Here is a 54,208-nt window from a genome sequence, read left to right on the forward strand (position 1 = left end):
GGCACCGCGGGCTGCCACCACCCCCAGGTCCCTGCGCAGGGCACCCTGTCCGTGGGGCAGTCACCAGGGGCCCTGCGGCATCCGGGACTGTCACCATCCCAAGGGGCCATCACCTGCCTGTGGCACCCCAAACCCAGACAGTCGTCACCCCCAGGTCCCTGCACGTGGCACCCCTGGGCACTCGTCACCCCTGTGTCCCCACACCTGGCACCCCAGGCTGCCACCACCCCAGAGCCCCCGGACGTGCCACCCTGGGCCAGCCATCACCCCGAGCTCCCCGGGGTGCTGGGGGGTGACCGGGACCCCACGGCCAGACCTCCTGCTCCCACAGCAGGGAAAAAATGAGCCGTGGGAGAGGCAGGAAACAGGGCCAGGAGCAAAGCCCTCCATCCCTGTCACCTGTTCCAGCCATCTCCCGCTTGGCCCCAGCCTTGGTCACATTTTTCACCTTATTTCTCACTTGGACATTGATTAATCACAGCTGGGCTCCTGTGCCCGGGCAGGTCCCCACCGTGCCGTGTCCACACAGCATCCGTGTCCCTGTGCCACCCCTGTGACATCCTTGTGCCATCCCTGTGCCATCCCTGTGCCATCCCTGCCCTCAGGCACACGGCAAGGAATGCTCCCAGGAGCGGGCGCACCTTCCCTCCCAAATCCCCCCGTCGCCCTTGCCTGGGCTGGGCTGTCCCAGCAGCCCCCGGTCACTGGGAATTGGGGGATGACAGTGTCCCTGTCCCCTGTGCCTGGGTGGCAGCTTGGAGGTGGGGACAGTGGCACAGGGAGGCTGCCAAGGCTCCTGCTCCGCACATTTGGAGGTGCCCTGGTGGGAGGGAAGGGCCTGGGGGCCGGAGGGACGCGATTCCCAGAGCTGGAATGGGGTGGGAGAGAGAAAAGTGGAACAGTTGGCACCTCCCAGGTCCTCACCGGCCACCAAGGATGCGTCAGAACGGCGGGGAAACTGAGGCACGGCTGGACAGCCTCCAGATGTGCCTCTCATCCTGGCACTGTCACAAGCACCCCAAAAATCTTGGAACAGGATTCCGGCTGCTCCAACAACAGCTCCACCAAGCCCCCCCTCGCCTCCTGCAGGGACGCGTGCTCAGCCTCATCCAATTCTCCGCTGCCGGGAATTTTCGGGCTGCTCCGGCCTCCCGAGTGCCGAGCCCTCCATCCCCCCGAGCACCAGGACCCGGCTCCGCAGCTCGCCGAGCCCGGCGCTGCCTCCCGGCCGCGCTGCCGCTGCAGCCGCCCTCGCCTTCAGCCAGCTGGGGTCCCCTTTAAGCTGTTTTTTAGCCGGGAGAAATTTCCCTCTCCGGCAGCAGAAAACCAGCACGGCCGCGCTCCGGAGAGGGGATTTCAGGGATGAGCAATTCCCGAGGCTGTGGGGTCTCGGCTCCCAGGGCAGGATCGTTCCTCCACGGGAATCGTGGCTTGGGGATGGATTTTTCCAACTCTGCTGAAATTCCCTCCTCCCCTGGAGCTCGGGATGGGGCTGGCGCACGTGGATCTGTGCCCCACTGGGAGTCTCCAGTGTCAGATACTGCGGCTGAGGTCCCAGCACTTGAAGGGGGAAGTGCCGATAATAACAAGTGGCTTTTTGGGACAAACAACCCCCAAAAAAGCAAATCCTGATTGAAAATCTCCTCCCTTCGTTTTTTTTAACAGATCAATTTGCTCCTCGATGTTAACGAATCTCCCTCCCAATTAATTCTCCAGAGGCTCTGGGGTGGAAACTCATTAATTTGTCACCACCCAAATCCCAGCAGGGATAACAGGGCCAATTTCTGGGCTTTTCCCCTCCAATCCCCGGCGGAGCTCCCTGCGCAGCGCCGGGGCCGTGGCGGAGCCGCCTCCCCCGGGGCCGGGGCCGCCGCCGCTCCCGGCTCCGCTCCCCGGGGATGGGACGGGGGTGGGCAGGCGGCGCAGGGCGGGGGGAGGGAGCAAAATTCAGTGGTTTAATTGCATTTGAAGCCCTGACAGGGTTTTTGTTCGTCAGGGATCCCCGCTGGAGCGCTCCCGAGCTTTGCCGGAGCCCAGCTCAGCCGCGCTGCTCTCTTCCTCGGGGGATGAAGGCTGGGACGAGCCGGGCTGGCTCCCCCTGCTCTGCCCCAGGTCCTGCCCGAATTCTCCCGCTGATTCTGTGGGGAGAAGCTCTGGGGTTTCCTCAGAGCTCAGTCCGAGGGCGATGGGGCAGAGGCAGCGGCGTCCCGGGGATTTCACTGCTGGGATGTTGGGAATGTTCCTCTCCACAATTCCCCTTTATCCCACCCCGGGCTTGCCAGCCGGTCAATGCCACCTCTCCCCTCTGTCCCTTTGTCCCTCTGGAGACAGCAGCACTTTCCCAACACTCCCAGCTGTTTTCCTAATTAGCTGATCCCACTAATGAGGCTGGAGGAGCTCGACCCAGGCCTGGTGTTGTGTGGTTTATTTGCAGCTTCAGAGCGATTTCACTGTCGAGGGCCCTCGCTCTGGGTTCCCATCCCAACATCACATCCTTCCTTCTTCCAGGAGTTTGAGGGGATGGAAAGGAAAAGGACTGAAGTGGCCCTGGCTCAGGGATGGCTCTGATTGAGCTTTAATTAATCTGCTCCTTGTTTATCCCTCCCGTGGCATGAGGGGCCCTTCTGGCTCTGCCGAGAGTGCTGAGCTCCTTCCTGCCCTGAGGGATGGGATGGGAAGAGAAAGAATAGCAGGGAGGATGGCACAGAATGGGAAGGGATGGGGTGGGATAGGATGGGATGGGATTTGTGGGATGGGATGGAGATTGGATGGTGTGAGGATGAGGATTGGAATGAGTTGTGGATGAGGTGGGATAGGATGAGATGAGATGGGGACGGGGATGAGGAAGGGGGTGGGATGAAGATGAAGATGAGAATGGGAGGAAGATGAGGATTGGGATGGGATAAGGGTGGGGATGGAGTGAGGTGGAGATAAGGATGGGCATAAGGTGACGATGAGGATGAGGATGGGGATGGCAGAGGGATAGAGGTGGGATGAGGATGGGGACAGGGTTGGAAATGGGATGGGGTGAAATGGGGATGAGGGTGGGATAGGGATCCCTCACAGGAGTGGGGGGGGACGGATGGGATGTGAATGGAGAATGGAAGGAGATGGAATTGGAGGTGGAATGGGGATGTCCCAAAGCCATGGGAAAGCTGTCAGGGATGAGGAAACTTTACGGCTGGGGATGGTACAAACCTGTGCTGGCTGCTCTCAAATCCCTCAGGACAAGCCCAGGGGCCTCCTGGCAGCCTGAGGGGGCTGGGATGGGGATTGGCACCGCAGCGCCCTCCGGACACTCCCATCACTGCCCCGGGCACCGGGAGGGGACGTGAGCGCCCCGGGGGTGTCCTGGTGACATTTTAAAGTCACTGGCGCGGAGCTCTCAGAGGCGCTGGAGGCATCAATCTCCCGGGGCCGTGCTGTCAGGCGGGTATTTAGTGAAATGTTTCCTAAATGAACGCTTGATGGGAGAAGAGGGATGGCTGCAATGTTCCGAGCCACAAGGTTACCCCGGCCGCCGGCTGCCAGCTCCCAGTGCCCGCTGGAAACCCGGGAATGCAGCGGGGAGAGCCCTGGGGAGGGGTCAGGAGCCTCCTCCCGCTCCTGGGAGCGAATCCCACCCTAACGGGAAACACCGCGCACGGCTGCAGGCAGCTGGTGCGGGCAGGGAGGGAAGGGGGAATGGGAAAAGCCCGGAGAGCTCAGCTGAATTTGGTTCTGAAGGGGGAAATAGCCCTGCCAGGGGACGAGGCAAGAATTCTGCTTAGGGGGAATTTTTCTTTATAGAAAAATGGCAAGAATCGAGATGAGCCTGTTCTTAGCAAGGGGATGCAGCCCAGGATGCTGAGGGCAGCGGTGACTCCGCCTGCTCCTGCCAGGAGATGGAGCAAGAAACAACTCGCAGAGATCTCAAAGACCCTCAGGCTCGCTCACAGCACCACAATCGCTGTGTTGGAGAGCGCAGCCTGCCCAGGGAGGAGTGCCGGAGCACAGGGAGGGATGTGGCGTTTGCAGAAGGAAAGGTGGCGGCTCCTGGAGGGAGTTTTGCCTCCGGAACACCGGGCCTGGCTCTGCTCCCATCCCGCTGCGGGTGCAGAGCAACATCAGCTCCATCTCTCCAGGATGCTGTGACCTGTTGCAGTGGGATGCCCTGGGATCCAGAACCTGGTGGTCCCCAGTGCCAGGATGCTGAAATCTGGTGGTGTCTGGTGGCAGAATTCCAGGGCCTGGTGCTACCCCCCGTGCCAGGCTCCAGTGATACCCAGTGCCAGGATGGCCAGAAAGGGGCAGCAGGGACATCCCTGCAGGGCTGTGACAATGCCCAGTGTCCCTGTGGCCCAGCAGAGGGTGATGGCAGTGGGACTCCATCATTCCTGCTCTGGATCTGACCCCAGGGTAGGGATGGCAGCCCCTGCCTGGTCCTGCAGCCCACCACAATCCCACACCCACCACACCTCACCCAAAACCCCACACGGCTCCAGGGATTCACCCTCTGCTCGCTGGCAGCTGGAGCAGCTCCACATCCATTCGATTCCACAACATCCATGAATTCTCACGGCCGGCGGCGCTGTGCCTGCCCCCAGCGGGGATGGATGGATGGATGGATGGATGGATGGATGGATGGATGGATGGATGGATGGATGGATGGATGGATGGATGGATGGATGATGGATGGATGGATGGATGGATGGATGGATGGATGGATGGATGGATGGATGATGGATGGATGGATGGATGGATGGATGGATGGATGGATGGATGGATGGATGGATGGACGGATGGATGGATGGATGGATGGATGGATGGATGGATGGATGGATGATGGATGGATGGATGGATGGATGGATGGATGGATGGATGGATGGATGGATGGATGGATGGATGGATGGATGGATGGACGGACGGACGGATGGATGGATGATGGATGGATGGATGGATGGATGATGGATGGATGGATGGAGGGATGGATGGATGGATGGATGATGGATGGATGGATGGGTGGGTGGATGGATGGATGGATGGATGGATGGATGGAGATGGTGGGACAGCACCAGGCTGGCAGCTGGCAGCTGAGGGGGAACGAGGTCCCCATGTCCTCAGGAGAAGAGCAGGGTCCAGCTGGCTGTGACCCCTGGGAACGGCGTTTTGCCTCCTCACCTGCCCGGAGCACTGGGTGCCCTGAGCACCCCGGGGTGCCCGTGGGCAGGGCTGGGGAGTCCCATGGGCTGCTCCTCCACTTCCCACAGGGATGTGGGTGGACAGAGTGTGACCCCACAGAGCCACCTGCAGCCCTGGGGTGCCCTGGCCCCCCCAGCTCCAGCCTGTCCTGGTGGTGGCCCATGGCCAGGTGTCACAGTGCCACACTGTGCCCTTGTGCTCACACCCTTCCCTCATGCACACACCCCCAACACGTGCAGGAGCCCCCAGCCCTGCCTGGGGCTTGCCACCCACAGGTCACCTTGTGTCCCCTCTGTCCCTTTCATCCCCAGCTCTCGACATTTTATTCTGGTTTTGAGAGTATTTAATGGTTTGGAAGTGAAATAATGTGAGTTGAGGAGACTTTGGGAGCCCAAAGTGAAGAACTGCTGCCAAAGCACTCAGGTGCTGCCTGGGATTGGCCAAATCCTCAATTTCCTTCCTCAGGAACCCATGGCTGGGGAAGGGGCTGGGAGAGGTACCTGGCAAAGGCTTTTTGATGGTTTCTTTTCCTTGAGCAAAGGCAGCTCACACCAACCCACACCCACAGCTCCTGTTGAGTTCGGTTTGCTAAAAAGGGAAAAAATCAGGGTGAAACTTCCTTTGACAGGACAGAAACGGTCTGGGATGTGCCAGGGAGGGCGGGCAGGGAGATGGCACCGGGCCGGGAGTGGGAGAGGCAACACTGGGGGTGTGCAAAACCCTGAGAGTGCGAGGCTGGGAGTGTGCAAGGGTGGGAGTGTGCAGGGCTTTGTGCAGAGCCCCTGGGAGCAACAGGGACCCTTGTGCCAGAGGAGGATCCATGCTGGATCCGTCCCTGGCTTCACCTGGTGCATCCTCAGTGCATCCATCCCTACAAATCCATCCCTTCACATCCATCCCTTCACATCCATCCCTGCACATTCCAGCACATCCATCCCAGTGCATCCATCCCATCCCATCCAATCCTATCCCAGCACATCCATCCCTCCACATCCACCCCATCCCATCCCATCCCTCCACATCCACCCCATCCCATCCCATCCCATCCCATCCCATCTCATCCCATCCCATCCCATCCCATCCATCCCCTGTGCATTCCCAGTTTATCCCCCTGCCCTGTGCTGGGCAAAGCTCCTCTGCATTAATTTCAGGCTGCAGGCGGTGCAGGTGACACACCAGTTGAATTCCTGTCCCTGGAGGCCATGTGGGAACCCAGGTCACCCTCCACATCCCTCACCGGCTGCCTTCAGCCTCCCCAGAATCCCCCCGGGTATCCCACCGCCATCCCCCTGCCAAAAGAAACCGCACCCACCCCCTCAGCCCTGCTTGAAACAGCAAAAACCGGAAAAAATCCCCCAGCCCACCCGCGGGGCCGAGCTGTGGTGAGAGCTCCGTGAATCCCCCGGGATTCTGCTGCCGGAGGGCGGATGAAAAGCGCATCCATCGGGCCGGGAACAGCCCCGGGGGTCGGGGCTCGCTGGGCTGGGCCGGTTTCATCCGTGATTAATTAGAAAATTGAGGTCAATGCAGCACATCCTTTATTTATTCCAGGCAGGCCGGGATCAGGAAGCATCAGGGATGGCAAACACGGGGCTCAGCCCCTCTGGACACCCCAAACCCCTCTGCCCTCACGGAGGGATGCAAAGAGCCCCGAGGGAGCGGCGGCAGCGGGACCTGGAGCCCGGCCGGTCCCGCGGGAGCCCCGGAGGGATCCCAGCACTGCAGCTGCGCCTCCCGTTAATCCCGGCCCCGCCAACTGCGGCAGCCGCGCTCCCAGCAGCTTTTCCCAAAGAAAAAAAAAGCCAAGAAACCTCATCTCCCCTCCTAGTGCTGTGAATTTTTATTAAAACAGGAGAAAACAGTTATTCCTTCGGAGTACAACAGTCCAGGGAATGGGAAAGCGGCTGTGCCGGGCCACAGCCATCCGAGCTGCAGCCACGTGCGGGGAATCGATCCCAGGGGTTAAATAAACAGCGGTGGGACGGGGGTAACTGCACGCTTAGCCCCGGCTGAGCCTCCGGGGGGGCTGTGGGCCAGGTGAGGCCGGGGGAAGGAGGAATTGGGGGTCCTGAGGGGATGTGAGGGATCCCCGGGGCAGCACCGGCTCTGGAAGAGGATTCCACCCGGGAGGGGCCCAGGATGTGGGACGGAGACAGGAAGGGAAGGTCAAGGCATCCCTGTTCCCCCCGCGGGGGGGTCAGAGCAAAGGCACCCGCGATGGGACGGGCGGGAGCGGGCAGCCCCGGGCCCAGCCCGGGACAGCGCCATTCCCGGGGCTCCGAGGGGCTGGGGTGCCCCGGGAGCCGGGGAGAGCCCAGCCCGGAGCCCCCGGATCCCTGCAGCCTGAAGCTGCCCAGGTTTGTCACAGTTTGCAGGAACAGTAAGGTTTCATTTGGTTGGCACTAGCTGTTCTCCCGCTCCCTGCTGCCAGCGGGGAGGAGGAGGAGGAGGAGCCCTTCCTCCCACCTCCTCTCCCCAGGGAAGCAGCCCAGGATCCCCCACAGCCCCAGGTCCCTGTCCTCCCGCTCCCGGCTCCTCTCCCAGCCCAGCGGGCGCTGGGAGAGCCAGCGCGGCGTTCCTGATTTACAGCACTCCACTGGAACATGCTCGGGATCCTAATGGAGCTCCCGGCACCGCGCGGGGCTCCGGGCCGGCCCGTGGGATTCCAGACCGGCCCCGGGGGCTCCGGGCCGGCACACCGAGCTCCAGAGCCCAGCAGAAGGCAGCCCCGAGGGGTGACCACCCCTCCCGGGGAGACCCTCGGGCACAATCCTCTGCTGGCTGCCAGGGTGGGACGGCACGGCCACAGCCCCGACCCCGGCTCCGGGGAAAAGCCCGGAGGGCCGAGCCTGGAAGCAATGCTAGAAAATAAAGGAAAAAAAAGCTGGAAAACCCAGGAAAACAAAGTGTCAGGAGGAGGATGAACGGCTGCAAAGGGAGAGAACATCACACAGTCCGTGGGCAGCCGGCCCCGAGTCCGTGGGTGTGCAGAGGCTGGAGCAGCGGCGGCGCCGGGGCGATCCCGGCTCCGGACGGGCTCCGGCGGGGCGGAGCAGCAGCGGTGCCGAGCGGTTGTTCCCTAGAGCTCCTCGAAGAAGGCCACACGGGACTTGGTGCTCTGTAGGGTGAGCTGGAAGAGAGCAGAGCGGGATCAGGGGGCACCCGCACCTCCCACAGGGCTCCCAGGAGGGAGCTGTGCCCGATCCCTCTGGAAACACCAGGGAATGTGGAAGCCCGGGGGGTGCAGAAGCCGGGGGTCGTGCAGCCCCCACCACAGCAAGCACAGCCCGAGGGAAAGCGGGGACAGACTCCATCAAGGTCACTGGCATGGCTGAGGCTTCCAGGAATGGAATACAGGGCAGGCTGGATCCAAGGAGCCAGTCCTGGGTGCCCTGACAAGGAGGACATCGAGGGGTCTTGGGAAGCTGGAGGAGAAACACCTCAGTGAGCTGGGGGAGAACCCACAACTCCAACAGCCAACAGACACGTGTCCCCTCTGTCCCCAAACAGGGTCCATCCTCTCTGTGGTCACGTCCAACCCCATCCCACCATGTGTGATCCATGCAGCCACCCTGGGATCTCATCTCATCCATGCTGCCACAGGACAGAGCTGGAGAGCCCTCACTGCCAGGACTGTCCTTGCAGGCTCTGCAGGACTCAGAAACCCTTGGAAACCCTTGGAAACCCTTCCACAGCCACCCCACAAATAACACCCCACAGAGCAGCCTGAGCCCACTTGCTAAGGGGCCAAAGATAAGAGAAATCCTCAGTGGCAGGGAAGAAATCCCAGGATTTACAGCGAACCACCCAATGGAGTGCAGCAGCACAAGTGCCACCTTCCAGCAGCTGCTGGATCACCAGGAGTTTGCCAAAGCACGGGCTAATTGCCAGGGCTCCGTTTCAGCTGGATTAAGCACGGTGCCTTCCTGGGAATGCCGGTTTTGCTGAAACAGGAACCCTGGGATCACCTTACAGCAAGTTAAGCCCCTCCATGGAGCAGTCAGGCGCTTCCCCCCTCCCTGCTTCTCCCCCATGGCTTTCCTCAGTAATTCCCTCTCAGCTCTAATGCCAGTCAGAAAAAAAAATCTGTATTGCAGAGGAAATTTCTACAGGGGCTTAATAATCTTTTTTGGCAGCAGCTTCCAGGCCAGGGCTGGCTCTCCTCCTCCTCAGCATCCCCCTGGCTGCTCCAGCGTCCCCTCCAGAGCTGGCTGGAAGGTGGGTGAGCTGGGACAGGGATTCTGTGTGATACAGGCAGTGTTCTTCCTCTCTAAGGCTGGAGAGGGAAAAAAAAAGGAGCAGAGAGGCCCAGGCTGCTGCCAGACCCACTGCTGGGGCCATCTGACAGGAACCCCATTCCTGGAAGTGTTCCAGGGCCTAAAGGGCTCCAAAACAGCTGGAGAGGGACCTGGGACAAGGCCTGGAGCAACAGGGTAAGGGGGAATGGCTCCCACTGCCAGAGGGCAGGGATGGATGGGATATTGGGAATTAGGAATTGTTCCCTGGCAGGGTGGGCAGGCCCTGGCACAGGGTGTCCAGAGCAGCTGGGGCTGCCCCTGGATCCCTGGCAGTGCCCAAGGCCAGGCTGGACACTGGGGCTGGGAGCACCTGGGACAGTGGGAGGTGTCCCTGCCATGGCAGGGGTGGGGTGGATGGGCTTTAGGTCCCTTCCAATGAGGACCAGGACCAAGATCAGGGCTGCCCAACAGCTCCAGGCAGCTGCCTCCTCACATCTGACTATTCCAGAACCACCTGAGAGGAAATCAGGGCTGCTCTTCACTGCACCCTGACTCTCCACTGCCAGTGCCAGGGGGGAAAACTCCCCCCAGCCCTTTTTCCTTCTTCTGTTGTTGTTTGCCTCACTGTGGAGCACAGCCAGGGCTGTCCTGGCACCCACTGGGAGCACCACACAGACCAGTCCCAGGGATGCACTGGGGGAAGGTGGGGAGAGCCAGGGGGAGCTCCGGGGCCATCCTGACTCATCCCAGGGGGTGCCTTGGGGGCAGTGGGAGCTGGTGGGCACAGGGAGCTCTCTGCAGGGAAATCCCACTCCTTCAACTGCTTTCCCTTTCTTTTCTGCACTGGGATGTGAAAGCAAAGGGGAGAGCACCACCCTGTGCTGGCCTCTCCATCATCTGTTGGGGGGAAAAGCCTCCAACACCTCCAAAATCTCTCTGCAGTCTCCTCATCCCCTCCTGGCCAGGCGAGGAGAAATAAATATCCCTCCCCGTAGCGTAACGCTGCGCAGGGTGATTAAGAGGGAGTTACATCCTCGTCAGTGCGGAGAAAAGGAAAAAAAAATTGATTTACAAGCAGTATTATGATAATCTCCTTCCTGCAGGAGGGAGGGTGGGCTCCCGATGCTCTACCAGAGCCATCAAGGAAAATTTAGAGGGAGAGAGAGGCAGCGCAATTAAGCGGCCTGAGCTCAAAATGAATCAAGATCTCAGGAAGGGAAGAGAGGGAAGAGTCCTGCTCCCTGCATTCCTGCACTGGGGCTCCTCTGGGCCTGCTGCTACCCAGGGCTGCTGGACTGATTTGATTTAGGAAACACAAACAAACCAAGGCAACCCAGTAAGTGCCTGGCAGGCACAGGCGGTTTGGAGCAGGTAACCCAATACCTGCAGGCACAGCCGTGCTGAGGCTGGGCAAACCCAACCCAGGGAACCCCCCAAGGCTCCTGTGAGCCCCCAGAGTGGGGCCATCCCCATGCAACAGGAAGGGGCTGCAAGTCACACCAACCTGCCCCCTGGTTTCCCCCAGCAGGGACAGGTTTAAGGTGTCTCATTTCCTTGTTCACCCTGCAGTATGGCCAGGCTGGAGGAGAGGGGGACCTGTGCCACCCTCACCCTGTGTGATGCCAAGATGTTTTCCTGCTGCTGGGAAGATCTACAGTCCTGGCTAATCACTAATCACCACCCAGTGCTCCACACACGAAATCCTCTTTATTCCCCTCGCTGCCCTGGTGCCTTTCCCCATCCCTGCCCACTCCCCAGTCCCACCGGCCAGGTGGACCTCTCAATCCCCACTGTGTTACTTTTGAACCCAAAGCCTATTTTCCTGTGATTCTTCCCATTTCCCTCCCTGCTCCTCTCTCCCTCCCACGCTGCCGTTTATTCTCTCCCGAGCACAACTGTCCCCCAGCCCCCGACGCTTTGATGAGCCCATTTGAAAGGAGAAGATGACGCTCCATGTGAAGGAAACGCTTTTCAAAGGCTGCCACAGAAATAGCTGATAGGCCTGACGTTTCCTACTTTCCTCTTGCTCCTTGTAAACAAGGAAAAGAGGCTGCTGTGTCCCAGTTTAACTGCCTGGGAGTTTCACTTCCCAGCTCCGAGGAGAACCGGGAGGAAAATGAACCTGGAAGGGATGTGGTCTGTCACACGTGGGGGTGTGTGGGCAAGAGCCACGTGGGATGAGCCTCTGTCTCCTTCTGCACAAGGAAAATGTGTTCCCAGAGCTGCTCTGCCCACTGGGTGTCTCCTGGCTCCCACCTGCACCCCAGCCAGGTGCCAGGCTGAGTGAGAAGCTGGCAGCCTCACTCATCTTTTCCAACTTCACAGCTCTCAAGGAAATGGGAAACGCCGGTGCTGCTGCTCCTGGGAAGTCCCTTGCTGGTGGTGTGCCCGTTCTGCCTTCCCTTTCCAGCTGGGATTGGCTTACACAGCCTGCAGGAGACTGAGGAGCCTCATCCCTGTCCCAACAGCCACAGGGAAGGATGGCAGCCTAGCCTGCTCTGTCCCACCCAGGCTCCCTCCTTTTGTCCTGCCCAGAGCATTCCTTGTGCTGGTCCCTTCTCTACATCCTCCTTCTCCCAACAAACTACTGGGGCAGAACAGACCTGTTCCAGGGAATCTGCAGTACCAGAAGGGAGAGATGAGGAAGGGAGTGGCCAGGAGGTGAAAGGGACCCCACAGGAATTGTGAAGCCCTCAAGGAACATGTTTCAGTGATCCTCAGCACACTGCTCACCTGGTGCAGGTGGAAAATAAGAGAAAGCATCTGCCCCAGTGCCAGCCTCCCAAAATCCTTCCACCTGTCCAGATGACGAAGGAGCCTTGTGACATGTGGGGGTGGCACATCCTGTCTGCATGATGAGACACTCAGGCAGCAGTGCCATCATCAGCCACCAGTGTCCTCACAAGGACAGACCACAGCCGATCCCAAAGGTGGCAGGAGGGAAGACAAGGCTGAAGTCCCTCTGGCTCTGCCCCACTCACCATTCTGTGCTTCCACCTGGGAACTGTTCATTGGCTAAATTCAAAGGGGACCTTAAAACTCATCCAGTGCCACCCCTGCCATGGCAGGGACACCTCCCACTGTCCCAGGTGCTCCCAGCCCCAATGTCCAGCCTGGCCTTGGGCACTGCCAGGGATCCAGGGGCAGCCCCAGCTGCTCTGGGCACCCTGTGCCAGGGCCTGCCCACCCTGCCAGGGAACAATTCCTAATTCCCAATATCCCATCCATCCTTGCCCTCTGACACTGGGAAGCCATTCCCTGTGTCCTGTCCCTCCATCCCTTGTCCCAAGTCCCTCTCCAGCTGTCTTTTAGGCACTGGGAGGGGCTCTAAAATCTCCCTGGAGCCTTCTCTTCTCCAGCCTGAACACCTCAGCTCGGATCTCCAAGTGTCTCCACAATGATCATTATCCAAGCCAAGGGCAACACTGCACTACATCCAGGATCAGAGCCAGGGAAGGAGCCAGCAGGATCCCCAGGGGCCCCAAAAGTGATCCCCTGGGCTAGAGCTCAAGGCCTGGAGAAGCTGCTCTCAGCCACGTGAGAGCCTGGCAGGAGAGGCTAAGGCTGCCTGTGGAAGGACCAGAGGCTCAACCACAAAGCTGCTTGTCTGGGAACAGGCGTGGAGATTTGCTCCTTGCCTGGATACTTCAAAGGGCTTAAATCCCAGTAAATAAGCATGACTGTGCAAGAAGAAAGCAAGTGGAATCAAAGACCTGATTGTGTTTTAGCAGCCTGTCCTGGGAGCTTTCCTGCAGCGGAGGAGATGAGGAAGAAGTGGGTTTTTCACCCTTTACCACAGACTAAGTGACAAACCCTCCTGAATCGGAGCCAGCTGGAGCCACAGCACCAGCCCACGGCAGGGAGCTACGGAGAAGGGAGAGCAGCTTCCAGATGAGGTGTCTGTGCTGTGCCCACAGAGCTCATAAAAAGGGATTAGCATGTTAACCATGTAATTAAACATGAAAAACTTAGCAGGCGCCTTCAAAGGCAGGCACCAAACCCCAGAGGTCACACTGCAGTGCTCGCTGTGCAGATGCTTTAATTATGGGGGCTCCTCCTGGGCACTGCAGCTCTCCCAGCTGCTGGAAGAGTCTTCCCACAAACTGCCAGGACTCCATTTCACCTCCTTGTGCTGTGGCCACAAGCGGATTTCACCCCAAATTTACCTGCCACGGAGCTCTCCAAGCCACGTGGGATGGGATAATGGGTTTCATCCACAGCCAGTCTGTCTGAGATATCCAACACCTCTCCCAAGGTGGCCCAGACCTGCAGGGTCACCCCTTTTAGCCTCTTTCCCCATTGAACTGTTCAACAATGAGAGCAGCCTGTTTTGGGGAACACCTGCAGCTCCTCAGAGCTAGCACAAACCCCACACTCCAGGGATTTACAGCCCCTGGAATGGCTGGTGCAGTGAAGAACAGCACAGCCTTGTTCTGAGTTCTCCTGGGTAAAACAACCTCCTGCCTCTGCTCCCGAGCTCACAGGTGCTGTGGAATTGCTCTATCTTTTCCAAAAGCATTTCCCACCAGCTCTGCCATCTGTGAGTGTGGTATCCCAGTACTTCCCTGAGTGCCACTGACTCCAAGCTCCCAAAACCCTGTGGCTGTGCAAGAACTTTGCCCCTGGGCAGAGCAGGAAAGCTTCCCCAAACTCATCCTCCCGAAGGAGGGAGTGGATGCTCAGCACATACAGCCTGCAGATTGAGGGCAAATCCTTGGAGGAAAGCAGGCTCCAGGAATAAGAGTTGTGGCATTAATGGAGCAGGAGCCCCTGGGCAGGAGGTGGTGAGGGACAGGCAGAGGCAGTGCAGAGAGAAGGACAGCTCCTGTCCCCAGGTGTGCTGCTGACCTTCCCCTGGCACAGAGCCACCTGCAGACACCAGTTGTCCTCAATCCTCTGCTTTACCTTCCTGGGATGCTTCTCCAACAGGCAGAGCATCCTCGTGCTGCTCGGCTCCGAGACAGAGCTGCACATTTTTAGCCCGTTTTGACAGTGCTGGAAGCAGAGATTATTGGGTTTAGCTGTTTGTTTGGGGTATTTTTTTTACATCCTGAATTTTTTTCTGCAACAAACAAGGGAGGAGGGTGCTGGTTTACTTCATTAAAGGAATCTTCAAAGGCTGCCCTGCACCTCTGATAGATTCCCAACCACTGGTGCAAAAACAGGCGTGCTGAATTATTAAAGTGCCTCTACCTGAACTCCCCCTCTGAGGTTGCCAACACAATTTCTGCCAAGAAAGCTTCCCAGCACGGAGGATCAGGTGTAGGAAGAAATGCAGAGAGGCTGGGAGTGCTCCTGAGGGAGGGAGAGCCGGGCTGGACGAGTGACCGCGGGCAGCCGGTCCCGCTGGAGCGCAGGCAAGCTCATGCACGGGTTAGTGCCACAGCCAGACCCCAGCACCCCCACGCAGAGTACCTTGGAATAACCTACTTGGAATTCTCAAATGCAGATAGGTCTTCTGCCCTGGGCTTGAGGCTAAACCAGCAAAATAAAACGAACAACAAATAATAATAATAATCCCCGTGTGTGACACAAGGGCAGGGGATCTGTGGGATCTTAGGGCTTGCCTGGAGCAACCAGCAGCTTCCAGGTGAGGCAGAGGGTTGGTGCCATTGAAGTATTGCTGGACTGATATCCCATTCCCAGTGCCCTATGTTTCCTTGCCTTCTCCACAGTGAAGACAAAAGCCCTGCTGACCTCCCTGAGCAGAGCAGGCTGTAATTTCCCTCTGATGTCTCCACTAATAGTCTGTTATTTGGGAACCTTTGCTCCGTGCTGAGATGCAGCAGCCGGGCAGCCCCGCTGGCTCCGGAAGGGAGGGGACAGGACAAGACTCCATCTTCAAAGGCAGGCAAAGTGACAGCACTGTGACAAGCCCTGACAGACACAGTAATGATGGCCCAGCCACCCTCTTTAAGGGAGACAAATGGGACCATCAGCTCTCTATGAACTCCTCTCTGTCAGAAGTGAAAATTTAGCAGTTTTTGTTTAAACCAAGGACTTGGAACACAGAGACAAATCCTTCCAAAACCTACTGGGAGCAGAAACGCCTCCAGATTCTACAATGACAAAAGGGGTTGTGAAGATTTTTATTTTCTCTGCTCTAGTGTGACAGGAACCTGAATTGCTCCAGGCCAGCACGGGGAAACTGGCGAGTGAGCCCCACTAGATTCATTTTCCTGGCCTAATTCAGTGATCACAAACTCCCAGCCACCAAAGTCGGCAAGAACTGATATTTCCAAATCCTTTCAGACATAACTTCTGGCTGGGAGTAGTAAAGACAGTAGAATTTGTTTTTCAAGCCTGCAGTTGTTACCACAGCCTGCCTCCTGTGCCGTGTGGATTTCTGAATCCTTCCCGAGGACAGCTGCCAGCAGAAAGCCAGCCAGGAAAAGCCTTTGCAGGAGAAAAAGCCTTTGCAGGTGAGTGGGGCTGACCACCACCATCCAAATCCAGCATGGACGTGCCTCCAGCCCCTCGTTACAGAGCCCAGCACTGAGGCAAAGGAAGAAGATGGGATGTAGAAGAATAAAGAAGGGGTTTTGTTGTGAGCTTTCAGGTGACCCCCGGGTCTCAGACCCAGGCAGCCTCAATTTTTGGCTGAAGTTCCTCATGTCAGCCCCACTGCGGGAGGCAGGTGGCTCCAGGGAGCAGAGGTCTCACACCCCCTGCCAGCAAAGGCTTTGCTGTTAGTGACTGAAGCTGCACTACAGGTTTCTCTAGAGAGATTAAAAGAGAGAAAGAGCTTTTGGCTTTTTCCACTGAGAGCTCCTAAGCCAGGAGTATTTCTGCCCTCATTATTCACCAGACAAGCTCAGTGCTCATATGGAACAGCTGCAATAGGCAGGGAGGGCTTTTCCTGTTCACTGGGGATGCAGAGCCCTTCCAACAACATCCTTGTACAGCTTTTAAGGTTCAGAAAGACCTTCAGCCCTGGAGACCCTCACATCCCTTCCCACAGCACTGGAGAGCCCAGGCTGGGTCAGGACACCAGGACCATCAGAAGCTGGAATTCTCTGATCAAAGCTATGCAGCTGGGGAAGAAAGCCTAGATCCAACAATTTTATTATCAAAAGCAGGATGATTTTAGGGTTCTTTTTAAAGAGTTTCATCAGGGGGGATACAAACTGGGGCCTTCTGATACCTTTTTAATAGTGTTGTGCTTGCTGTTGCCCCGGCTGGAGTTCTCGTTGTGCAAAATATCCAGAGCTGTCTCTCTCTCCTTGAGCTTCAGTGCCTCAATTTCTGTCTTCAGCTCATTGAGCTGCTCCTGCAGGTGCTTGCTCCTCTCCATGTACTCCACCCTAAAACACACACACAGAACAGCCCTGGGTTAGCACTGACCAGCTGCACCTGCTGATGTGACACCTGATAACAAAATTATAACAGAATTTTAACAGAAACAGCTTTTCTTCATTATTTTTAGCGTGTGGAACTGATAATATCAGTTTATAGCACACAGTGAGCTACTCAGAGCAATTATTCGTTCCTTATTAAAGGGGACCCAGACAGCCAACCCAGCAATAAAAGTGTAAGTTATATTATTATTGTACAAAATTAAACCCAAGCTGGGTGGTATTTTTAAGTCTCCCAATTTGCAAGTGAAGCTGACAGAGGTTTATACCACACAGCGGTTTAAGCAGCTACTCAGGAGAGCTCTACACCCCTGCATCCCTTCCCAAACCTGCTCCACAACCCAAATCCACAAATCTTTCCATGAGGAAGGACCCTGATGTAGTGACTTGTCATGTTTTGGAGGATTTAGCTCGTAAACTGTGCGGGAGCAAGTGTTGTCCCCAAAATATCAGGGATCTTGTGGACACAAAGCACCCCTGGCAGAGAGAAGTCTCCCAAAAAAAAGCAAGAAAGGGAAAAAACCAGCCCCCAAAGCCAGCCATTCCCAGGACTCGTCCTGAACTGCCTTCCACAACATAAAATCAACTGCAAAAATCACCCCATGAGTTTTGTACCTGTGATTAACCCCCTGAGCCAGATCAGAGGGCCAGCAGGGTAACAGGAACCCTTTCCAGTGCCAAAATTTGTAAAGAGGTTTATCCCAGCGCCCACAAAAAGAGAACAGCCCCAGAGAAGACAGGAAAAGCATCCTATTGCTTTCAGCATTTGGCAGAGGCAGCTCTCCCTGCTCAGGAGAGTAGGATGACCTAGATAGCAACCTGGGTACAGAACCAGGAATTATCCTGTTATTTTCAGCTTCTATCTTTTTCCTTACGGCTTTGGGAAAAGTTTTCAGAAGTTCTTAATCTGTCTCTAGGTCTGTGATTTCATACACAGGAAAGGGCACTGAGCAGAGGCAAAGCAAAGCAGCCTCTGGGATCCAGGGGTGTCAGTGTAGCCTCGGGAAGTTTTGGCCAGAGTGGGATGACAGAGCCATTGTGGCTTTGATCTACGACCCAATCGATGAACAAAGCACATCATTACTACCGAGATTAAAATCTGATCTGCTTTGATTTCTGCTCAATTGGTAATTTCGAAGGCTACACTTACACCCTCAGGAAAACACAAGATCAAAGCTCATAATCACATCCAAACTTGCTGGCGAACACTTTTTATCCAGGAACGTGACACAAATGCCAAGGAAAAGGGGTTAAAGCCCTAGTGCAGGACCTTAACACACCCCAGCTATCACCACATTCCCTGGACACCTGCAAAGCCCCAAGCTCAGGCCTCCAGCACTCAGCCTGCTGTTAACTCTTTCCATCACCATGGGCAATTCCAGCCTGAGCAGGAGGCAGGATTCCCACAGGGAGAGGAACTGCCTGGAGCAGGGCCCTGAGCTCACCTGGGAGCAGGTGGCAGGGACAGGTCGGTGACACCAGGTCCCCACCAGGGAAAGGCTCAGCCAGGACAAGCCCAGAACTGTTCAGGTTGGAAAAGCCCTCTGAGGTTAACAAGTCCAACTGTTCCCCAGCACTGCCAAGGCCACCACTGCCCATGTCCCCAAGTGCCACATCCACATGGCCTTTAGATCCTTCCAGGGATAGGGACTCCAGCACTGCCCTGGGCAGCTGTGCCAGGGCTGGACAACCATTTCCATGAGGAAATATTCCCTAATGTCAACCCTGTCCCTGCCCTGGCCCAGCCTGAGGCCGTTCCCTCTCCTCCTGTCCCTGTTCCCTGGAGCACAGCCCGACCCCCCCGGCTGTCCCCTCCTGGCAGGAGCTGTGCAGAGCCACAAGGGCCCCCTGAGCCTCCTTTGCTCCAGGCTGAGCCCCTTCCCAGCTCCCTCAGCCTCTCCTGGGGCTCCAGCCCCTTCCCAGCTCCGTTCCCTGCCCTGCACACGCTCCAGCCCCTCCAGGTCTCTCCTGGCAGGAGGGTCCCAGAGCTGCCCCAGCACTGGAGGTGCCCCAGCAGTGCCAGCTCAGGGCACGGGCACTGCCCTGCTCCTGCTGCCACCCCAGGGCTGACACAGCCCAGGTGCCCTTGGCCTCTGGGCCACACCTGGCTCATGTCCAGCACAAATCCCAGCCCAGCCTGGATTGGATGTGCGCCACATACTTCTCCTTCTCGATTTCCATCGACAGCCTCTTCATGTCTGTATCCTTGAAGTCGAAGGAGAGGCTCTCACTGATGAGGTTGTAGCTTGGCAGGTCAGTGGGCAGCGCTGTGGTACTCGAGTTCATGGACTGCTGAAGAGAGAGCACAAGTTAATCACTATGGGCCACACAAGGGTCACTACAGCCAATGTTCTGCAATGCTGATGTAAAATCAGAACAACACTTGAGCCCAGTCATGAGCACAAGATCAGCCTGGACATCCCCTTGCTCCATTCCCAATTTGCTCCTCAGTTCAAAGCCATTGCTCCTCCAGGATTCTTTGCAGCCCTAAAAGAGGAGACAAAACACCACCTGCCTTCAAAATCTATTGACAGCACTTGGTAAAATCAAGGCTTTATCACTGCTGTGTCACTTTAAGCTGCCTCTTGGGAGTCATCTGTCTGCTATTTAACATTCATTCAGATTTATAAAGTTCAAGCTGTGAGCGGGGACAATGTAAGAGCCTGTGTGACAGCAGAGTCCTGCACTCCAGAGCTCCCCAAAGCCTGAGCAAAGACCAATGTGACCCCAAGGATGCCATTCCAGCAAGGTCCATGGAGATGCACTGACACATTTTTATCTCCTCAGTAATTTACAGCTCCAAAGGTTTAGAAACCACTTCTAGATTCAGCTGGAAATGGAGATAACACAGCAAATCACTCCTGGAACACCTGAGCAAGGATTTGGGACTTTCTTCCTCCTGCAAAATGCTTTGCTATCCCCCAGTGACACACACTGCCAGGCCCTCAGATTTTATCTTCTCCTTAAAAATGACCCTTCTTCCTCTCAGTCAAAAATTCTGTCACACCTCTAACAAATGGGCTCATTAGGAGGAGAGGAAAAGCCTGCTGGAGTCATGGCTCTGCTCCTGCAGCACGCTGGATGAGGTGGCAAACAGGGCACACGTCAAGGGTGGCACAGCAGCATCAGATGGGGCTGAGTCACAACTGCTGCCAGCCTGCTCAGCCCTGCTCTGGGGTATGAGAAATCCAGCCTGGCATCCCAAAGATCCCCCACCTCCCTCCCGGATGCTCCTTCTTGCTTTAAGGGATTCCTGTAAGGAAAACAACGTGCCCAAACCTGGAATGGCACTGCTGGCTACCTGCTCTTACAAATGAGAGTTTGAGCTTCCATTGGCTCTTTCTTTCTCCTATTTGGGATACTCCAAGCACTGTTTTCAGTCAGCTCCTCTTCAGCAAGACCTGCAAGCACTGGGCTGACAGATTTACTCTGCACAATAACCTGCCTCTTCCCTCACCACCAGCCTGGAATTCACAAACAGCCAGGGCTCGTTCCCAGCTCGGACAAATCTGAGAGGGACAACATTTCATCGAGCGGCAAAGCTGGAACACAAACACCTCGTACAAGCATAAACAAGGAGGTGCCTCAAAGTGCACTTGGCCTGGCTGGAGCCTTCCAGGTGAGTTAAGACCCACATGACAAGGAAACCCAACTCCTTCCTCCCCCTTTGCTGCCAGCACAGAACAAAGCCACATTAATTCTGCAGCAGGCGCTGGAAGGGACAGCTCAGTACCTAAATTCCAGTCTCGAAGGAAAGGGGACAGGTCTGCCAAAGCACTTAACTGATTTAAATACTTGCATCCCATTGACATTCAAGTCCCTTCCCTGTAAGGCACACAGGCGTTCCCAAAGCCCTTCCCACGTGAGGTTCTCCTGTCCCTGCAGCGCAGGGGAGCCAGGAGCATCCAAGCCAGCCCACTGGCCTTCAAACAACCTTTAGCTTGGTTTTTTTTTCAGTACAAGCTTTGTTGGTTTTTGTTTTTAAAAACTCCCATCAGCAGCAGTAACAGTTGAGCAGGAATTTCAGTCGTTGCAGCCATTAAGGCCTGAGCCAATTCATCAGGGTTGCTACAGCCACTACTTCCCTCTCTTCCCTTGGCACTACTTTGCCATGGAGCAAGGAAAAAATTGGTGGAAAAGTCAGAGAGAAGCAGGAGTGAGGAAGAGTATGGAAAAAGCAAAGAGTGAGCAGGTTCAGAGCTCTCAAAGGCACAGGATTGATATCTGGAACAAAGATATTACAAAAACATTTAACAGAATCATGGAATGCTTTGGGTGTGAAGAGACCTTAAAGCTCATCCTGTTCCACCCCTGCCATGGCCAGGGACACCTTCCACCATCCCAGGCTGCTCCAAGTCCCATCCAACCGGGCCTTGCACATTTCTAGGGATCCAGGGGCAGCCCCAGCTGCTCTGGGCACCCTGTGCCAGGGCCTGCCCACCCTGCCAAGGAACAATTCCTAATTCCCAATATCCCATCCATCCCTGCCCTCTGGCAGTGGGAGCCATTCCCTGGGTCCTGTCCCTCCATCCCTTGTCCCCTGTCCCTCTCCAGCTCTCCTGGAGCCCCTTCAGGCCCTGCAAGGGGCTCTGAGCTCTCCCTGGAGCCTTCTCCTCTCCAGGTGAGCACCCCCAGCTCTCCCAGCCTGGCTCCAGCCCTTGGAGCATCTCCATGGCCTCCTCTGGACTGGCTCCAGCAGCTCCGCATCCCTCCTATGCTGGGGACCCCAGATCTGGAGGCAGCTGTGCAGGTGCAGAGGGACAGAATTCCTGTTGCAGATTCCCTGCCATTAGCAACAATCCTGGGCAGCTCTTTGAGCAGGTGCTGTTATTTCTAATCCAGGGCCATGGGGTGATAAAAGGGACAGGGAGCTTTTTCCATATGTGTTCCCTGACCTGGAACAAACTGCAGAGCCCTGTTCCTGCACTCCAGCAGTTTCCTGCCGTTAGGAGGAAAGCAGCACGGCGGCAGCACCATCCCTTGGATCCCTCTGGAATACAGAGTGACAAGGAGGATCCAGAGGGAGCACAGAGCAGGTCAGGAGGGTTCCCCTGCAGGCAGAGCTCCTCCTGGTGCTGCCACTGCCTTTATTTTGGGCAAGCCCAAAGCAGCCACTTACAGCTCCCACAGGATCAGAGAGGAGGTGGTTGCCTTTAGCTGGCACCTGAAGGGCACTGAGGGAGGCAAAGATTTGCAGCCAGGTCCGTAAGGAATGAGTTGTTCTGCAAGCCCTGACGGCCTGAGACTCACACCCACATCTCACTTCTCATGCATCACCTACCAGTGACATCATAAAAGCAGCCTGGGCTTCAAGGACTAAAAAGACACTGAAACAAGCTTTAAAGAGCCAGGATTGGAAACTGGAAAGTCGAAAAATATATCTATTGAACTGTTTCTTGAACCTTTTCTGCAGCACAGAGTTAGGTCAGGGATTGGACTCCATCTCTGAATGGTTTCTTCCAACCTAAATGATTCTACATCCATCCACTCCCTCCTTCCTCTCTTGCTCTAGTAAAGTCCTGCTGAGTTTCCAGTGCCAGGGGATGACAGCACAACTCTGGGACCATGGAAAAGAACAAGCCCAATGATACAGCCCCGTTCAGGAAGAGAAAAGTCGGAATCCTGCATGGTTCATCAGAGCTGAGGAACTCAAGTCTCCCAAAACCAGCTTTCAAAACAGGGTCCTTCCACGTGCTGGCAATCCAGGGAAGTGTAACAGAGGATGGAAGCACCCAGCAAGGTGTTTTCACCTGGATATGGACATGCTGGGCACACCAGGCTCCTCCTGACCTTAAAAACAACAGCCAGGGAGTCTGTGCAGCACAGGCCTCATCCCTCATCCCAGGGCAGGGAGAGGGGCAGGAGGAGCAGCAGCTGCATGAGGAGACCCTGCCACCAAAATGCGGAGGAAAAAAGAATTTCCCTTCCCAGCAGGCACTGGCAGCTGTGTCTGGAAGGCCAGGGCTCTTTAGGGAAGGCAGAGGACACAGCCCCATGTGTCTGGAAGGGACAGCTCTGCCTCCAGGCAGATGCAGCTGGAGGGGCTGAGCTCCATGCAATCCCACAACATTCCCCTAATGAGGCTCTAATTCCACAGGCACAGAGAGCAGAGCCACCCAGCTGCTCCCCTGCGCAGGGATTTCAGCACAAGGGCTTCGAGCTGGGGCTCTGCTGGTTCCACAAAGGATGGACATGGCAACATGAGGGAACATGGTGGGCAAGAGCTGCCCAAATCCCACACTGCCTGGTGCAGCCACACAGCACAGTCCAATGAGGACAAGTGTCTCCCTGTGCACAAGTCAAAGCCAGAATTAAGGAGCTGGTGCATGCCAGAATTCCAGTGACTTGTAAAAGAAGGAGCACTCCAAAGCTGGGCTTTATCCAGCACTCACTTGACTGAGTGTCCCAGAGCTGAGAGCACCTGATTATTTCCCATCACTGTTATTTTTAACAGCTTCCAAATATTCTTGCAGTGAACTCCAGGGAACTGGGATGAAAAGTTGCTCCATCTCAACCCCTCTCCAATCTGCTCCTATAAAGTTTCCAGTCGAAGGGGGAAGGAGCTTGCAGATACAAATTCAAACCACGGTGCTGGCCTGTCCATAACTTCCATCAAGCCTATTTCTGATGCTCCTCCCCTTCCCCCAGGCCAGGAAGGAACAGGTGTGAGCTGCAGGGCTGGAGGCACCTGATAGGGTTTGCAGACACAATTAGGGAAGCAGAGGAAAAGAACTGCCAGACAAGTCAGAGCATTGGTCATCCAGTATGGCTTTTCAGTGCCCAGCAGGAACCAGGACCAGATGCTTCAGAGGAAGGTGTGAAATCCTCTTAATGGACAATTATGGAATAATCTCCCTTCAAGTAAGTTTTTTTCCAGCACATGAAGGTCCAGTTTATGCCCAAAGAATGAATTCACAGGTTCTGAACAGTGTTTATCCCACCTAACAAGAATAAGGGTATATTTAACCCTATTTTAAAGGTTATGGCTAAGCTGGTGCACTCCACACGTGCTGGCAAAGTGGCTCTGACACGGCTGCTAAATTGGTTTAAAATTTGCTGCTTTAATTTCACCAGCAGCTCCTTTGCTCTCGTAGCAAGAGGTGGGTGGAAAAAAAAAAGAGCATAGTGAAGTTGTGCTGGATGAGATGCAGGGATGAAAAGGGCAAGCACTGCTCAGGATTTCTGAGCAGCAAAGAGACAGCTCAGCCCCCTCCATGACTGGGATGGAGAAGGAGGCTCCTCCAGGCTACACAGGAGGGCAGGGAACTGGGAATTACAACACAGATCTCTCTTACTGTGTAGGAAGACTTGCTGGTGATCTCCAAGAGCTTCTGCTTGGCTCTGCGCTCCGACTCGCGAGCCTCCTGCAGGTCCTGCTTGAGCTGATCAGCCTCCTTTGCCCTGCAAGGACCAACAGCAAACAGCAAATGTCAGACTGCAGGAATGAGAGGATGGAGAAGCAGGATCACACTGTGGAGTAGGCAAGAAGAGACAGAGAAGGGCTGAGTTCATCTGAGCAGAAGGGCTGACAGCCAGCAGGCTCTCACACAGAGAGGAGTAATCAGCTGGAAGGAAACAAGGCTGATCTTTTACTTGCTCACTGCCACATTCACCATGGGACCTGGGCTTGGGTATCAAGAGGATGGAAACACCAGTTTTAACAAGGAGCAAAGTCTCTATTCAAGGCTAACCTGGAACAGACCTCATGGTTGGAAAGGAGAACTGAACAACTGAGGGATAAGTAAAGGAGTAAGGAGAAAAAAGGAAATGTACATCTACCATCCAGAGGAAGAACAACTCCCAAGTGTTATTAACATTGTTGAATACTTTGGGGAATGCAGGGGAGGGTTGCAGAAAGCCCCCAAAAGCAGAGCTGGCTTTTGGAGAGGAAAACCATCTGGGCCAAAGAACCATTTGCTGCCAGACACACGTGGGAAGCTGAGGGAGGATAACTCAGAGGGATAACTTGAAGGGAATGGGAAGCAAAGCAGAAGCAGCTGCAAGGTTGTACCCTCTGACCTCCTCTCTGACTCCTCGGCCATTTTCAGTGCCAACATCTCTGCCTCCAGCACCTTCTGCTCCATCAGCCTCTTCTCCTCCTCGGTGCGGATGGCCGTGGCCTTGATGCGCTGCATCTCCTGCTCGGCCTCGGCCGCCTTCTGAGCCAGGAGCTTGGCCTCCTCCTCCGTGATCTGCGCCTTCTCCGCCAGCAGATCCGCCGTCTCCTCCGACCTCATCTGACAATTGCAGGACACAAAGCCATTAAGCACAGCCAATGTCTCCCCAAATGTGCCCACAGCCCCCGGAGCTGCTGCCTCCGACACGCTCCATGGAATCCCTCCCTTCAGTGAAAGCCGCCAAGGCTGGGATGTGCCCAGGCTCTGTCCCAAATCATCCTCTTTGTGCTCCTCCCAAGCAGCCCAGCAGGATGAAATAGCTCCATCCAGCCTGCTCCTCACTGGCCACTGGCAGCAGTTTGGGAGTTAGGGCAGTCATAGAGCACTTCCAAAAACACTTCCACAGTGGAAAGAGTGAGGAGCAGCTGCAGTGCTCGGGAAATGGCCTCCCAGGGACCTACCAGAGCCTCGTTGGCCATGGTTGCCTCCTCCTTCAGCTGCATCAGCCTCCTCTCCAGCTCATCCCTGGTCCTCTCAGCTTCTTCTCTCATTTGCTTCTCTCGTGCCAGGCACTGTCGCTCCATCTGGGGAAAAGGGATTGGGGAAAGTGAGGAGAAAAACACACCATGAGGAAGGTTTTCCATGGATGAGAAAGAGTCACAGGTGAGGTCAGAGCACTGCTGCCTCCTCTCTGCTTAGTGACAACGGGAACGTCCTTGGACTGGGGTGACCTGACCAAAGAACAGAATCATGGGATCACTTAGGTTGGAAAACACCTCCAAGATCATCAAGTCCAGCTGTTCTCTCAGCACAGCCAAGGCCACCCTAACCTATGTCCCCAAGTGCCACATCCATATGTTCTTTTAACCCTTTCAGGGATGGTGATTCCATCCCTGCCCTGGCAGCCTGTTTCATGCTCCCTTGATAAGTGCCAGTCCTGAGACAATTCCCATCCTCTGCTCGGGCTGTCAATCACAGCATGGCCACAGGAGCTGCCTGCAGGTGACAATGTCCCCAGACAGTGTCCTCCTAGGCTGAGTCACAGGCCAGACCAGGACAATTGGGTCTCAAGATCTCCAGCTTAACTCTCTGGAGTTTCTTACAGCAGGGCTGGGCTTAAGGACAGTCTGAGGGCATCTCCCAAACACTGAAGCACATGGCAGGAGGCTGAAGGACAAGGATAGCTGCTCCTTTTGATCAGATATTCAACCCAGCATCCTGGAACCTTCACTTCCATTCGTTCAGAGGGAGGTCACACAGAGTGCAACCATCTCTACCAGATTGCAATTCCTGGATAAAACAAACCCTCTCTGTTTGCAGGGTACAGCAATGCTTCTCCAGGAGGAGAAGATCCAAGCCACCAGGACCTGCCAGCTCTTCCCAGAAGATGCTGGGAGGATTGCTGTGCCCAGGGACTGCCTCTTCACTAGCCAAGAGCCCAAGGGAGCCATTGGGCTAATTAACACACTGAGTTTAATTCCTCCAGTCCCACAGGGATGGGGCATTATAAATATCCATGCTGCAGCCAGGACAGGAGACCTGCTGGGTTTAATAAGGGAAGGAAGTGAGACAAGCCACATTTCTCTACTCCTTGGACACCAGCTGTGCTCTGAAAGCGGGACGCCCACTGTTCCAACCGTTCTGCTTCCTTCCATTAAAGGTTCCCCTCATTAATTATCATTATGATCTGCATCCCGCTCAGGACTCCCATTAACAAGAATTCCTGATCTAAAAGGACTATTTGAAACCAGTAAACAACTGTGGATGCCGGGGAGGGAGCAGGGCAGCCAGCCCACACAGGAGCCTGACCTTTCCCATGGAGCCCAAGTGCTCTGGATTTGGGAGCTCACTGGAGCCATAAGCTGCTGCTCCCTCCCAGAGCCCTCACCTCTTCCAGCAGCCAAACAAGCACAGGATCTCAGGTGTGGCATTATCCAAACACATCCAAACTCACACATTGTAAAACTTAAAGATTCATGGAATTGTTCAGGTTGGAAAAGCCCTCTAAGCCCAAGGCCAACCATTATCCCAGCACCACTGTGTACTCCACAAAACCATATCCTTGAGTGCCACATGCACTTCTGAACTCTTCCAGGGATGGTGACTTCACCACTTCTCTGGGCAGCCCATTCCAATGCTTGACCACCCATCCCTGAGGCTGTCAGCACTTGGACACCGTGCTGCTCCTTCCAAGGACCTTCTGCTCCACTAGGGACATGGCTTAGGGAACACGGTGGTGGAGGGTTGATGGTTGGAGGTCTCAGAATGCTTTTCCAACCTCAATGGTTCCATAGTGCCAACTCCTCACTGACCAGAGGAATTCCTGTGGGAAGCACAAAGTCCCTCTTCCCCAGTGGAGCTCTCCTACCACTCCACAAGCTACATGAAGGAAAACTGCCTCAGGGGGTGCCTGAAGGACAAGTCACATCCCACCTCCAGCCCAGCTAAGCACCTCAGCACCACACAAGCACCTTGGGCGGTACATGAAAGACAAGACACATCGCATTTCCAGGCTGGCTGAGCACCTCAGCACCACACAAACACCAAGAGGTGCCTGAAGAACAAGCCATGTCCTACCTTCAGCCCAGCTGAGCATCTCAGCACCACACAAGCACCACGAGGTTCCTGAAGAACAAGCCATGTCCTACCTTCAGCCTAGCAGAGCACCTCAGCATCACACAAGGATTGAGAGAAGTGCCTGAAGAACAAGCCATGTCCTACCTTCAGCCCAAGTGAGCACCTCAGCAGCACACAAAGACTAAGAGAGGTGCCTGAAGGACAAGCCCATTTCCCATTTCCAGGCCAGCTGAGCAGTTCCACCCCACACAAGCACCTCTGTGCCACACTCAAACCCAGAAACACCCAGACCCATGAGCACAAGCCCCTGCTGGGTGCAGTGACTGCTCTGGCTTCTCCCTCTCTCTAGTGGCTTCCCTGCCAAAGGGCCATTTATATTCCAAGCACCAGTGCTCAGATTAGCTGTGTGGGTTTCAGTGAGTAGAAAAGGTCTACGAGCAGCAAACAATGATTCATACAATTCAATTTGCTGATCTCTGCTCGTGGGCTCCACGCCGCTGCCTCCGCCGCGCCGTGCCGGCCGCCCAGGCTGACCTGCGGCACGGAGAGAGGCCAGCGTGGAATTAGCATTCCAGGCTGCACAGCCTGTGCATTCCATCACCCTGCAATTAGAAATGAGCCAAAGAGCTACAGCAGAGCACAGCTCCCCCTCACAGCCCCTGATTAATCAACTGTCCCAACACACGGTCTGCCACGCACTTGTAGACACCCAGGGCAGCTCTTCCCTCCCGTCCTCTCAGGTTTGTTCCCAAATTGGGGGCTGGACTCAGGCTGCCACCAACCTGCAGAGCCAAGCTGAGATGATTGGAGAGCTGGGAGCAGGCTACTAGAAAATGTTCAGCTGGACCTTCCCTCAAAGCTGCTCTGAAGCTATTCCAGAGACCTGTCCTTCCCAAGCCCGTCTGCATTTCTGATTTTGGCTCACTGGTTATGGGATATGACACTCACCTGTTTCCTGGCCTTCTCCTCCCTGGCCTGTGCCTTCATCTGCTGCACCTCCAACGAGTCTGCCTTCCTCCTCCTCATGAAGAGGTCGTGGTTCCCAATGCACAGCTGAAGAATCTGTTGCAGTCAGGGGTGAAGAGCAGAGAGACACAGCTGTACGCGTGATGGCAATGAGGTGGTTTGTATTCTTGACACACAAAACCACTAGAATTGCTTTGATTTGGTGCTTGTTAGCGCTTCCACCCGCTGAGCTCCAACCCTGCGAGCTCTCACAGCTGTAGGAGGGGCAGGGAGCCAGGTCCCACACCAAACACCAGCTCCTGGGTACAGCAGCTCTTTGCAGACACCAATTTTCTGTGCCTCCAGCACAGCACGGGTGCTGTTTCACACCCACTCTAAAAAGGCAAGAGGCCAAATAATGAAATAAAAATTTCTGCCGCTCTGCCTTGTTCCCTGGTTCTCACTGCTCCCTTTCTTTAGGCTCAAGATGAACTTGTACCTTCTCCCCAGTCTACATTTAAGGCACTGAGATTAAAAAATAAATTAAAAGGAAAAAAAAAAGGAAAAACACTTTCCACTTGGACAAACAGAAGGCTTATCAAAAACTTGCTTGGGCATCTCCAGATGCCTTTGCTGAAGGGATTTGAGCCCCACTGTGGTTCTCTCTCTGGTGAGGACCAGGGAGGTGGCAGTGCTAGAGGAGGGTTAGCACAAGGTGGGCACACAGAGGAGTGAAAAGATTTTTTTAGCAATAAAAGCAGGGTTCTAAATTTGGATTCTTTTCTAAAGGACTGATTTACATGCTCTTCTTCCATTTCATAAGATCACAAGAATCATGGAATGGTTGGAGTTGGAAGAGACCTTTAAGATCATGCAGTGCCACCCCCTGCAATGGGCAGGGACACATTCCACTAGCCCAGGGTGCTCCAAGCCCTGTCCAGCCTGGCCTGGAACACTTTCAGGGATGGGGCAGCCCCAACCCAAGTCAAATGACTTCTCTGAAGATTTCAGCACAATGAACCTGATGATGCAGGGAATGAGGAAGCCCCATTTCCTATGGACTATGAAGCATGGCCAACAACAGGACAGCAAAGGTACCTGTGTGACCTAACAACAGATGCAAATCCAGACCATCAGCTAAAGCTGGTCTCCAACCTGGACCTTGTCCAAGGAGTGTCCTCAGAGGGGGAAAAGCCAGGACTCTGGTAAATGTGCCTCCCAAAACAGGGAAAGCTACGACACAGGGCAGAATGGGAAAGATCCACATGGGAAGAAAGAGGAACTGAGCAAAGCTGGGAGTTGTATTTACTAAGTGCTTCCACTATTTAGGTCAGCTGAAAGCCAAGAGCTCCTAGAGGGAGCACAAAAACAGGGGAGGGGGAGAGGTTCTGTGGAGCAGCTTGTCTTGAGTCTCCCCCTTCCTTTCTTCAGTGAGCAGAAACTGCTACACCCCATCACAACCACACAGCAGCAGCTCCCTCTCAAAGGAAAAGCCCCAAAAGCTCGTTGTGTCACTCTCTCTGCAGAACCCACTGCTGCAGGCAGTAAAAAAAGGCTGTCTGTGCACTTACCAGCTTATTCACACGCAGCTTTGATGAATTGAATTTAAAAACATCAATCTTTTTGTCCAATGGCTTAATCGTAAACTGAAAAGGAAAAAATAAAGAGGGAGAGAGTTATCAGAGAGTGGTGCATTTAATAAAAAGGCAGCTATAAAATTCTTCCTGAAAGCTCTGGCTCAGAGCAGGTCAGCAGGGTCAGACACACGGCTCAGAGCCGTCCCCGCGGCTCTGAGCCAAGCAAGAGGACTCGCATCAAAAGCAGCCAAGGAGACAACTGTTCCTCCTGCCAGGAAAACATGGGGGCCACAGGAGCTGGTGTCCTCTGCAGAGAGCCCTGCAGGGGTGGGGGTTCAGCTCAGCACCTCCCCACGCAAAGTGCTGCTCTCCTGGGAACTGCAGGGAACACAGAAACCACAGCAGGAACTCAGGATGCTTCCAAAGGGAGGAAGAACCAGCTCAGCACCACAGAATCATTAAGGTTGGAAAAGCCCAAGATCCTAAAACTCAAGCGTCAACCCAACAGCACCATGTTCACCCTCAAACCATGTCCCCAGGTGCCACATCCCCAAGTGTTCTGAACACTTTCCTTGGCAGTCTGGGTGAGGGTTTGACAGCACTTTAATGAAGGAATTTTCCCTAATATCCATCTTAAACCTTCCCTGGCACAACTTGAGGCTGTCTCATCTCATCCTGTCACTTTTTACCTGGGAGAAGAGCTCAACTCCCAGCTGGCTGTACTCTCCTGTCAGGGATTTAAAAGGGCAGGAGAGCTGCATCAGGAACACAGCAAGGAGCTGCTGCCCTTCCCACTGACACCTCCACTCACAAGAGCTCCCCAGAAGAATTTTCCATGCATTTTCTTCTCCAGAACTCAGATTTCCCCACAATTCAGACTGTTATTCCCTGGCTCTAAGTTGTATTTACAGTCCATGTACCAACCAGCCCTACCCATGGCCTGGCTTCACCCTCTCCACAGCTCTCCCACAGGGAGCCCAGTGGTGGCACAAATCCCTCAAGGGCTTTGGTAATGCAGCCCTTGGATGGAGAGAAGCCTCTGCACTATCAAAAGGGTACTTGAAGAGATGGAGTGCTCTGCAAGATGGCATTTTTTAGGAGACATGCACATATTCCATCACTCCCCCACACACTACAGAAATAACGGGCTGAGGAGCTGGAGCAGACAGTGTGTCCATTAGAGTGGGAGATCTGTCAATACACGGCCCTGCCTGCAAAGGGCCCTGTCCTGGCACTGCCTTGCTCTGGCAGTTTAAGAGCCAATCTTTTAAGACTTTCACAAAAGCAGACGTGCATGAACGTCCCTGGATTTGAGCTCCAGCAGGGCCCCCAGCAGTCACTGAGAGCAGCAGCAGGAACGTGCTGGGAGAGGAGTTTCAGCTCTGTGTGAACAGTCAATCTTTGTTAGCAGGGATAACCCCCAGTGTGGTGTCAGCAGAGCTGCTGCTCCCAGCTACTGGCCCTGTTTGCATCAGGTCAGGCCTGCTCGTGGGCACCTGATGACACAGATGATTGAGCTGATGGAAGGGATCCATCCTTCCCCTGGAGAGAGCTCTGACACAGCCCTGTGGCAAGGCTGATTATGCAGGGGTCAGTCCCTGCATTCTGGGGAGCTCCCACTGCACTGTGACAGGCAGGGAAGCTTTGGAAGTCACTCAGTGCTGGGCTTTCGGCAGAGTCCTGAAGCTCTTTAAGGAGTAAAGCAAGTGGAGACAATTCCAGCACAGATTTACTGCTTATGAAACTTCACAAGACATGCAATAAACGCAGCTGATGAGAAACCTTTAGCTGCTCCCCTGATCAATATCATGTTTAGATTAGAAAACCATTTTTAATTAAGAAGTTAATTCTCTTCCTTACCATGAAGGCAGCTGGTTTCTTTGAGCAGCTCTCTCAGACTTAAAATGGAGCTGCTCAGTCCCCTCTCCTCAGCCAATTGCACTTCTGTTCTCAATTAGGTTTGGGGGCCAACAATCCCAAAGACCCATATTTAGACTCTGGATTTAATAAATAACTATCTAACAGCGGGCTTAAATTGCTCAACTTCCTAAAAAGATTCCAGCTGCTATGCCAAGCCCAGCAGCCTGAAACCCAAGATGATGTAATGAGATGGCAAGAGCTCTTCTCCCCAGGAATACATCTCCCTGTATTCCATAATACAGAATACATCCACAGTAATAAATACTGTAATATATGCAGTAAAGAAGAGATTTTAACTTCTGAACTCTGGTATTTGGGCTAAGAACATCAACAGCAATTTTGGGTTTTTGAAAAGATTATTACATAGAAGATTTGAAACCAAAGAGGAGAACCAGCTCCCCAGTGACCCCTTGCACGCCCACTCCTGCACAATTTCAGGAAGGCTTGGATTAAGGTTTCAACTGGAGGAGTTGAGCTGCCCTTAGCTAAGCTGGTGAGAGCTAGCACAGCAGACAGAGAAGCCAAAAGAAATAATTTTAAATCCCAGTTGTGTTCTTACTGCTCTCAGGGAGGAGGTGGGACACATCCATACCTCTTTATCACTGTAGGAGATATTCCGGATCTCGTTCCATGGGAAGGAGATTTTAGGGGTCAACCTGTTGTCTGGGTCATAAATGTGAAGACCCAAGGCATCAACTCCAAGGAGCAGCTCTGTGCCCTTTTTATTCTGCAGGAGGAAAGGAAAGAGCAGAAATCACTGGGAGGGTCAGATGTGAACCACTGTTCCCTTCTCAGCCAGCCCCGAGCAGTGACCCAGCACTGGGTACCAGGAGCTGCTGCCTCCCCTCAGCACAGGTGGGGTCCCCAAATGCCACCTCCCAGCTCTCCTGGCTCTCCGGGACACGGAGATCACCCTGGCAGGAAAACAGAACCCCCAACCCACCCAACTCACCCTGATGGCGAAGTAGTTCACACCGTACATTTCCAGGTCCTGGGCTATCTTCAGGTACTCCATTTCAGCTTCATCTCTGTCAGGCAGGAACAGTGTTTGGGAGGATCAGAGAGGGACATGGCTGCTCCTGCTGATCCTAAGCACTCACCAGGCTTTAAAGCTTGGACTGTCTCTATCACACAGGTCAATCCTGTCTTTGCTGGCAGGATCAATAAAGTCCAAGAGCAAATCTCACTCTGCAGTTGCCAGCATTTGAGTGGCTGCTGAGATGCAGCACTCCAGGCCTGGCTTTGTTCACCTCCCAATCCCTTCAGCATAAATAGGAAATCCCTGGCTGGGATGCCACTGTTTCAGATCCATGGCTTTACGTTTATCCTCCAAAAGGAGCATTTTGCCACCTGAGGCAGCCATATAGTTTGAATTCCTATTTCTTCTCCCAGATCCCTGATGCAGGTGAGTCCTTACTTTGCATCATTCCTAAATTCTCTTGAAGGCCCCGACAATGACCAGGGGACAGCAAGGCACAAGCAGAGCCATCAACAAAAGCTTTGAGCTCTTCCCAAGGCTGCTGCAGAGATGTGCTGGGATTAACCTGCTGGCAGAGCTCATTCAGTGCCTGCCCAAGCTTCCCAAAGCCCGGTGACTCTCCAGGGGAGGGGACCGGCCCTGACCCAGCCCAGCAGCACAAGCTCACCTGGCTCTGCCCCGGTGCTCTGCGTACCAGGCTGTTATCCTTTCCTCCCACATCTCTGGAGTCATCTGGTACAGGTTTATTACCTGGCATAGGTGGGAGACAGACACCAAGTCACAGTGCAGCTCCTGGCTCAGCAAGAAAGCCAGAAACACCAAGACAGGTCCCAGGAGCATGTCCAGCCTCAGGACAGCTGGACACTGACTCCCTGATGCTGCTGAGCTCCTTACCCGCTTGGGAAGCAACTCCTCCTGTGCCAGGAAGCCTCGCTTGTGGACATTGGGATCGTAGTCACCGTACTGGGGAGAAGCACAGACACCACACCCACCCCACGTTAACAACAAGGACAAGTCAAACACTTCACCCCTCACAGCCAGCCCTGAGAGACAGCAAACACGGCCTGCTCAGCCCTTCACCCCACAAGCACAGAGCCTGCTGCTCTCTAAGGGGAATAACCTGGGTTTCTTTGTCATTTCATTGCTAATAGAGACAAAGAGCCTCCTTCTACTCAAGCAGCAGAGCTGGGAGAAGAACAAAATTTCCCACCATCACAGAATCATTAAGGTCAGAAAAGGTCTCCAAGATCAAGTGCAGCCTGTGACTGAACACCCCTAAGGTCCCCAAGAGTCACATCTGCTCAGTTTTTGAACACTTCCAGGGATGGTGACTCCACCACTTGCCACAACTTCAGCTGATGACCATCACCAGTTGATGTCCTCCAACAGTCCAGCTGGACTAGATGATGGTTGTCTATTCTATTCTCATTATCATGCCCTAATTAACATTGCTCCCAGTGCAGGGCAAGACTATAGACTGAGAGGTCCTTGTGATTCCACAGGTAGTGGAACAAGGAAATAAGACAGGGAGAGAGACCTGTCCCCAAAAACTGACAGATAGCAGTGATCCAGGTTAGGCAGATGGCAGTTCCTCTGTCGCTGCTCATCACTCTAATGAATAAATATCAAAAAAAATTAGAGGAGTATGACAGATTCCTCTCAGGCAGGTGGTGGCTCTTCTGTCAGAGGGTCTGTTGCTCAACTGGGTCATGGAATCCAATTCAGATTTGTTAAGCACATCCACTAATTACTGGTATTTGTTTAGATTTACATCTCTTTGAGCAGCATATAAAGTGACTGAGAAAGAAAACTGCTTATTAACAGATTGAAGAGCCGCGTGTCCCTGCGGTGCATGTGAAAATGAATTTACCTCCTGCACGGCCTCAGAGGGCAGGAAAACGCTGCAAAACGGCTCCTCCAGCAGCCCAGCAAATTCAGGGGGAGAGGAACAAAGCATGTGAGGCACGTACACGGAGTGCTGTGACTTCCACACTTCCTTCACCTGGCAACCAGGACTTCTGCAGTGATAGAGGTGACAGTGCCCGACTGCACGAGCACAGCGCCGTTTGCTCAAGCCGCTCATTTGCAAGTGGGGCAGCCCTTCCCTCCCTGCTCTTCTGAGCAACCTTCACTCAGGAAATGCAAATGGTGACAATTTCTAAACACAGGACCAAGAGGCACCTGGTGGTCATACAACAAGTCAGGAGGCTTTTCCTCTCAGCCTCCTTTTTGTGCCAGGACCTTCACACCGTGCACCAAACCCAGAGCTCAGCATCAAAAGTCTACACACATCCCACCTCTGCGCTTGGGAGACAACACGTGGGGATTAAAGACACAAATATTGATTTGGAGCCAATGCAGATGCAAAGGGAGCATGTAACAACAACCAACACTGACTCAGACTTCAATTAATAGAACAAAACCAGCCCGGATTTCATCCAAGAGTGGGGGCAACTCTCTGCCTTCCAAGGTCTTGGAGCTCCTCAGGATGCAGCACTCTGCAAGTACATGGCCCCTGAGCCTCCCTCCAAAGGAAACAGCACTAAAAACGTGGCACTGGTGAAGGAAGCAACTCCAACAACTTTGGACAGGCAGCAAGTGAATCATTTTTAGGTGATGAAAATAATAGTAAATAGGATTAACATGATTATTTTCTGTTGTGATCTTCTGCGGAAGTCTAAGACTAAGTATGGATTATGTGACTTTTCATGTGCTAAAAAATACTGTCGTGTCCCAGAGGAATATTTGTACTGAGAGGGGAGTCTGGATGAGAACATTAATTATTCACAAGTCAAAAATCAACAAATGGCTTAAGTATTGCAGAATTTGTTGGCTCAAATGATTTTGCAAATGTACTTTCTAAAGGCCTTTTCAATTAAACCATTACTTTCAAACTGTCATGGAATTTCAGCTCTTGTTAATTGAACTGTATGATTAATATTCATGATTGGGCATGGAATTGCCTTTACCACATAAATACACCCGGCTTAGACTGTTGGATAAACACAGGCACGCTCAGCTACAAATTAACACCAAGTATTGCTTGTTTGGGGGAAAAACAATAATAATTAAAGAGCTGTTTGCTGGGCTACAAGGTCTGAAGTGCTGAGAGAGTTGCAGCACAGCAGCGACCTGCATTTAAGGGGCAAAAAATAGAAGAACCTCCTGGATGTTCCCATTTTTTTTTCAGTTGATCCCACGTCTTTCCCAGCTATTTAAAACCTGAACCACCTCCAACCTCTAAAAGGCACGTGGGTGGTTTGAACAGGGCTGGAGAGGAAAGCACATAGTAATTCCCCAAATGAACACAATGAGAGAGAAATAAATAAGCTGTTATTTTTACGACCCCCCTGTTTCCTTTGCTGTCTCAGGTTGGGGTGAATGGACTAGGAGCACCTGGCTGTCAATAAGTGGCTGCTGGATGCACACACGCTGCTGTGTCAGGCTATTATGGCCCTAATCATGCAAATCAGCATGTTATTAGTGAAATTACTGCACTCTCTGCCTGCTTTCTTGCCCAGGAAGGACATCATTATCCTATTCAACTGGAAGGAGATGACCTGCAACATCCTTCTTCCCAGCTCCCTATGGAAGATGTGCTTTCAGCTTTCACCTTTGCTGGGAGTGAAAGAGGAGGGGAATCCCAGGCTGGAGGGGCAGCAAGGAAAGGGATGTCTGAAGAAAACCCTTTAGTGAAAAGCAGAAAAGTCATCCCTGCTCCACCTTCTCCTGATCTCAGCATGGTCAGAACTGCTCTGACTCCATGTGAGCTCCTCCCAATGCCCCAGGACATTCAAGGTGCCAGGGGGACAAAGGGGAGGGCACAACCGACCTGCACCAAGTCACAGCCTGTACCCAAGGAGCTGTCCCGGCCATGAGGTAACAGAGCTCAATATTTACCCAACATTTATTCATTCTGGCAGCCAGAAAAGTCATTCCCTACGTATCCTCAGCTCAGGTCAATGGAAGGAAAGCCAAGGAAGTGTTTACTCATGCACTCTAATAAGAGTGATGAATGTTTCACACAAACAGAAACATTTCTGAAAGCAACTTTTCTTTGCCCAGCTGATGAGTCTCTTGAACAAAACATGGTTTCATCAATACTCTGATTATGAGGAGAAAACACCAATTTCTTGTAAATTCTAACCCCATCAAAGAACATGGCACCCAGGGCTCTACTCAGAGTGTGAGCTGAAGACTTATGAGAAAATTATATGGCAAAGGGAAAAAACAACCTGGATCAGGCCCTCTCTGCTGGCAACAGGGCCAAATCCCCTCTCCTGTACTGTCAGCAATGATGGTCCCACAGAGCTGCTCCTCCTAAACCTCTCCACAGCCAAGCTCCTCAAGGACAGCTGGACTTTGCAGAACCAGGGCACAGCCACCTGCCTGTGGTCCTGTGAGCCAAACCTTCCCAAAATCCCACCCAGAGTCAGAACCAGCAGGAGGTGCAGAGACAACATGGCTGGGCTCTGCTCAGACTGCAGTTGCTCCTCTCCCTCCCAAAACAGGATCTTTGCACACCCAAACTGGAGCTGAGCTCCAGGAACTGTTAACTGAGGAGCAGCACATGTTGTGCATACACAGGGACAAATTATTGTCCCTAAGTGCAACAGTGTCCCAGCCACTGAACCCTGGGCTGCTCCCTCCACCCCAGGAGTCTCTGCGCTGGGCAAGCTGTCCAAGGCTGCACACCCCAGACTGGAAAACAGTGTCCTCTGGAATAAATCCTCAGCACAACACACCCACTCTGGGCCCAGAGCAGAATGCAGCAGAGAAACAAGAGGAATTCAATGAACACTGACTTTTCCCTCTGTCTGGTGAGGCCAAACACCCAAGATCAAACCCAAGATAAAGGGAGAAGCCAGGAAAAGCCCTTTCACAGTGCAATAAAATGGATGTGACAGTTCTAGCACTGAAATAAAGTCATTATCAAGATAAGTATTCTGCAGGAGCAGTGGAGCTGGGAGTCCCACGGCTGGCTTGCCTCTGGCTACACTGGCAAAAGCAGGGAGGAGATCCAAAAAAACTCAGGCTCAGGGAATTCACCTGCTCAAAAGTGAGCCATAGTAAGCCACACTCAAGCAGACTCTGCAGCTAATGAGCTAAAGAGCATTTGCTAAAGAGTCCTGGAAAGAGAAATCAAAAACCCATCCAATATCTGGAAGTAGCCAGGAAGCGGCCATGTGGAGAAGGCAGCAGTGCTGGTGTAGCCCCTTCACTTCCCAAGCTTTCACAGCTTTCCCTGCCTTCCCTTTCCCCAGGAAGGGGTTCCAGCACAAAGCACCTGGATCAACACCAGCCCAGCAGGACCTTGGAGCATCCCTTGCTGCCTACCTTGGCTTGGACAGCATAAGAGGCCAGCAGGACAGAGGCTTCAGGAGGACAGAAGATCTTCTCATCCAAAATCTGCTTCTTCACCTGCACACAGAGCAGCAAAGGACAGATAGCACACGTTTAGTGGAGCACAGCAGAGCATGACTGTCACAGCAGATGGCTGCAGTTTGTTTTAACTCGAGCTGTCAACCACACAGAGTTAACAATTTTCCTAACACTAATCACAGTCCAGACCCAGGAAATCTCTGGCGGCTCAGAAGGGCTCAGGCTTTCACAGACCACCTTCCTCAGACAGGTTGGTGAGAAGAGCTAAATTTATATGTGGAAAAATGACAGCAGCTTTATCCTGTTGCTAAAGGCAAGGGGTGTGTGGGGGGGGAACCTTGCATGTAAACACAGCGATAAAACCTCTTCAGGCACGAGCTACGGATTGATAGGACATCCAGCCACGCTGCTAAATAAAAGAGCAGTCTCTGAGCACTGCAAGCTTTGCTCTGGGACATTCAGGCCTCATTGTGAGTCAGTGCTCACCTGTGCTGGAGGCCAATTCCTTGGATCCCAGCACAGAGAGCTGCAGGTCACCTCTGTGGCAGAGCTTTCAGCAGCAGGCAGAGCCCCGCGCGCTCCCTGGAGAGCCAACGTGCAGCTCCCCGAGGCCACAGCTCCACTCCCCTGCCTCCTGTGCATTCAAAAATTAAACCTGTCATGTTCGATAGTTTTTGGGTTGACACACTTAATTTTCCTGATTAAAGATAGGAGGGGAAAAAAATTTAAAAAGCCTACGATTTCCTGGGAGGCTTAAATGGATTGTTGGAGATGCAGGAACATCAATTTGAATTTATAACGTGCTTTGAGTCCTCAAAGTTGGGTACAACATAATCACAGCAGATATTCTGCTGCATCAAGATAAAAAACAGGAGAGTTTACAAGCTTAGATGTGCTCCTGTTTCCCAAACGCATTCAGGAGCCCAGGTTCCTCTCAGCACACAAATCCCAGCAGCAAAGTCATGGTCTGCATTTAGAAAATGCAGCTTGAATGGCTTTTCCTCTCTGATTTTCCTTCTCAAAGATGCCAACAGCATTTTTCCTCACCGTGGATAAAGCTCCTGGCAAATGAGGCATTCAGAAATAACCCTACAGAGACACCAGTGCACGAGACTGAGCTTGGAAATTAACAGGAATACTTTGCATTTAGACCACTTTTGGCTCTGGAGAAAAAAGATGGACTTTGGAAGAGTGAGGAGCATCAAGAGGCTGCTGAGCTCACTTGGAAAGGGCAGGACACCCTGTAGGCTACAGAGGTATTCCCAAATCCAGGTTGTCCTGACTTTGGTGTAAAAAACCTAAGAATGAGTGACTTAAAAAAAATTTTTTGTAATTTATCTTCAAATTAACAGCCAGAGAACAGCTGAAACATCCCAGTGAATACCCAGAAGTCTGACTAGGAGGGCTCTGTTCCCTGCAACCATGCTTGACACAACTCTTCTGAGGAAGAATGTGTCAGAAAATGGATTTTGTGGCAGAAAATTGATCATGTCTCTGAAAGAGAGCTCCTGTGATAGCAGCTCCTTGTTACCAGCCGTGCAGCACTGCCACATCATCAGCTGAACTGATTTCTCAGGACACAAAGTTTTGTAGAATAATTTAAATAAAAAGACCCAACCAAGATGCGCTCACCAGAGCTTCCAAATGCTTTCCTGTAGGGCAGGAGTTCCTGGGGCAGGTGAGACTGTGAGGTTTCCCCTCCTGCTCTGTTTTTCCATCAGAGAGCTGAGCTGCTGGGACGTTCTGCCCCAGGTACCTGAAGGCTGTTTGGTGAGGAGGGGAACTTTGCTGGCTGCACTCTCCTCTCCAGGATCAAACTCCCCTGCTCCACACAACACTGCTGTCACATCCAAAGGCAGCTGCCACCCCTCAGCACAGCTCATCCCACACCCTGCAGAGGGACACGAGCCCTTGGCTGCCAGATCCATGTCCCTGAGCCACCCCCCATGGATATAATGGATCACCTCATCCTTCTCAACTGCCAGTTCAGAGGTCTGCCAGTCTGGGCAAGCTGCTTCCTCCACAAAAACCATCCTTCACCTATTTTAGGAAGCTTCTGTTGTTAAAGACAAGTCCCTTTGGAGAGGTGTGAACATAAGGATGTGGAGCACACTCTGCTGACCAACTCTCTGACCCTGGGACCTTCTGCTCATCCTGGTTCCCTCTCCCTCAGGTTGGATAGCAGTGTGTATTGACTCCTACCTGCAGGAAGAACAGGTGCTGGGTGATTTCCTGGACCAACTCCTCCTCTGCATTCTCAGGATAAAATTTGGCCAGGAAGTGAAAAGTTTTGGGCTCTTCTGTGGGAACATCATGATCCAGGACCTGTGGGATACAAAAGCCATTTGGTTTTTTCAAGGCAAGACCCAGCTCCCTTCTGTTCAGATGAGCACATATTCTGTCAGACACTTTTAGACATTTAGAACAGACCTAAATAGTTCAAACACTGTAGTTAAAAAAAGAAAACAAACATTTCTGACACTCCTAATGATGCAAGGGAACAAAAAAAGGCAGAAACAAACAGCATGAGAAATGAGACAGTGAAGGTTGATCCTGATCTGCCACGTGCTCGTTGCCTCTCCTGATACTTGCAGAGAGATGTTGGATCCTGCTGCGCCACCACCCGACCTTCTCCTTGTTTTCCTGCACTGAGTTTATCTCACTGGTGTTTCTTACCACCTTGCCCTGCTACTGCCCAGTTAAATGTTGGTTTAAAACTCAGCCTGAGAGGTGAGACACCCAGGTCCTCCTCGGTGTCCCTGACCATCTGGCTGTAGTGTCACATCCTTTGGATGTGAACAAGCCACAGCTGACACCTCCAAAACCCTCCCCTCCCAGATTTGGGAAGTATTTCCTCTCTCACCCCCATCTCCTTTTCACTCTGGTTTTTCCTCCTCCCAAGCTCTCTATATTTCTCAACAACAGACCAAGAGGCAACTCCACTTTTCTGCTGATGGTTTTGTGTTCAGGGGCACAAAAGAGACAGTTTTAAATTTCATTTGCTTTGCAGTCACCTGAAGTGCAGCACCCCAGCATGACTGGGTCCCAAAATGTCTCCAGGGGATTCGGTGTGCACAGAGGCTGGGATGGGGCACATCTGCCAGCTTTTCCCAGTCTGACACCCCCAGATAGCACAGAGATGGGATTTAAGTGCATCTGTCCCAGCTCACCCACCACACAACCCCAGGCATTCAGACAGAAGGACATTCTCCTTTGTTATCCCACACAACCTCTCAAGGGAAATATCCCTGTCCATGGCAAGGGCTTGGAATGAGATGAGCTTCAGGGTCCCTTCCAACCCAAACCATTCTGGGATTTTGTGAACTTTGGTTCCAACCTTCTTGTCCATTTTGAGCCAAGCCACCGTGTCCTTGATGGTGTACTGCAGCCCAAAGAACCAGGTTTCCCGCAGTCCCAGGGTCCTGCACACCAGATCAAACAGGTCCTTCCCTTTCCACTTCACCTGCCAGAGAGCAAACAGGAAGCAGAGTTATAAAGGTGGATTTCAGAACTTCTCTCTGTTCACCCAAATGCACTGTTTTCACCTCTCAAGGTCAACTTTAAACCCCTGTGAATGCATCTGGTACAGACATGAAAACACTCTAAGGAGGCACATGTTATCTCTTTCCATCTGATCTCATCTGCAGATCACCAGCTCCTCCCTCAGTAGGAAACTGAAATGTGATTTCCCCCCTTTTCCAAAAAATGACACCATAAAGTCCCTGTTTCTTGCCCTGGGAAACTAAGGGCTCAATTTAGGCTCTTGTTAAGCTCAGGTTAAGGCTCCTGACATGTTTAGGTTCCTGCCTGTTGCCAGGAGGGAATAAAAATCCCCTTTAATTGCTCCTTGGTGGCTTTAATGTGTCTCCCTACAGGCCCAGGAAGCCCTGCACAAGCACCACCATCAGCACCAGGGGTTTGGAGAGAGGAGCCACAAAATCAGCAGTGACACAATCCCTGCACGGAGCATCGAGAGCCAGCGACCCTGCACAGATAGAAGGGAAAAAAGAGCTCCAAAATCCCCATCCCTACCACTGAAGTCAGCAGTTCTCTGGGAGCACATTTTGATAGAGTTAAACTGCATTTTCTGCTGAAAATGTTGGTGACAGAAGCAGCCAAGGAGCAGAGAAAATTGGTTGCTCAAGGACCATGTCCTTGGAGCAATCCTGCAGCTGCATCCATGATGCTACTGGAGTTCGCTCATAAAACCGGGAGGTGTTGGGAGGCAGAGAGGTGAAGAGGGACATAAACCACGTGAATCTAATATGCCAAAGCCACTTTGGTCTTCCATCTGCACGCTGCAAACAATTGCTGGACCGAGACATATGGCCATTACTCCAAAGCCCTTGGGCAAACAGATCTCTCGCGCTCTCTTGTCACTACAACTCAATCCTGGTGCCACCTGGACACATCAATACTAACGCCGGGGCTGCTCCCGCTGTCACCCACTGCCGCCTTGTGGGCACAGCCGGGCCCAGCTCAAGCGATGACTCCGTCACTGCTCTCCCCCTTCCCGGGGAGCACAGACACAGGCAATGACAGTCCCGGAATAGGACAAAGCCGCCGCCACCCTCCCGACAAACACCGCCCCCGGAGCGCTCGCCGCCATTCGCATCGGGCGCTGTCAACACCTCGGGGTCAAAACGCCAGGAGCAGCAAGTTTGGCAGTGCTGGAATTATAACCCCCCTAATTTCACACATTTCACTATCCTCCAGCCCCCGGGATGGGCTCCAGCTCGGCACAGGATGGCTCAGACTGCAGAAGATCTTTTCCTGACTATGATTTTAAGTGGGAGGTTAATTCGAGGGCTCAGACAAAACAGAGTGAGGCCCATTAAAAGAGCTATTTGGTACCATTTTTGCAGGCACATAAAAGCAGGCTGCCAGCAAAAGACTATTTCTTCACTAAACTGCTTTGTATAAAGCATTATGGGCTGTTTTTCCTTCTCTAAGACCATATCTCAGTCTCAGCACAGCAGTGCCTGCACCAAAGCTTCCCAGGACAGGCTGCTGATGGCAGCAGGTCGTGGCTCCACATCCCATGGGATCAGTGAGTTAAACCTGGAATTTCCACTGGCTGTGACTCCTCACTGAACCACCTCAGGTACCCAAACCGTGCCCAAGAGCTGACAGGACCCAAAGGTTTCCTCTCAAAACACAAACCACCGTTTGTTTTGAAGAGCAGCACTGGGAATTAAAGCAGGGGCTTTGTGCAGTTTTAACTTGGTGATGGGATGGGTTTTGAACCCATCAACCATCCAAAGGGTTCTGACCCCCTTTGGAATGGTTTGGGTGGGAAAGGACCTTAAAGACCACCCAGAGCCACCCCTGCTATGGGCAGGGACACCTTCCACTGCCCCAGGCTGCTCCAAGCCCTGTCCAGCCTGGCCTTGGACACTTCAGGAATCCAGGGGCAGCCACAGCTGCTCTGGGCACCCTGTGCCAGGGTCCCACAGCTGGATTTCTTCCTGACACCTAACCTAAATCTCTCCCCTTTTAGTTTAAAACCATTCCCCCTTTCCCTATCACTAGCTGCTTGCATTAAAAACTCTCTCTCCTTTTTTTACGAGCCCCTTTTTAAGGGACTGTATTTTAAGTGAGGCTTCTGCTGCTGCATTTTACACCAGCGCTTTGTCACCAGCGTTTCTGTGGTGGCAGGAATAGACATTTAACATTCTTGCACAATGCTCAAGACTCCAGCCATAACAGAGCACATATCCTCCCCAACTGTGCTGAATTACCTTCATTAAATATATCAATGATCAGCAGCCACCTTTATTCCAACAGACATGATTTCCCTCCACACCTCGGTACTTAAAATAACCATCTGCATTCAAGTGGCATCTTTTGACAGCTGAACTCCAACTGCTTTACAGACATCCAGGACCTCAGCCCTCCTCACCCATACTTTACAGGCTCTGTGTCATTAACTGCCACATTCTGTGGTTGTAAACTACGAGATAAAACGCCCCTCCAGGGCATGAGGGGATGGACAGAGCTGCTGTCCAGAGAGTCTGGGGGACAGCCAGGACAGGCTGGCCGTTCCCATCCACACCGTGTCCGGTCATGCTATTCCCTGCACGGCACTCAAGCGACACCTGAAGCACAAAGATGATTTTACAAGCCTTTCTGAGCTCCTGAAAACAAAACTAAGGAGCTCTGAGCAGAAAAGCCCTTCTCAGCCGTATGCTGGGGTGGCTGGCACGATGCTGTAACAAAGCTCCATCTCCCAGCAAAAAGCTCCATCATGATAACCTCAATGTGACCGTCAGGACAGAGAGGGATGCGTCACTCCAGCAGCCTCCCTGTGCTGCAGGCATCACCTCTGACATTTGCAGCTCCTTTCCCATTAGCAGGATCACAGCACAGGTGGCTGCAGGGATTCAGGAGCTGCAGAAGGGACACGGGAATGAGGTGCGTTATAAACAGGCTGTTACTCCACCGAGCTGTTTGTGTTCTTTACTAAGTACAGAGCGGTTACAATCTATCAGCAAAGCATTTTAAATTAACAGCACTAAACACTGAAAACTCTCCAGCCAGTGGCTAGAACTGAGTATTTCCAGCCCAGATTATTGGCATCATCTTTTTCTCTGGCGGAGACGGCGCATTTGGCATCTATTAACAGGGTTTGCATTATTTATTAACCTGCACCGGGAGTAATTTCCAACTCGCAGGCAACTGCGCGATTTATTTCGGAGCATAACCTCTCTGTCAAGTTTCACAACTGCTCCTCAGCTCCCCACTCGATAAAGCAGCTCCAAAAATGAGCAGAAGGGTTGTCTGGTCCTCTCATCAGGGGTGACAAGGAAGGAGGGCAAGCCAGGGAACAGAGCTGTGCTGGGAGGTTTTGGTGGAGATCAGGGCAAGGTTCTTCCCCCAGAGGGTGCTGGCACTGCCCAGGCTCCCCAGGGAATGGGCACGGCCCCGAGGCTGCCAGAGCTCCAGGAGCCTTTGGACAGCACTGCCAGGGATGGACAGGGTGAGATTGGGGAGGATGATCCCTGTGGGTCTCTTCCAGCTCAGAAGATTCCACAAGTCTAAAAATGGGCAGCAAGGGACAAGGGGGTGCAACCATCCTGCATGGAGAGGGCTGAGTGAGGGATCTACACAGAAAAGAGATTCCCAAAACATTGTCAGGCTGATGCTTCTTCCAACAATGTCAAATGTGGTAAAGGGGAGGCAAGAGAGATGGGTTTAATTTAATATTTAGGTTCCTCACATAAGAGGCTCTCCTCGGACAACAGGGAGGTGTCCAAACTCCAGGGGACAGAACCTGGCTCTGCTCAGGGGGCACAGATGAAGATCTCACCTTCCCCTCATCACAAACACAAACCCCTGGGGCTTCAGCTCCTCCTGGGACCAGGGTGGGCAATAAGGGCACAAAAAAGTGAGCAGAGGACACCAAGGCCGAGCTGCTTCCCAGGGAAACCCAAAGCAGCAGTCTCTGCACACACCACCCATGGGATAAGGTTAAGGCATGACCTTGCAGAAATGACTCACATTTACAGAGTATTTTACTGCACCAATTTACCCGTAAATAACACAGAAAATGGCTTTTTTGCTTTGCAGATAATTTTATTAGGCGTTAGCTCTATGCTAGGGATGTAAACAGAGGCAGGAGCCCCTGCTGTGACACGACAGCCAAAGGACTGCTGGGAAAAGGGGACCAAGCCCCAAGAAAAAGTGCTGCGAGTGAAGTTATTCCTGTTTAGAATCAAACTTTAACAAGAGAACACAACACCTCTTCACTGAAACAGGGATGGAGAGGGCAGAAGGGAGAGAGCTGGGCCTGAGCAGAGCATCCCTTCACTAACCCTCCACCTGGGAATGAGGAAATGGATGCAGGCTGCAGCTATTCCAAACCCCCATCCCACAGGAGATGCCCAAACCACCCAGCTGCAACAGTTTACAACTGAAATGGAGATGATTTTGAGACTGCAGACCACACTTATTTCTCCTTCTGGACCTGAATGATAACCACAGTGCCACAGACAACCATTTATTTAGATTTAAAGCCCATTTGGAGCAAATAGGGAATCAAAAATGTAATATTCGTCAATTTTGTTTTAAATAAAGTGATGTCAAATATTTTCAATTGCCACTTACTGAGTCACAGGGCTGGGCTGTAAAAGTTATTTTTATTTACTAATGCTACACGACAACTCGATAATGAGCTTTTAATTAAAACCTTATTTCTGTTAACCACCGAGGAGGCCAAGAATGCGCCCAGGCGTGAGGATGCAGATGGTGCAGCCAAGCACGTTCCGGGGTGTCTGCCCGAGACAGAGACGGAGCAGCAACGCCAGGGACAGGAGGCTGTGACCAGACAGAGCCAGGGGACAGGCAGGGGACAACAACTGGTGACAATGTGTCCTCTGCCCCGCTCGGGTGACACCTCACCTGCAGAGCTGCCTCCAGATCCGGGGTCCCAGCACCGGAAGAACTTGGAGCTGCTGGAGAGAGTCCAGAGGAGGCCACAGAGATGCTGGAGCCTCCCTCTCTCTGGGAGAGCTGGGGGTGCTCACCTGGAGAGGAGAAGGCTCCAGGGAGAGCTCAGAGCCCCTTGCAGGGCCTAAAGGGGCTCCAGGAGAGCTGCAGAGGGACTGGGGACAAGGGATGGAGGGACAGGACACAGGGAATGGCTCCCACTGCCAAAAGGCAGGGAGGATGGGATATTGGGAATTAGGAATTGTTCCCTGTAAGAACGGATGGAAGCTGTGGCTGCAGTGTCCAAGGCCAAGGTTGGATGGGGTTTGGAGCACCCTGGGATAGTGGAAGGTGTCCCTGCCCATGGCAGAAGATGGAACTGGATGAGCTCTAAGGTCCCTCCCAACTCAAACCATTCCATGATTCCTTGTCCCAAAGCCTCACCTCACCCTGTAAGCTGGGCTCACACAGATGAAGAGTTACGGGGTCAAGGAGCAGCTCAGTGCAGAGCAAGGAGCTCCAAGAGGAGGAAAGGAGGGTTTGGATCCTGCAGGGAGCTCTGCTGAGGATGCACAGAGCTGTAACATTGTCCAGAGCTGCACTTACACCTGTGCAGCACAGCACTGCTCCCTGCCCAGAAGGGACAGCCCCAGGCTTTCCCCCCATGCAGGAGCTGATTGCTGATGGACTGGGGGTGTTTCAGCCTGGCCTGAGCTGCCCTGATGAGCCCTCAGCACTGCTGAGCTCTGAACACAGACACAGACAGAGCACAGCTCAGCTGGGCTGCGAGGTGCAGCCAGTGGCTCCCCCCAGGGTGATGCCAGGTTAAATTCCTCTCTTCCCATCTCCAGGGCTGTGTCATTCCCTACCAGTGCTGCCTCCCAGCTTCAAGAAGATTATTCCCAGGGCTGCTTCCCTGTTCAAGTACCTTTAATTTCAAAAACCACCTACTTGAAAGACACTGCCTGTACAAAGAAAAAAAAAAGAGGTATTAAAGAGCATCAAAACTGGAGTCTACACACCAAAAGATTTACTGTCCCAAATGCCCTCCCCTCCTTCCCCTCTGGATTAATTAACAGAACCTGGGGATTGACAGCAGTTTTGAACAGTCTTTGGAGAGAAGCAACAGGAGTTTCCTACTGGCTTGGAAGAGGCTGTGATAGGAGCAGGGATCCAGAGAACTTCTCAGGGGCAGGGTGAAGCACCAAAGCCAAAGAGGATCCATGTCCACAAGTCACAAGCACAACCTAAGGAAATTAACTGCACCAAGCAAGACACCTCCAAAACACCAACTCCCAAATGTCACTGGTGTGAATCAGAAATTCTGAGGTTTTGGGGCATAAACCCCTCTGAGATATGAGTGAGGAAACAGCCCTTACCTGCTGTGTCTCAGATTCAAAGAGAGCAGTACATCCTCCTGAGTGCTGGCACAAGATCAGGACACACAGGCACATGGAGGAACAGAACACTGACCTGACATCTGGTATCCCAACAATTTATTTGGGATCATGTTGTAGCTGAGGGGGATTATTTCTCTCAGCTTTTTTAAACAGCTGCTCCTGCACACAGACTGCTCTTTTCCTGTTAAGTTTGTGTCCACTCTTGAAGCTTTGCAGCATCAAGAGGTCACTGTCCCTACCAGCACCCTGCTGCCTGAAATTGGGAATGTATGGATCTTTACAAACCCCCTTCCAAGTATCCTGCAATGCAGAAGGAAGCCAAGGGCACTCTGCTCCCTGATTTCCTCCTCCTGTCTTTTTATTTTGGTGCAGTGACTGGACACAGCTCAAAACTCAGCTCGGATTTACTGCACCAGCTCTTCCTCAAAAACTCATTTCCAGCCGGATTTCCACCACCAAATCCTTGGTTGTTCCTGTTCCAGAAGACGAGCTTTGCAGCTCAGCTACACAAGTCCCTGTGTCTGGTGACAAAGGGGCAGCACTCGGCCACACGTGGCCAAAATCAGGACTCTTCTACTTACAAGGGCTTTACATCCAACCTCATCCAACTGGCCCTGCACTGAGTTAAAATAAAGATCCCTTCCAACCAGGATTATCCTCTGGACAGAGAGGAACAGCTTAAGCACTGAAGCAATAACTGGATGCATGTTTAGACCAGCAAATACATCAGCACAAACCTGCCTTTCTCGCTGCTTGAACACTTAAGCTGTTTCTCCAGGCTGGCTGTAAAGCTTTTCCAATTCATTTTTAAGACACCAAAAGATAAATTTTGGGAAGCAGTTGGGCAGCGAGCTGCACCTTGATGGAGTGATCATCCCTGCAGGATTCAAGCCCAAAATCACAACACAACAGAAAGGGAAAAACACACCCTTTGGAAAATGGGCAGTGGCTCTGAGAAGGAGAAACACTAACAGGGCTGAGCACTGCAAGAGGAAGAAATTGGGAAAGACATCCAGGAGACCAAGGGAAAGATGGAGGGGTTCTCCCACCAGCCAGGGAACTTGGTTGTGAGAGGGGAAAAAACTGTACATGGTAGGGGGGGGAGACCAACCTGACATCAGCTGCACCATCCCAGAGATGTGGGATAAACAGTGTTTGAATGTGGACTCAAATACACCAGGGAGTTTTCATTACTGAATAACTCATGTGTAGGAGCGTCAGGGGTAGCACAGTCGGGACGGACAGAGAGCAGAGATCTCTGAGGCCAGGTCAGGAACTTGGGGTTCATTGCAAAGGGCCTGGGTGCAGGGCCCTGCTGGGAGCTGCCAGCCACAGCTGGAGCAGGCCTGAGAGAAGAGAGGGGCAGAGAGGATGAGAGGGTGAGAGAGTAAAAGGGTAAGAGAGCGACGTTCCCATTCCAATACAATAAATCTTCTTCTGTGTTGAATATTCTAATTCTCACTAACCAATCTAGGACAAGATACAAATCCTACAGCATTTCCATACAGCCTATAAGAATCATGACATTACCCTCCTGTGCTACATTTTAAACCCTAAAAACTCCTCTTTGGGCCCCTTCTGCCAAGCTGCAGGGGCTGCTCTGACCCTTGGGCCTGTCTGCAAGCAGAGGGTGTTGTTCCATCAAAAGGGAATTACCTTCAGCTGGCCACACCATTGTTTTCCAGTTGTTCAGTAACTGAGGGATCTCAAAGCTTGCTTTCATTTCAATCTCTCTTATAGTTTCTATATTCTCAAAATCTTTTGCCAGGCAATCATATTTATAAGGCTTTCCTGCTTCATCTTCCCTGACACTCACAGAATGGTTTGGGTGGGAAGGGACCTTAAAGCCCATCTTGTTCCACCTCCCTGCCTTGAACAAGGATATCTTCCAGCATCCCAGGCTGCTCCAAGCCTCTCCAACCTGGCCTTGGACACTTCCAGGGGCAGCCACAGCCCCTCTGGGCACCCTGTGCCACAGCCTCACCATCCTCCCAGGGAAGAGGCCTCCACGTGGCTGTCCAAGGCTCTCAGGAAGGTGAAGCAGCTGGGGTTGCTTTAGCTCAGGGATTCAAGAGCTATGCAAATGTCTACCCTTCCTCCAGATGTTATCAATTAATTAGGTACAGCTCAAACCTCCGAGATGGAAGTAACAAAAGGAAGACACTCGCTTCGTGCCTCCAAGATTTCCCCAAACAAATTTGAAGTCTTTAAAGTGAAAACCCAACAGTGATTATTAATCTGCACCGCCGTGTTAGAAAGATTAAGACTTCATTTCTAGGAATTATTTTAGATTTAGGCTCAATTTAGAGACATCAACTGCAGAATAAACAGATGCAAAGCAGGTTTAATCCCTTAAAATGCACAGCTGGGGATTTCTAGGGAGCAGACTGAAAAATTAGCACTGAGAGAGAAGGTGAGTCTCCAGCAGCTATGGCTGGGTCATGGAATCATGGAATATCCTGAGCTGGGAGGAACCCCCAGGGATCATGGAAGACCAACTCCAGACATCCAACAGAGCAGCAGCTCCCTGTCCCTGTCAGCATGTCGCAGACATCTTTTATGGAAAATCCTTTCCTTAGGATTTTTCCTCCTGAGAAGCTGAGAGGCCTTAAGAACAAAATGTAAACAATGGTTATCTGCTGCTGTGGAATGCAGCAGGTGCATCTGTGATTGGCCCATGTTGGTTGTTTGTAATTAATGGCCAATCACAGCCCAGCTGGCTTGGACAGAGTCCGAGCCACAAACCTTTGTTATCATTCCATCCTATTCTATTCTTAGCCAGCCTTCTGATGAAATATTTTCTTCTATTCTTTTAGTATATTTTTAATGTAATATATATCATAAAATAATAAATCAGCCTTCTGAAACATGGAGTCAGATCCTTGTCTCTTCCCTCATCCAAGAATCTCTGTGAACACCATCACACCAGCACAAGGTGCCACTCACAGGCCACAAAAACACATCTCAAGAGCCCCCAAACCACAGGATTCCCACTGCACCTCCTTCCACTGATCCTCTCAAGTGTTTGTGAGGCAGATTTCCCTCTCCTTCCTGCCCAAAGGCATCTCAAAGCACACAGATAGTGGGTAAACAGTGCTGCTCATTCTTCTTCTGGCAAACCTTGGGATAGGGGCCAGGCTCCTTCAGTAAGGAGCATAATCTGTCCCAAATAATCGACTCTCCCACCCCACTGGCTCTCAGGAGGGCACAAACTCCATTCCTGGCTCTCACTGAGGGTGTAGAGGAAGATGAGCCCTTCCCTGGGCCACCTTCCCAGCCCAGCCACTCGAGGTGTGTCTGATCCCTCTGTCCCACGGGTGCTTCTGCACAGTCAGCACAACGAGGAGCTTTCCCCAGAGCCTCCCAAGTGCAACACAAAAACTGGCACAGAGATCCAGCCAGGGAGCTGCCCTGCTCAGAGAGTGCTTGGGTAAAACCCACACCTCCAGCTGGGCTGCCCCGGGCTTGCAGCAAGGCCAGGAAGCCACAGAGATGCACCAGGGACTGGAGCCAGGCTGGGAGAGCTGGGGGTGCTCACCTGGAGAGGAGAAGGCTCCAGGGAGAGCTCAGAGCCCCTTGCAGGGCCTGAAGGGGCTCCAGGAGAGCTGGAGAGGGACTGGGGACAAGGGATGGAGGGACAGGACACAGGGAATGGCTCCCAGTGCCAGAGGGCAGGGCTGGATGGGATATTGGGAATTAGGAATTGTTCCCTGGCAGGGTGGGCAGGCCCTGGCACAGGGTGCCCAGAGCAGCTGGGGCTGCCCCTGGATCCCTGGCAGTGCCCAAGGCCAGGCTGGACACTGGGGCTGGGAGCAGCCTGGGACAGTGGGAGGTGTCCCTGCCATGGCAGGGGTGGCACTGGATGGGCTTTAAGGTCCCTTCCCACCCAAACCGTTCCATAATTCCATGAAAGCTCACTCCTTACCTACAAGGTGTGAAGCAGCCCCATCAGCGACCTGCATCCATCCATCAATCCATCCCTCCATCCATCCATGCATCCCCAATATTCCATCTGCATCCCCCCAGCACCAGCTCCAACACAAGGAGCCCTCAGCAGCTCCTGAGCTCCTTCAGCTGCACGAGTCTCTCTGCAGCAACAAGTTCCTCTGGCAGGAACCTCCCAGAAAAGTCAGCTGGACATGGAGCAACTCCACAGCCAAATCCCACGGGAATGCTGCCTCCTGGCTGCACAAACTCCCCTGATCCCAGCGGGAAATGACACCCGGCCACAGCACTGAAATTCACAATTATTTACTTTCCACCATCAGTCATTGCTGCAGCCTCGGGAAACCAGGAAAAACAGAGCCAGGACATTCCCACTCTGCTGGAAGTGGGAAGCTCACACGGCTGCCCAGAGCAAATCCTCAATCCCTAGGAAAAGCAGGAAGTTCTTCAGGGCTGAGAGCAGATTTCCAGAGCCAGGAAATGGGTGATGACAAACTCCCCTTGGCTGATGGGCATCCCTCAGGGTTTGGGTCAGGATAATGAAATATAAACTATTAAATGCAGAGTTGGGCTGGGGTTTCAGTGTTTGTGTGGCCAAGCCCTCAGGATCAGCTGAAAAAGCAGAGCAGATCCCAGGGTTTGGCAGCAACGCCCTGGGAGAAGGTTTTACAAGTTCCAAGAGCCCCAAAAAGGGAAATTATCACAGAAAAGCCAGGCCCAAGCCCCTGGAGCATCCCTCAGCTTCATGGTGAGCCAAGAGCTCAGGAAAATGCCAAAATTCTGTCCTTGGGTGTTCGTGGAGCACTTGGGAGTTGGATTCCTGTGGATTCAGGCCTTGGCACTGAGATTCCTCAAGCCCTGTGACAGCCACAGTGTGCTGGTGACTTGGGCTGGGATGGCAGGACAGCACGGGATTAGAGCCCAAAGGAAGCTGGATTGTAATGAGAATAAAGCTGAATTATAACCAGGATGAAACTGAATTATACCCAGAGTGAAGCTGAATTATAGCCAAAGTATAGGATGAATTACAAGCAGAATAATGCCAAATTGCATCCAGAATAAGACTGAATTATAAAGGAATGCAGCCAAATTATAACCCAAATACACCTAAATCACACCTGAAGATGAATTATTGCCAGAATAAAGCTTAATTATAACCAAAATATAGGATGGATAATAACCAGAATAATGCCAAATTACACCCAGGCTAAAGCCAAATTATACCCAGAAAAAAGCCAATTTATGACCAAAACAATGCTGAATTACACACATAATAAGAATTAATGATAACAAAAATAAAGCCAAACTATAACCAGGATATAACTGGATTACACACACAATAACACTGAATTACAACCGAAACAAAGCCAAGTTATATCGAAAGTAAAGCCAAATTACACTAATTCATAACCAAAGCAACGGTGAATTACTACAAAAAAAAAAAAAAAAAGCCGGATTATAAGCAGAATTATGTGCAATTATAACCAAAATCCCACCAAGATAACGCCGATTTATAACCAAAACAAGGCAGCGCCGCTGCTGGCCCCGGGCAGGCCCCGGGAACCGGCGGAGGGTGGGGGGGACCGGGAGGGGGCTCCGGGCCCCTCAGGGCTCCGGGGGGGTCTGGGGGGCCCGTCCCCCTCCCGGGACCCCCGCGCCCGCGCGGGCCGTCACCTCGCAGCTGAACTCCATCTCGGCGTCCATGGTGGCGATGCGCACCGTGAAGGTCTTGGGCTGCTTGCGCTTCAGGGAGCTGAAGCTCATGCGGGACGCGATGGCCCCGGCCATGGCGGCGCAGCGCGGTCAGCGCGGCGGCGGCGCCATGGCGGCCTAGCCACCCCCCCTCCGCCGTGCCATTGGCCGCGCCGCGTGGTGCGCCCGGCCCCGCCGCACCACTCAGCCAATAGAAAGGGGTGTGCTGGAGAGGCGGGAGCAGAAGCGGCTGTGATTGGGTAGAGAGGACGCCGCTCAAGAGAAGGGGCGGGGTGAGGCGGGGCCAGGAAGAGCGGTGTGAGGAAGCGATTGGGCATGGCGGTGTCGCCCCCTGGCGGCGGGCGGAGCGCTCTGCTCGCGGGGACGAGCACCGGGACCCGGCGTGGCGACACGGGGACACCGGGACAGGGGGACACGGAGACACCGGGACAGGGGGGACACAGGGACACGGG

At 53.0% G+C, this 54,208-nt stretch overlaps 1 protein-coding gene across 4 annotated transcripts; it reads right to left on the reverse strand.

The window, feature by feature from the left end:
- Positions 1-6,817: 6,817 nt before the first annotated feature.
- NF2 (neurofibromin 2) lies at positions 6,818-53,873 on the reverse strand. Of its 4 annotated transcripts, XM_030958796.1 has the most exons (17): positions 53,718-53,831; positions 41,609-41,734; positions 40,474-40,596; positions 38,227-38,310; positions 33,784-33,852; positions 33,557-33,639; positions 32,863-32,938; positions 32,503-32,637; positions 29,985-30,059; positions 28,417-28,530; positions 25,353-25,475; positions 24,794-25,011; positions 24,070-24,175; positions 18,936-19,066; positions 16,564-16,723; positions 14,850-14,894; positions 6,818-8,311 (listed from the first exon to the last, which is right to left on the reverse strand). In XM_030958796.1, the coding sequence occupies exons 1-16, from the start codon at positions 53,829-53,831 to the stop codon at positions 14,859-14,861; spliced, it is 1,773 nt and encodes a 590-aa protein (XP_030814656.1). In that variant the 3' UTR covers positions 6,818-8,311; positions 14,850-14,858. The 4 variants fall into 4 exon arrangements, with proteins under 4 accessions (XP_030814656.1, XP_030814654.1, XP_030814655.1 ...); XM_030958794.1 differs by lacking the exon at positions 14,850-14,894 and having other exon boundaries at positions 6,828-8,311; positions 53,718-53,873; XM_030958795.1 differs by lacking the exon at positions 14,850-14,894 and having other exon boundaries at positions 8,261-8,311; positions 18,936-19,063.
- Between the last annotated feature and the right edge of the window lie 335 nt (positions 53,874-54,208).

This window comes from Camarhynchus parvulus, chromosome 15 (assembly GCF_901933205.1).
Source record: "Camarhynchus parvulus chromosome 15, STF_HiC, whole genome shotgun sequence".
NCBI classification, from domain to species: Eukaryota; Metazoa; Chordata; class Aves; order Passeriformes; family Thraupidae; genus Camarhynchus; species Camarhynchus parvulus.

Excerpts from the sequence above, each read along its gene's own strand:
- NF2 (XM_030958794.1), bottom strand. The coding sequence starts at position 53,831 with ATGGCCGGGGCCATCGCGTCCCGCATGAGCTTCAGCTCCCTGAAGCGC. Across the intron at positions 30,060-32,502 it reads TCTCCTACAGTGATAAAGAG|TTTACGATTAAGCCATTGGA; the intron begins GTATGGATGTGT and ends TTTCCTTTTCAG. Across the intron at positions 8,312-16,563 it reads AGCACAACACTATTAAAAAG|CTCACCCTACAGAGCACCAA; the intron begins GTATCAGAAGGC and ends GCTCTCTTCCAG.